The sequence below is a fragment of the Natator depressus genome, chromosome 20 (genome assembly GCF_965152275.1).
Source record: "Natator depressus isolate rNatDep1 chromosome 20, rNatDep2.hap1, whole genome shotgun sequence".
In the NCBI taxonomy this organism is placed as follows: domain Eukaryota; kingdom Metazoa; phylum Chordata; order Testudines; family Cheloniidae; genus Natator; species Natator depressus.
In genome coordinates this window covers 22569331-22630680 of record NC_134253.1, presented here as the reverse complement: position 1 = coordinate 22630680, position 61350 = coordinate 22569331, and the positions used below count along the sequence as shown (strand labels likewise).

Here is a 61350-nt window from a genome sequence, read left to right as displayed (position 1 = left end):
TTCTTTCTCCCAAACTATATTACAAAGTTTATAGGTCTCAAATATTACCACATCCTCACCGACTCTGAGCTTTAAAGGTTCCTCTCTCTGAGAGCCCCTGGCAGGTGGCAAACACACCCACAGGGACCAGAATAGAAACCCCACCAGCTGCAGCCACCACGCTCCAGTGGAGGGGAGACCCTGGTTTGCGTAAACGCCTATTTTACAAAACAAGTGCAGCTCATTAGAAGCCAGGCCTGAAGTGGGGCATTGGGATATTCTCAGCAGGATTGCGGGGGGTAAGGGGGGATGCGAACTGGTAAAAGGCCAGTAGCCACCCCACCTTGGACTGAGAGCTCATCAGATCCCACAAGGCTGGGTCTAAAGATCTACAATTTCCCAGGAACAGGCGGGGTGCTGGGGGAGGGGGCAACACAGATGACTTAATGGGGGTGAGGTTTTGTCTAGTTAACTCAGAGACCAATGCCCAAGCATGGCACTAGAGGGCGCTGTGTGGTTTCCTCAGAAATGGGATCCGAGATGGCTGCGTTTCAATGCACGAAGAGGCATTTTTCCACAAACCGTGCCTAGAAGCCTCAACCCTGGCCCAAAACCCCATAGTGCTAGGCCCTGCATGTTATTTATTAGCTGTATTATGGTAGTGCCCAGGGCCCTGTAGTGCTAGGCACTGTACATTAGTTATTAGATTGTGACATTCCCCTGGTGTTATCGGGACTGGTGATCTGGTAGGTCACTCCAATCCTTGACTCTGGAAGCCAGCCTTACCCTGTTCTGCTGTGAGAACCCCCACTCCGGGGCTGTTCACGCACAGCCTCTGGCATGGAAGCTGCTCCCAGCTACATGAGTGAGCACTTTGGGCCAGCCGTTGCTTGGATTGTGCAACCGAATGGCACTAGCCAATATCCCCAGTCCCAGACACAACCCTAGGAACCTCCGTCTTGCAGTGTCCAATTATGCCCACTGGACGCTGCAAGCTTATATGAGTTTGTCAGTTTAACACAGAAATTGATATATACCAGGCTTGTTATCGCAAGGGGAGCCTCTGACACACTTCAAACCAAATGCACTGCTTCAGGTAGAATAAACAAACAAATTTATTAACTATAAAGGTAGATTTTAAGTGATTAGAAGCCAAAGCATAACAAGTCAGATTTGGTCAAATAAAATAAAAGCAAAACGCATTCTAAGCTGCTCTTAACACGTTCAGTGCCCTTACAAACTTAGATGCTTCTCACCACAGGCTGGCTGGTTGCCCTTCAGCCAGGCTCTCCCCTTTGATCAGCGCTTCAGTCGTTTGGTGTGGTATCTGTAGATGGAGGTGGAAGAGACAGAGAGAGCATGGTAAACGTCTCTCCCTTTTATCATGTTCTTTCTTCCCTCTTGGTTTTGCCTGCCCCCACTACCTCTGCCTTCAGAGTCAGGTGAGCATTACCTCATTATAGTCCCAAACTGACCAAGGGAAGGGGGGTGACTCACTCGAGAGTCCAACAGATCTTTTGTTGCTGCCTAGGACAGTGTCCTTTGTTCCTGTGAGGCTGGGCTGGGTTTGTCCCATACATGCCCTGATGAGGCGTGAACTGCCCCTCTGCTCCTGGAGAGTGTTTGCCTGGCCTTGTTTTAAGCCTTGAGGACACATTTTCAGCCTCATAACTATATACATGACATTATAACCTATAACATCACTATAACAACAATGCTCAGTGCATCATGAGCCTTCCGAAGACACCCGACATGACAAACTTTGCATTGGATACCACACAATCATTTTATAAGGATGAACATGGGGGTGCAGGCTGTTCCCCTGAGGCACAGAGCATCACATAGGTGTATTATGGTAACGCCCAGGGCCCCATGGTGGTAGGTGCTGTACGTTAGTAATTAGGGGCATTATGGCAGCACCCAGGGCCCCATGGTGCAGGGCACTGTACGTTATTTAGTACATAAGAACATAAGAATGGCCATGCTGGATCAGACTAAAGGTTCATATAGTCCAGTATCCTGTCTTCTGACAGTGGCCAATGCCAGGTGCCCCATAGGGAATGAACAGAACAGGTCATCATCAAGTGATCCATTCCCGTTGCCCATACCCAGCTTCTGGCAAATAGAAGCTAGGGACACCATCCCTGCCCATCCTGGCTATTAGCCATTGATAGACCTATCCTCCATGAATTTATCTAGTTCTTTTTTGAACCCTGTTATAGTCTTGGCCTTCACAACATCCTCTGGCAAGGAGTTCCACAGGTTGACTGTGTGTTGTGTGAAGAAATACTTCCTTTTGTTTGTTTTCAACCTGTTGCCTATTAATTTCATTTGGTGACCTTTAGTTCTCGTGTTATGAGAAGGAGTAAATAATACTTCCTTTTTTATTTTCTCCACATCAGTCATGATTTTATAGACCTCTATCATAGTCCCCCTTAGTCGTCTCTTTTCCAAGATGAAAAGGCCCAGTCTTATTAATCTCTCCTCATATGGAAGCAGTTCCATACCCCTAATCATTTTTGTAACGCTTTTCTGTACCTTTTCCAATTCCAATATATCTTTTTTGAGATGGAGCGACAACATCTGCATGCAATATTCAAGATGTGGGCGTACTATCGATTTATACAGAGGCAATATGATATTTTCTATCTTATTATTATCTATCTCTTTCTTAATGATTCCCAACATTATATTAGTTTTTGACGGCCGCTGCACATTGAGTGGATGTTTTCAGCGAACTATCCACAGTGACTCCAAGATCTCTTTCTTGAGTGGTAACAGCTAATTCAGATCCCATCATTGTACATATATAGTTGGGATTCTGTTTTCCAATGTGCATTACTTTGCATTTATCAACATTGAATTGCATCTGTCATTTTGTTACCCTGTCACCCAGTTTTGTGAGATCCCTTTGTAACTCTTCGCAGTCTGCTTTGGACTTAACTATCTTGAGTTGTTTTGTATCATCTTCAAATTTTGCCAACTCACTGTTTACCCCTTTTTCCAGATCATTTATGAATATGTTGAATAGGACTGGGCCCAATACAGACCCCTGGGAGAGACCACTATTTACCTCTCTCCATTCTGAGAACTGACTATTTATTCCTACCCTTTGCTTTATATCTTTTAACCAGTTACAGACCCATGAGAGGATCTTCCCTCTTATTCCATAACAACTTACTTTGCTTAAGAGCCTTTGCTGAGGGACCTTGTCAAGGGCTTTCTGAAAATCCAAGAACACTATATCCACTGGATCCCTCTCATGCACATGCTTGTTGACTCCCTCAAAGAATTCTAGTAGATTGGTGAGGCATGATTTCCATTTACAAAAACCATGTTGACTATTCCCCCAACAAATCGTGTTCATCTATGTGTCTACTAATTCTCTTCTTTACTATAGTTTCTATCAGTTTGCCCAGCACTGAAGTCAGGCTTACTAGCCTGTAATTACCAGGATCGCCTCTGGAGCCTTTTTTAAAAATTGGTGTCACATTAGCTACCCTTCAGTCATGTGGTATAGAAGCTGATTTAAAAGATAGGTTACATACCACAGGTATTAGTTCTGCAATTTCACATTTGAGTTCCTTCAGAACTTTTGGGTGAATACCATCTGGTCCTTGTGACTTATTACTGTTTAATTTATCAGTTTGTTCCAAAACCTCTGTGACGTTGCACCCTCTACTGCTTTATAGAAATATGCTTATGAGTGTAAATATGACATAACTGGAATATGTTTTATGCTAGATATGCCATGCAGCATATCTTTGCAAAGGTTGTGTTCTTCTGCATGTATTCTTCCTATTCATATGCATGTATCATTTTTATATCTGAAGTTATAAGTGTTGGCTCTATGCTTGTATTTAAAGTGCTTGCTGTAGAAAGCACCTAAGGCAAACTTGATCAACATAGTGTGAGGGGATTATTCAAGTAAATGAAAAGTACTTGGCAAACTATGGACCTTGATAGACACCAATCCACATCTGAGCTTTCCTAGGAACATTTCTGTAGAGAACTAAGTCATGCATGGACATGTGACTTGCCCATATGACTCCAAAACTCCGTCTTGTAGAAGGGATTCTACGGGGGGGGCGGGGGGTAAGACCAACTAGGAGAAACTATATAAAGCCTTGGGAGACCCCTCCATTTTGTCTTCAGCTGACTCAAGAGATAGCTTCTCCACCCCAAAGCATACCTAAAAGAAATTGGAACAAAGGACAGTAACCACATCTGGACCCAGACTAGAAGGAGGCTAGTCTGTAAAAGAAACGTATTCGAACATCCCTGAGGGTGAGATTTCATCTGTAATCACCTTCTTACTGTATTAGGGAGTGTTTTATTTTATTTTGCTTAGTAATTCACTTTGTTCTGTCTGTTGTTACTTGGAACCACTTAAATCCTACTTTTTGTATTTAATAAAATCACTTTTTACTTATTAATTAACCCAGAGTATGTATTAATACCTGGGGCAGGGGGGACAGCTGTGCATATCTCTCTATCAGTGTTATAGAGAGCAAACAATTTATGAGTTTACTCTGTATAAGCTTTATACAGGGTAAAACGGATTTATTTGGGGTTTGGACCCCGTTGGGAGTTTGGTATCTGAGTGCTGGAGACAGGAGCACTTCTTAAGCTGTTTTCAGTTAAGCCTGCAGCTTTTGGGGGACATGGTTCAGACCCTGGGTCTGTGTTTGCAGCAGGCTAGTGTGTCTGGCACAACCAGACCGGGCACTGAAGTGCCAAGCTGCCAGGGAAAACGGGCTTAGAGGTAGTCTTAGCACATGAGGTGGCAGTTCCCAATGGGGTTTCTGTGACCCAACCCATCACAACCTCCTCTAATGGCACCTCAGTCTGGGACAGCTCCTCAGATTTGTCACCTAAAAAGAAGGGCTTGGGTTTGGGAATCTCCCTCAAATTCTCAGCCGTGAAGACCGACACAAAGAATTCATTTAGTTTCTCCGCAATGCCCTTATCGTCCTTGAGTGCTCCTTTAGCATCTCGATCATCCAGCGGCTCCACTGGTGGTTTAGCCGGCTTCCTGCTTCTGAGGTACTTAAAAAAAAAATTGTTGTTATTTTTTGAGTCTTTGGCTAGCTGTTCTTCAAATTATTTTTTGGCCTTCCTAATTATATTTTTACATTTCACTTGCCAGAGCGAACAGAATGTTGGGAATCATTAAGAAAGGGGTAGATAATAAGACAGAAAATTTTTAGCTCTATATAAATCCATAGTACGCCCACATCTTGAATACTGCATGTAGATGTGGTCGCCCCATCTCAAAAAAGATATATTGGAATTGGAAAAGGTTCAGAAAAGGGCAATAAAAATGATTAGGGGCATGGTAGGCTGTGAGGAGAGATTAATAAGACTGGGCCTTTTCAGCTTGGAAAAGAGACAATTAATGGGGGACATGATTGAGGTCTATAAAATCATGACTGATGTGGAGAAAGTAAATAAGGAAGTGTTATTTACTCCTTCTCATAACATGAGAACTAAAGGTCACCAAATGAAATTAATAGGCAACAGGTTGAAAACAAACAAAAGGAAGTATTTCTTCACACAACACACAGTCAACTTGTGGAACTCCTTGCCAGAGGATGTTGTGAAGGCCAAGACTATAACAGGGTTCAAAAAAGAACTAGATAAATTCATGGAGGATAGGTCCATCAATGGCTATTAGCCAGGATGGTGCAGGAATGGTGTCCCTAGCCTCTGTTTGCCCGAAGCTGGGAATGAGCGACACTTGATGTTGACCTGTTCTGTTCATTCCCTCTGAGGCACCTGGCACTGGCCACTGTCAGAAAACAGGATACTGGGCTAAATGGACCTTTGGTCTGACCCAATATTGCCGTTCTTATTCTATGTACCGTTTATGCTCCTTTCTATTTTACTCAGTAGGATTTAACTTCCACTTTTTAAAGGTTGCTCTTTTGCCTCTAATTGCTTCTTTTACTTCGCTGTTCAGCCACAGTGGCTCTTTTTTGGTCCTCTTACTATGGTTTTTAATTTGGAGGTATACATGTAAGTTGAGCCTCTATCATGGCGTCTTTAAAAAGTTTCCATGCAGCTTGCAGGGATTTCACTTTTGGCACTATACCTTTTAACTTCTGTTTAACCAGCTTCCTCATTTTTGTGTAGTTCCCGTTTCTGAAATTAAATGCTACCATGGTGGGCTGCTCCGGTGTTTTCCCCACCACAGGGATGTTCAATTTTATTATATTGTGGTCAGTATTACCAGTGGTTCAGGTTTATTCACCTCTTGGACCAGATCCTCTGCTCCATCTAGAACTAAATCAAGAATTGCCTCCCCTCTTGTGCGTCCCAGGGCTAGCTGCTCCAAGAAGCAGCCATGTAAGGTGTCAAGAAACTTTGTCTCTGCACCCCGTCCTGAGGTGACATGTACCCAGCCAATCTGGGGCTAGCTGACATTTATTAGGTGTATTACGGTAGGGCCCCGTCGTGCTCGGCGCTGTGCATTGTTTATTAGGTGCACTGTGGTCGCGCTAGGCGCTGTACATACACAGACGGGGAGGGGTCCCAGCACGGGCAGCAGGCGGACACTGGCGGAGGCTGGGGAACAGGCCCCCCTTGGGCCTCACCCATCGGGAGGCCCATGTCTTACCCCAGAAGCTGTGGCAGCCAATAGAATGTTACATGCAAATTTCCCCCCAGCAGAAGGGTGGTGATTGGCTGAGGTGTCCCTGCTCCTGGCGAACGGGAACACACCCTCCGGGGGACCCACGCGCCGGAGGGAGGGGCAGGAGCAGGGGTCCCAGGGGAAAAGAGGCGGGGCGAACAGAGGGCCCGCCCCCACGACGACATCGGCCAGAAACCGGAAATCCTCCCTCCCCTATCTAGGAACTGCCCGGTGAACTCTCTGGTACTGGGGGGCGGAGCCGTCTCGTCACGTCCGGTTCCGGGTGGGGGGGAAGTGCTTCCGCGGCGGCGCGGCCCCGAGGTGACCGCGGCGGGCATGGGGGCGCACCTGGCTCGGCGCTACCTGGGCGGCGAGGACGTGGAGCCGGACCCGCTCCGCATGCCGAGCTTCGACCCGGGGCTGGGCTTCGCGGAGCGCAAGGAGCGGGGTGAGCCCGGGGCACGGCGGCCCGGCCCCGCCCCTTCGCCACTGGCCCCGCCTTCCCGGGGGGGGCTCAGACCCCCCACCCCCTCAAGCTCAGAGGCCCGGGGGGCGGGGGCCGGGGTGAGCCCCGGGGGGAGGGGCCGGGGTGAGCCAGGCGGGCTGGGAGGTTCAGGGACCGAGGGCGGAGCCCCCTGATTCGAGCTGGGAGTAGCCCGTGGGGGTCCCGCCTGCACCGGCCCGGAGCATGGGGAGCAGGAGAAGGGAGCCGATGTCGCCAATGTAGGGCCCTAATGTGTGGGGGCGGGAGCCTCCCGCAGGGCTCTGTCCTTGCTGCGGGGGAGGCTGGTGCCATTGAGCCTGTAGGGTCAGCGGATCCCCCTTCACCCCTTGTTCTGGGTGAGTGTTTGACAGCTGCCTTGCCCCACCCCAGAGGTGGCCGCGTTTCAACACTGGAGGAGCGTCTGAACTGCCTGTTACAAGGGTCAATCAGCGCTCTGCGTTGAAAGGACCGGTGTAAACCCAAGATCTTTACAGAGGGCAGCCGAACCCCGTCCTGTGTGTCGAGGCATCGATCCTGAGACAAGTATAAATAATAATCCGTGTAATTGAAATGGAGAGAGAGAGAGAGAGCTTGGAGCCAAAGACTCCTGACTTGTATCCCTAGCTCTCCCTCTGTGAGCCTGGACAAGTTGCTTCCTCTCCCCGTGCCTCAGTTTCCCCATGGGGCTTCATCAGAAGGGCTCATGTATAGGGCATTCAGAGTCCCACTCTGTGCCCGATCCACGTAGGAGGCAGCTGTTACGGGCCCCACTGTGGAGCCTGGCTTTTTGCCCAGGAGGTGGGGGGACGCTGGTGTTTTTAGCTCTGGAGGTCGCAGGTTCAGTTCCCACGTCCTGCTCCCAGCCTCACCTCTGCCCCTCCTCTCTGTCCCCCGCAGTGATGGTAGCGACGCAGCAGCAGATGAATGACGCTCAGCTGCCCCTGGATCAGCGCGACTACTGCGCCCACTACCTCATCAAGCTGATGAAGTGCAAGCGCGATAACTTCCCCAACTTCCTGGCCTGCCAGCACGAGCGGCACGACTGGGACTACTGCGAGCACCTTGAGTACGAGGCCACCTGTGCCGGGGAGCTCCTGGCACCATCCACAGGCTACTCCGATCCCAGGGCCACAGAGCTGGGGGTGGCAGCCCTAGGGGTAGAGAGAGGCAGCATGGCCTAGTGGAGAGAGCACAAAGGAGACCAGGGTTCCATTCCCAGCTCTGCCACTGACGTCCTGGGTGACCTGGGGCAAACTGGCCTCCTTTGCATGGTATTTTGAGATCTACTGATGAAAGGTGCTGCCAGAGCTAGGTGTGATTGGCACCTGCCCTTCCCACATAGGGTATTAAGCCTAAGAATGTGCTGATGGTCCCCAGTAACCAGCTACGGCAGGGGTTTAGCACAGAAATAAACTGTCCCCTCCCTCCCTCTTTGCAGAAGCCATCTCAGAATGCAGCATTCTGGGCCATTGCTGATTCCCTGGGCCCCACTGATATGGCTAACCCTGCAGGATGGTGATGAAACACATGTGTAGGGCCCTTCCCACAGAGGGTCAAGCCCTGGGCCAGGGCTGAGTAGACCCCAGGGAGTGAAGGGAGGGGTACTACATGGAACGTGGTTATGTGGTTGGCCTGGCTGTGTCACCGTGGGGATTGTGGGTTGGAGGAGGGATCTGGAGGTGGAAGATTTGGGGCAGAGGATTGTGGGGGGTGGAGGGGCCAGAGATCACAGGATTGGTTTAAAGCAGCGAACCTAATTTCAGGGAGCCCCCCCCAGCAAGTGGGACAAACAGCTCTGAGATCTGCCTGTACCTAATGCAGAGTGTGCCAGCCTACCCCTGCAGTGTGGGGTGCAGCATGCCGGGGCAGGGGCTTGCTTCTAATGGAGATGCAGGTGGACCCCCCCCCGACTAGTGTCTCCTCTCCCCCCAGCTACGTGATGCGTATGAAGGAATTTGAGCGGGAGCGGCGCTTGCTGGTGAGGAAGAAGAGGCTGGAGCAGGAGGGGGCTGGAGCATAGCAAAGCCCCGTGTCCCCATCCACGTGAGAGGCTGGAGGAATCCTCTACTTGTGTCATATGTAAGGGAATAAATAATGGCTTGTCTGCATCTGGATCTGGAGTGGTGACTGGAGTGGGGTGAGCAGGGCAGGGCATGAGCGCATATCACACTGAGGCTGTAATGCCCCATCACTGCAGGTGCTGGTAGGGATGGGGAAGCCAGGTCCAAACCTGAAGACGCTCTGAAGCTGGTCCAGGAGAGATTACCTCAGTCACCCTGAAGTTATGGGGAGCAGAGAGCGGTGGCATTTCCTAGTGGTTAGAGTGGGAGGAGCCAGGACTCCTGGGCTACGTTCCCATTAAGCTGCGTGGCCACGCAGCTGCCTGTTAAACCCTGTGCAGAGGCTCAGGGCTGTGGTGGGGAGAGGTGCTCGTCCACGCCGGCCCCAGCACAGCCCTGCCTGGGGCGAGGCGCCCCTCCCCGCTGGCTCCAGCAGACCTGCCCTGGACTTGCCGTGGCCGAGGCGCCCCTCGCTTGGCCCAGCCCAGCCCTGCCACGAGCTGCTGCAGCAAGAGAGGGCTGAGGGGAGTCCTCTCTCCTCACCGTAGCCTGGGGGCAGCCTGCACCCCGAAGCCCTCACCCCCGCAACCCTCTGCCCCAGCCCTGAGCCCCCTCCCACACTCCAAAGTGCTTGGCCCCACCCCCACATTAATTTTATGTGCACCAATATGAAGGTGATAGTCACATGTCACCTCCATATTGGTGCACATAACAAAATTCATTCTGCACATGGACATAAAAAATTAGAGGGAACACTGCTCCTGGGTTCTGTTCCTGCTCTGGGAGGGGGACAGGGTCTAGTGACTAGAGCCAGGAGTCCCTGGGCTACCCCCTCTCCCCTCAGTGAGGGGGTGATGCTCTGCTCCCTCCCAGGGTTGGAGTGCGTGTGGTTGCGACACGTGTAAAGCACCCTCTGGCTGCCTCAGCACTGATGAGCTCTGCTGGGCTCAGACGCACTCGTGCTCTTTGCTGTGAGTTCCAGCTCCCACAGGCACTTGGCTCAGTTCCTGCCCTGGCAGCCAGTGCTGGGAATCTACCCGCAGCCTGGAGCCTGCTCAGACTCGCTCCCTGCTCTCCATGCAGGGAACCTTTGGACTGAGGCCATGTCTACACTGCATGCACTGCCATGGCACAGCTCCCGTAGTGTCGACATGCACTAAAGCCAAGGAAGGGTTTTATGGCACCCATCTCGCTAAGTGACAGTCACGCTAGCTGTGTCCACAGCGGGGGTTAGGTTGGCACAGCTCTGACACAGGGGGGTGGATTTGTCACACCCCAAGCCCAGCTTCCCTTGCCCCTCGAGGGCATATGGGGGCAGCATGCTGTCAGCTGCTCTGGAGAGCCTAGGGTGTGCTGCACCTGCCCAGGGGACTATTTTCTTGCTTCCCTGCCCCTGCCATGGCCTTGGAGAAATGTCTGCCAGCAGCAGAGGGCAGAGCTAGGCTTGCTTCAGCCCAAGTGCCTAGTCTCTGCTGCTGCTGTTGTGTGCAAAGAAGCCAGAGCTGCCCCTCCCCAGCTGTGCTGCATGGCTGGGTGCAGGGGGAAGGGAGGCATGGGTGGCACCAGCCATGGCTGCACCTGGCCCTTAAGTAGGGCACAGTGCCTGCTGTTCAGTGGCAGGGGGAGTGGCCATGCAAAGAGCACCCCACACATGCCTAGAGCCCAGCTGATCCCCTCTGTAGAGGTGGGGGGAAGCACTGAGACGTGGCTGGGCAGAGGCTGGCTTGGTTTATTGCTGTGTCTTGGACAGGGAGAACCATCCTGGACACACGCTTTGGGAGAGGCTCGCTGCAGCTCCTGTGCTAGGGCAGGGCCATTTTCAGTCCTACTTGCGTAGTGGTTGCTGGGGGGGGGGGCGGCTAGCTGGAGCTAAGACACTAGTTCAGCTGTCCAAATCAGAGCCACGATGGGACAAAACAGCGGCCCAAGGAAGCGAGCCTGGCTCACAGCAAGGAATCCTGGGCACAGGGGCCATGATGCATTCATGCTGCAATGGAAGGTGTAGTGGCACCCAGGGAGGCCCCTGTCCTAGGTGCAGTCCCCCTGGGAGACTCAGAGCTCCAGGTGTAGCCATTCAGAGAGGAAGAGCCTGGCCCCTGGCCAGTCTCTGCCCTCCCTGACCCCTTGCCCCATTGGTTTCTCTCCTGGGGACCCCAGAGCCTTCCCCAGGACTCCTCTCAGTGATGGGTTACTTAGCCCAGCCCTCCCCCCAGGGGCCTGTGCCTTGTCCAACATGCACCAAGCCCCCAGGGTAGGGAAAGACCAGCTCTTTAGGGCTACCCCTCACTCCCCAGCAATCACACAAAGTAAGAGCAAAGGAGACAGAAGCTGCCAAGGAGCCAGTGCAGGAGGGAGCTGAAGGGCCTCACCCCACGTCTTTATTAGAATAGCCTGCTCTAGCCCCTGCCATCCCGGCAGAGCCAGGCCTGAGCTACAGCCTGGGACTACGGGCCAGGGCGGCCGCTCAGCAGCACGGGGAAGGATGGAACAGAAGAGTGGTACAAAAGAAAACACTTTACTGTGCTTACAATTAACGGTGCTGGCTTGAGTCAAGCAGCTGCCATCTGAGCTCCCCCACACAGCCCTGCTACTGTGCCTCAATCCTGCCCCTGCTGCCCTGCCAGTGCCCCTCAATCTTGACCTGCTGCCCCTTGCTTTCCCTACACAATAGTGCTGTTACCCTTCCCTTTTCTCTTGTCACCCCACTCCTGGCTCAGTTCTGCCCCACACCACCCCCACCTACCAACCTGCCTTAGTCCTGACTCCTGCTTGTCCCAGCATGAGACCCTGGAGCACCATTCTAAACAGACTGATCTGTAAACTCGCTGCCCAGGGGGCCTGCTCCAGGCCTGATGCCCTTAACACCTGGGCCAGCAGAGCACAGGGGAAAGGCAGCCTGGGGCTGGGGGACTGACCAGACCCTGCCAGCCTCAGCTACCATCCTGCCCTCTTTCCATCAGCCTGGGGTGCAGGGTAGAAGCCAGAGCCCAGCTGTGTCTTGCAGCAGCCCCCTGGCAGCTTTCGAAGGAGAGGAGTGCTGAACAGGGCCCATGCCTCAGCCCAGCACTCGCCCCCGAGGCCCTGCCATGGAGATGTGACCCAGGAAAGGAGTGGTCTTCCTGCTCAGGAGCCTGAAATGAGGCACCTATGATCCTGAGCTGATACCTGGAGAAGGGGCCTGGTCTCCAGTGGGGCTGAGCACCTGCCACTCCCACCAGCTCCACTGGGGGCACAAGCGCTCAGCTCCTCTGGGATCAGGCTGCATTGGCAGGTGCCTAGGGCCAGGGTTAGATGCCTGAGGTTAGGCCAGAGTCCTTCCTCCAGGCCACAGCTCTGAGTGGTTGCATCCAGCCAGAGGCAGCTGCAGCTTCTCCCTGGGTTAGTTTCCAGTTAGGCAGGGCTGTAGATCTGGGCTCTCTGGGCCCCAGACGCTGGGTGCATGGTGCAGTTGGAGGAGAGCATGGGAACTGGCTCTGAGCAGGGCTTGGATGTTGGCTTCCCTGGGGGAGTGGGGCCAGCCCCCACGGGAGCACAGGGGCAGCTGCAGAAACCCCAGCAGCGAGGAGGGTGAGAGTTTGCACAGCTTCCCCCGAGCCCTGTGGCAGCTGGCCAGATGAGGGGTGCAGAGACCCCCGTGGGGAGTGGGCTCCTCCCTGGACTGCACCAATACACAAAGCCCCAGCAGCCCCTGGCAGCTCAGAGCAGGAAGGGGACGATAGGCGAGCGCAGGGGTGGGTAGTCCCGGAACTCCTTCAGGTAGCTGCGGTGCTTCCCCTTCGCCCAAATGGTCATTTGGATGAAGCCGACCAGAGAGAACAGGGCCACTGTGAGCAGAGAGGAAAGTGGTGAGGAATCGGGGGGGGCACTCCCTTGGCCCCCCCAGCATCACCCCCACCCTACAGTCCTGAGGGGACCCTACTCCAGGGGTTGGGTAGGTAAACAGGACCTTGCGGGTCAGCTCTCCCCTTGCCAGGGGGGTTGGCACAACTGCGTGCCCTGCTCCTGTCGGCCACCGCCACCTCCCTGTGCTGTGCGGGCACCGAGGAGTCACAGCACCTCTCACATTGCAGCAGGGGCTGGCAGGACCCAGGTACACAGTCATGGTGCCCTGGGCCCAGCTGAGTCAGCCTGGAGGCGGCAGCAACACTGACTCAGGTTCAATGGGAAGGGTCAGGTTGGAAAAACGACTAGACCCACTTGGGCTTGGCTCTGGTTCGGCTCGGATGTAAAATGAGAGCTGCCCCCTTGGGCCAGCCCCTACCACTGGCTCCCCTCCTCCTCCCACCAAAGGGACTAAAAACCAGATGTTGACAAGATGTGGTGCCTGCATTTCCCCAAGGCAGCAGCAGGGGGCTCCCGCCTGATGGGCTGGAGGCCCCTGGGCAGTGCCACTCCTGAGAAAAGGCAGCCAGCAGATGCCAGGAAAAGCAGCTCACAGCAGGGCAAATCATCCAAGAGCCTCAGCTGCAGGGCAGCTCATGCTGCAGTCTTTGCTTCGCCTACTCCCTGCAGATCGGGGCAGGTCCCTCAGTGCTGGGCACCAGGACGAGCCTCGAGCGCAGGAAGCCTAGGGAGGTGGGCTATGAACCCAGCTCATCCTACCAGCCAGAAACTGGGCTGACACCCAACAAACTCCTTGAGTGTGGTCAAGTAGACAGGGCTGGGAATCAGGATTCCTGGATTCTATTCCCCGTCTACAACGACTCCTCAGGCAGGTCCCTTGGCCTGCCTTTGTCTCGGTTTCCCCCTGCGAGAGGGAGATGATCTCTGTGACATGCTGGGAGCCCTACTGCTGGCCATGTAGGGGCTTATTGTTCCCACAGAACAAGTATGGGTGGCCCTGGCAGCAAGAAGGCAAGACCCGCCTGGCCTGTGCCCCTGGACGTTGTGGTGGCCTGTGCCCCTGGACGTTGTGGGGAGACAATGTGGCATCCCCAGGCCCTGGCGCCTTCCCCCACACTGCGCTCACCTGGGAGACACTGGGTCATGATGGCGAAGCCGATCCAGGAGCCCACCTGGAAGAGAAGCAGCTGCAGTTAGTGCTGGGGAAGCCAGGGGCTGGGCAGAAGCCTCCCCCCACATGGCCACAGGGGAGGCCAGGCCCCGGCAAGTGGCGCTCACTCACAGAAAGGGGGCACTCAGTCAAGTTCACTGAGCCATTTGCAGCCAACTGACCAGCCCACATCAGGACTCTTAACGTACCTGACCCTGGGGTGGGGGGGGTGGAATACAATATGAGCTGCGCAATACAAACCCTGGTACACGGGGAAGCGGCCTGGTGATGCTGCCCACTAAGACTCCCTGCACTCGCCTCTACGCGAAATGCCCCTGCCAGGCCCCAGCTCTGACACCTTCATGGGCAGGGAGAATGACCGTGGGAAGATGGACTGGCCTCTGGGTGGGGGCACATCCTGGGCTCCAGCAGGGCACCTCACAGCCTGCTGCCTTGGCCAAGCAGGACTTCACCAGCTAGGCATGCACTTAATGCTGGCAATCCCATCCCAGTGCCCACCTGCTGCCCCTGCCCTGGGCTTCTCCCCCCATCTCTGCCAGTGCCCCTCAAGCCCAACCCAGTCCCCTGCTATCCCAGCTAACGCAGGGCTGTTGTGAGCAGAAGCTGCAGACCCTGTGACACAGAGCAATGCCCCCAGCCACCACGCATTATTAACCCATAGTGCCCCAAGCCGCATGCCCAGAGCATAGGTGGCAGTGGGAGGCAGGGACTCCAGCCCAGCCAGTGAAGTGCTCCCTCCAAATGGGCACAGGCTCAGCACGCCTGCATCAACTGCATTCTCTGTGCGGAGTCTGCTGCGCCTTCCTTTACATGGACTCAAATGGCAGCAGCAATCTCAGACCCTCCTGGGGAGGGGTTGTCCAGCGCTGGGGGTGTGTGTGCCCCCCTGGAGGGGTGACTTAATGCCCAGGGGCTGGAAGGAAAGTGGAGTCAAAGGGGCCAGTTCCCAGGGGGAAATCCTTCGCCCACCCTGTGCCCCCTATGGGGAGGGAGAGGCTAGGGCAGGAATAAGGGTGCTGGGGATGATGGGACTGGCAGGGGGAATTTCACCCCCTCACCTACACCAGGGATCAGGAGAGGGCAGGGCACTCCCCAAGCTGAGATCAGGGCAGCAGGGGGACCTGGTCTCCCCAGCAATGGGGAGTCCCCAGCCCTGGCAGCAGTTGAGTTGGAGGATGGGGTGGCTGGGCACATGCAAGGCGACTGCCAGCCTGGGCAGGGAAAGGTCCCTTCCTGGCAGGTGAGTGGCACTCCAGCAAAAGGACGAGCTCTCAGGAAGCAGAGCCATGCAGGGTGGCGCCTGGAGAACTGACTCATGCCCAACTTTAGGAGTCATGACAGTCAAATTCAGCCCCCCCGAACCCAGCTCTGCCAGGACCTGGGAGCCTAGAGTTGGCTGGAGGTACAGCCCCTGAACACCCAAACCCCTTGTGAGCGTCACCAACACTGCCAAGTTGGAGCTGGCTTCAGGACCGAGGCTTTGCTGGTGGTGTCAGGCTGGGCATTTGCGGCCATTTTGCCTCATCAGCTCCAGGAGCTATGCAGGGCTGGGCCAGGCAGAGCACAGGTGCATGCTAATGGCTGCTGTTGATTTAATAGGAGCGCTGTCCTGCAGGCAGTGGAGTGGGGAGTTCAGCAGGGGGTGCTCTGCTCTCTCAGTCAGGCTGACTCCAGTACAGCACAAGGGGGCGCTGTCCTGCAGGGAGCAGAGTCGGGAGCTCAGCCAGGGGGCATTCTCCCTTCTCAGTCAGGGCTGACCCCGGTGTGGCACTGGGGAGGCTGTCTGACAGGGAGTGGGGTGTGAAGTTGAGTAGGAGGCGCTCTCCCTTCTCAGTCAGGGCTGACCCCAATGTCCTAGTGTAGCACTAGGGGTGCTGTGTCGAGTGAAAGCGAGGTCCCAGCTATTGCTGATCACTGGCACTTTTCCCAGAAGCAGGGCTGTTAACTCCCGGTTACCCGGCCAAATTCAAGTCCTACCACCTTCTGAATTCCCCCTGCAGTTTCAGTTAGACAAGGGCATTTTCCCTAATGGGCTCAGCTGTGTGGCTGTTAAGCCACTGCTGAGTTCCACCCCAGAGACGGTTGCATTTCTGGGGTGAACAGTGACAAGCTCGTTATTAATTAACAGCAAGCAGGAGGCAGGTAGAAGGTCACTTTCTAGCCACCTGTCTCAGGGAAGCAGCTGCAGCTCATGGAGATGCTTCCAATGAGACCAGAAACAAGATCTGTGGGTCGGAGGGGGCAAGTGCCAGGCAGCCCTCGGCTCAGGGAGCCCGCCAGTTCGCTGCAGGCAGGGGGACTGGGGGGGAGGGGGGATACTCACCTCATAGGTATAATTAGGACATGATACTAGCAGGAAGAGCCACGTGAAGGGATTCTTAGTGGGGTATGGGATCTTCCTGGTCTTGGAGCCTGGGAGGGAGAGAAGCAGAAATCCAGCATGGATTTATTTCACATGAACAGTGACACCCCCCCCCGGCCCCACCTCCCAGGGAGCGGAATCAGCTTTCTGGGGGAACACGCAGGCACTGGGAAGACAGCCCTGTCAGACCGTTCTCCAGGGAGATGCTGCTGCAGGACCTCGGGGTCGGGTGTCAGATCTCCAGTCACACACAGGCCAGTGCTTCCTGCAGCCCACTGGAGCCCGAGGCAATGGCATGTTCCCCCATCCCCGCTCTGCTGCACTGGGCACCATCGGGGTGTATCTGACACATGGGGCTGATGGGGCAGTAAAGAGGCAGTGTGCCAGGCTGGCCAGGACTCATTCAGAGAGTTCCCCCACCCCCTCCCCGGCTGCTGGGACTACACAGATCTGGGACAGCCACATCCCGGTCAGGGTGCCACGTCCTGCCCAGAGGGGCTGAGGCCTCCACGGTGCTTGTGCCTGGAGACCGAGGATCTGCCAGCCAGGCTGTTCAGACACTGCTATGAACCAGTCACTGGAGCCACCAGCGTCCAGATGGAGGTGTCCGCACTGGGAGGGCAGGTGTCCTCCGCAACCTGGGAAAGCCGTGGGGGTTTAGAGAGAAACTTGTCTATCGCTGCCTGTCTCTGTCTCTGAGGATGTTTATAGGGGGGCCTGAGGAAGACAGGGGGTTTTCCTCCTGTGTTTCTTACATTAAACGTTCACCAAGACCCCGGGGAGCTGGGAGGACAGAGAGCAAGGACAAGAACCCTCTGTGAACGGGAGCCAGGGGCATGGGGGGGATGGATTTTCACTCAGACTACGCCCTGGACCCAGAGTGCGCTCCCAATCCCCACACCTCAGCCAGGGATACAAGCAGGCCCCACCCCCACCCTCAGGCTGCCCTCGGACTGACCATCCTTGCCCCGTCACCCCTGAGCGACTGAGGCCCTGGGAGGGCCAGCGGAGCCCCACCCCCACTCACCCGCCGGCCGCAGGTTCCGCAGAGCAATGTGAATGGAGAAGTTCCCCAGCTGGCAGAACTGGGGGGGAAGCAGAGGAGCGATCAGTGCCCTGGGTCCCAGCAACCTCCTTTCCTCTCCCTGGCCTGGGGGTTCAACCCCCCTTGCAGTGGCGGCATCCCCCATCAGCTCAGAGGGGCATGGGCCTGGAAGGGCATTGGCCTGGCAGCATTCTCGCAGTGGCAGCACAGAGCTGTGCCACCCACCACCCATCCTCCTGGCACCCTCATCCCTCCCTCTCCCCAGCCCCACACTCTGGCACCCTCATTCCCCCCCATACCTTTGCACACCCTGGGAGTACCCCCCTTGGTACTCCTGCCCAAGCCCAGCTGAGCAGCCTCCTTCCCTGCTTCCCTCCCCGCCACGGCCGGCAGCTCTTACCAGGAATATAATGAGCGCCAGCTTCACCTGCTCGTCTCCGTAGGCTGTGGGGGAGGGGAAGGGCACAGGTCAGCCTGGCACGGGGCGGGGGGGGGGAGGCACTCACATCACGGGGCGCCAGGGGTGAGTTTACAGGGTCAGAGCCTGGCGTCTGTGTAGGCAACGTGCTAGCACACGGTCAGCAGCGGGAGCACATAGCCCTACTGCAATAATGGCTTGGAAAGAAACAAAAATTCATAGCAAGGGTGGATCTGTTAAGTGCCCATGAAAGATACCAGATTAACACCCCTAGGCCCGGTGCACATCCAGAGCCGGGCAGCACGGTGACCTTCCCTGTTCACCCCTCCTCTCTAAGGGTGAGGGCAGTGCAGTCCCAGGGGGCCCTCTTCTTCCAGGGTCAGAGCCAGCTAGAGTAATGGACCTGAGCGAGCAAAGGGGGGTGAAGTCGCTGGGCAGGGGTTATGGTACAAGACGCCGGGGGGGGGGGGGGGGGAAGAGAAGGGAAACAGCTGGACCGCACACTCATCAGTGCATGGAGATGAAGAGAAGGAATCGAGGTCACGGGCTGCTGCAGCAGTGAAGGAAGGTTCAATGGAACGTGACATGCAAAGCAGGAGAGTTTGGGCTTGTTCATGTGGGTTTTTAACCCTTTACGATGCAGGAAGGGACAAAAGGCCTTTAAACAAACAAAACACTGGCTGCTGGTTGTTTTTTACACTAGCAAATCAGGTCTGATTGCCGGGGGGGCTCTGGGGACAGCTGGGGAGCTAGGCAGTTTACGACTAGAGATGCCAAGGAAACGAGACTGAGAGGGAAGCAATTTTTCACCCATTTGTTTAAAATGGACATCGGATTTCAGGGCCAGGAGGAACTGTTCTGCCCATTCAGACTGACCCCTGTCTAACCCAGGCCAGAGACCCTCCCCCCTGCACCAACACCTGGTCCAGAATTTGTGGCCGAGCTAAAGTGGAGCTTTGAGAAACTCATCCAAGATTTGAAGTCTCCACGTTCCACTGAGCGAGCGTTCCAAGGGATAGTTACCCTCCTTGTTAAATGTTTGCACCCTATTTCCAGGCTGAGTTCAGCTACCAGCCATTTATCCTGGCTTGGGCTGTGTTTGCTGTAACGCACAACTATTTAATTAGCACATTTGGGAGAAAACCCCTGTGTTAGCAATGCAGGTCCCTCCAATCAGGGCTGACAGTGCTCCCAACCCACACCTCCAAGTCACCACTAAGTCCTGCAGAGACACAAGCCAGACTAGCCTGAAGCCTGGACTTGCCCAATGTCTCTAAGACCTTGGCTACGCTAAGAAGCTGTGCTAGGGACAGGTCTGCCGGCACAGTGCTGCTAACACAACTATCTCTGCAGCATGTGGTCACACTCAGCTGCTTGTGCGAGCGCCTTGTGACCACACGGTTGTATCAGCAATAGCATGGTGCACGGTGGGTAGGATCCCAGTGTTTTCACGTGCCACGCAGACACACTGCCTTGTGGGAAACAGTGCTGTGCGGCAGCCGCTGTGCATTGTGGGATACCCGCACACCTCTCATGGAATTGGGGGGGCTGAAGCAAGGCAGCGGAAAAGGAAGGACAGCCCTTGACACGATCGGTCTGTGAGAGAGAAGGGCTGGAATCGCATAGCACCCTCTAGGGCACAGAGAGAGGCAAGGCAGCGACGAGGGGTCACTTACTTGGCGGGGTGTACAGCGGGTGGTTGATGTAATACGCCATCCAGGCCGCAAAGCCCCAGTAGTAGGTGCAGTTCTAGAGACAAATCAGGAAATGCTCTTTTAATACAGGCTCCACTAACGAGACGAGTCAAAGGGATCCCCCAGGCAACTGCTGCCCTAGCCCCCTGGCTGGCAGGCCCTGCACATCCCTCACTTTACTTCCCCTGCCCCGCCCCTCCACCCCGCTCACCTTGAAGATGTTACGCAAGGGCATCGTCCCGTGGGAGAACCGATGGACAAAGAGGGTCTCCAGCAGGCGCTTGATGTAGTGGAATGAGTGGCAGATGCAGGCCAGGCTGGAAGGGAGGCACAAGGGTGCTAGTGGGTACCAGTGCCACTGGGATACGGGCTGGGGGTACGTTCCCCCCTATGGAATTGTTCTGAGCTGGTAAGTCCCCTGCGTCCCACCAGAGAGCACCTGCCAGATCCCCTGAAGGCTCCTCCCCAGCACGACTGGACAGGGGCCGTGCTGGAGCCTAAAGCAGACCACCCTTGATGAGCCACAAGGAGATGCTCTGGGGGTCCTAAACTGTTCCCTCCTGCCAGGAATCAACTGAGTTTCCAGTGCAACAGCTCAGAGCACTTGCCAGTCCCTAGTCCCCCTCCAAGGCCTGTCCATGTGCTGAATATCCAGTGGCTGCAATGACAGCCAGATCCCAGACTGCCTGAAGAGGCTGGCAGGGAATCTGACGGGCACTGCATCCCTGTAGGGGTGAGATTTTCTCTCCCCACTCATCCCACTCTGGAGAGGAGGCCAATCCAGGGGCTGCAGGCCTGGCCTGGGAGGAACGGCCCCTCCAGGAGTGGGATGCACGTCCCATCTGTTTGTTTTCCTAGGACTCAGGTTTTCTACAGGGTCTCTGCCCCCAACAGCTCAGGAGAAGGCCCAGATCCCAGGGCACAGCTCCAGCACAGGCTAAGCAGACGCAGCGACGGGCTCCCGGCCAGTACTCACTGCACGACCGAGTGCTTGCTGGAGGTGAAGTCATACTTGGGGCCATAGATGAAGGGCACTCGGAAGTAGAAGAGCAGGTAGATAAGCAGGGACCCAGCATACTCGGTGAGAAAGACCTGAAAGGCAGAGTGTGCTGTGAGCACAGGGGGGTGTCTATGGGCAGCGGGGCTCTCTCAGGCAGACCTGTGTCACTGCTCACCGTCACCCAGCTGATCTGTGCACCCAGGTCCCGGAAGTACAGTGTGGCTGTGGTGCCCACCGGCAGGTTCTGTAGCACGTCCTCATCCTTCAGGGACTTCCCCTCTGGAAGGAGAGCGGAGACTCAGAGAGGACAATGGGCGGAGGGGGTCCAACCGGGACGCCGATGCAATATGTTAACCCTGGCATCGGTTCCATGGCAATGTGCCCGAGTGATCCCAGCCCCCTGAAACACGGCCCTGCTCTCCTGTTTGCTGTAGCACAGCGACACCCCCATGAAAAGCCATTTGGAGAATGGACCAAAGCCCCTGCTGCAGGGCAGAGCACTCTGATCCTGGAGGTTCGCGCTCCCCTGCATACAAGCTGGGAAGCCCACGGGGCCCTTCCCCAGAAGTCTGGGTCTTCCTAGAGCCCTAGTCCTTTGGTGGTCGATCAGATCTCTCACCCTTTGGAACAGCGTCAGCACCTGCCCCACAGACCCCTGTGGCTCGTGTTCCCCTCAGGCCCTTTTCCCCACCCATGGGGCGCACGATGAGCAGCAGCAGCAGAGAGGTGTGCCTGGGAACAGACGCGGCGAGAGCTGTCAGAACCCACATGGCGCTCTAACTTACTGGGGTCAAGGCGGAGGGACTGTCGGGCTGGGTACCACTGGGGATCTGCGGAGAGAAAAGCAGAGACAATGGCATCACCCCTGTGGCTCCAAATCCCTGACTCTGCCAACTGATCGGCACCAAACCACGCTGCTGTTATGGAGATAAGTCTACCCACGCAGAGACTCACGAGGCTGAGCTGGGCCTTCAGGCACCTTGCTAAGGGCAGAAGGCGACAGGCTGGCTCCTGCCTTGGTGGCTCCCGCTGTTGATGGGTCGCCAAGCCCATTGCCCAAGCACTGAAATGCCAGGGTGATGCCCCCCCAGCCAGTACAAGGCCCAGGCGCCTGCTATGCCCCATTTTGAGGACTTCTGTGGGACACATGCATTGCCTACACTTTGTGCTGGCCCGCTGCACAGGAGGAATTTCACTCAGCGATCTCAGGGCCTAGACGCTGTGGTGACGGGCGCACTACGAACACCGCAAGCTGCAGAGGTTTCTCACCACCCACTCAGAAGCTGGTCAAAGTCTGCCATCATAAACTGGCTGTTGGCGGAAAATTGGATTTTTGACTGAACAAAATTTTTCAGAAGTGGCGGCTTCCCGTGGGAAACTGTTTTTTCTTACGCTCCCCCTTACCACTCCGAATACTCGATACCTTCCTGAGCTCGTGGGCATACAGCACAGCCTGTTCCACCGCCACACAGGCCAGGCCTGGGCCCAACGGGATGACACTAGACAGCACCAGCTAGGAGCGAGGTCAGGAGAGCCACAAGGTCTGTCCGTGCTCAGCTGCCTCAAGAAAGGGTCCCCTCCGTACGCCCATTGCACAGGCAGCTCAGGTGCAAAGGCCCAATGTTGCAGGGCACTCAGCGCTCGGTGGGGACAGTCCCACGGGGGCAGTGAGCGGGGGGGAGTCTGATGAAGTGGGGGTGCAGGGCCGACACAAGCGAGCTCACTCCATACGTACAGGACTTGGTGAAGAGGTTCTTGATCTCGGCGATCGTGGCATTGGGCTCCACCTGCAGAGAAGCAGACAGAAGTGACCACAGACCTAGGGGCACAGAGTGAGGGTCTGATCCGCTGCCACGGACATCAGCAGGAGCTTGGCTACAGACTTCCCAGCCCCCATAACCTTACACCCGGGGTCTGGGAAGAGACTCAGTGAACTCTGCCAAGGTTCTGCTCGACCCTCAGGGCTCTGATCAAAGAGACAGCGCAGCACTGGGGTCCCTGTGTTTGCCTCTGGAGCTTGCCAATACAACGGGCTGTTTCATAGTTTTCTCTCTTTGCTGCCAGTGCCACAAATGCCCAGCAAGCTTCGAAGGTCGAGCCAGGCTCTCCATGGGCCTCGCGCTGCCCCAGGAATAGAGATTCCGCGGTCGGAATGCGGTTCACAGTTTGGACCATGGTGCACAAGCCGGAAGGAGCTTGACCTGGCCGCCAGACCAAAGCAACCAATAAAACCTTAGAGGGATTCCAGTGGCGGCAGCCAGGCAAACTGCTCCCCAGGGAGGGGGCTGGGAGGTGCCCTGATGCTTTGGGCTTCTGTAAATAGAAAACAGATACACAAGCTCTCCTCCAGCTGCAGCGTGGTACAGGCAGCACGAGCTAGTGAACAGGGTAGGAACACAGGCCACCTGGGTTCTACTCCCAGCTCTACTACTGACGTGCCATGTGACCTTGGGCAGTCACTTACCCTCTCTGTGCTCGTTTCCTCCTCACCCAACCTATCTTGTTTACTTAGACTGGAAGCTCTTAGAGGGAGAGAGAATCCCTGCCCCAGTGTTTGTGCAGCATGCAGCACAATGGGGCCCTGATCTCAGCTGGGGCCCTGATCTCAGCTGGGGTCTGTTGTAATAACTGGGCCTACAAGTGTACCCTAACTGGGAGCTCCTCTCTAAAAGGCAGCGTAAGTTCATAAGATGTCACAATAACCTATAACAATGTATGCTGATGGGAAAAGGTGCAGAAGAGAGACACACTGAGTTATCCAAACAAAAAGGCCTCTCGAGGTAATGCAAGGACCGTTAAGATCATGCCTGGGAAACACAAAAAGAGGGGGACCAGAATTCAGTGAACGAACCAAGTCTAACCGGTGGACAAAATAACGAGGGGCTGGGCTATTCCACCCACCATTTCCCTTGGGGTCCTCAAAAAAAGATTTTGGGGAGAAAAAATTGGCTATTGAGTGAGCTGCCACCTGCACCATTTCCCAGGACTCTGAACCTTACTAGACCACGCCAGAGAGAAGGAGCCAGATGACATCGCCAACTCCACCAGCTCTGGCTGAATCCCAAATACCACTTGGGATGTGACCCTTTGTCCCCCCTCCCCACCTTATTTCTTCTCTTTCCTCTCTCACTTCTTTTGCCTTCTATCTAATAAGAGTCTGGCTTAGCTGGCCACAACTGCTTATTTTGCAACACAACTATGAGTCTGTGACCAGAGAGAGGCAACTAAACACAATGCCCATCACCCATAACTGCCCAATGCTGGTACAAGTTTGCCAGGTCTTAGAGTGGCTAATCAGACCATCTGCTGGGCCCGTGTTTCTCCAGCAGTGACACAGCAAGTGAGAGCCAACCCCAGAGACCGAAGCTGCATGTGCTATCTTTGCTGTTCTTTTCTCTCCCCTTTTGTGTGTTTGTCTTGTTTTGGTGTCAAGGAAATGAGATCAGGCTTTACCAACAGCTCCAGCTCATTCTTAACTCACTTCTTCTCTTTTCCCCCCAAAGGGCAGTTATCACCATTTTGATACCATCTAGTCTGACAAGAGGGTTTTTCCTTCTAAAAACTCTATCCCACTAAAGGGGAAGGGAACAAGGGACGCTGTTGAAATGAAAGCCTAGCTTACTACTTTACATTTTAAATGCTTTAACTGTTTTTCCCTCTTTTCTCTAGCTTTAATACCACGTTAAAAGGATTGTTAATGGCATGTTTGCCATGGTACTATGCAGGCTGAAGTCTCTGCCAAACCCCATCCCTTGTTTAACATTGTTTAATGCTGGACAATGACAGATCATGTCAACACCTTTGACTCTTTGGGCCCCTTTATTCCATCTAAATTAATACAGCAGGCCTCTCGCTGCTACTGTAACACATCTAATAGCAGTCAGCACCAACTCACAGGGCTCAGGAAGGAACCTCTTTCAAGGGCAAGTAATTCCACTGGGGTGTTTTCTGCTCCATTCTCTGAAGCAGCTGAGATACTGGACTAACTGGGCCATTGCTCTGATAGTCCTTGTACAAAGGTCGAAGCACAGCTGCTGTCAGGGTTTGCAAGACGCCGAGTTAAGAAAATGGTTTCAAAGGGAAGGGTTGTTCTCCCACGCTAGCTCTGGGCCTGATCCTGGCAGGCATGGAGTCCACGCCCCGCTCCCCGATGGGTCTGATGCGAGGCTGTGCTGAGTATTACTGTGTACACAGCATGTCAGCAGCTGGGTGAAGCTGGTCACAGATCAGCACTCTGCTGCTCCTCGCGCTGGTTCCTCCCGTTTCTCTCACTGAGAGTGACAGCTTTCACACACAGCTCCTGGGAACCTTCTGTTCCCCTAGAACCCCTCCCACCTTCAGTCCCAGTGTCCTCCCTGGGCGGATCCCAAAATGCGGACTGTGCCTGGCTAAAGGGTGTTCTGTGAATCACCGCAGGACCAGACACTTACATTTAAGGAGGTTGTGGCCACTGCAAACCCAGCTAATCCAATCAGGTGCTGGTGTAGGGTGTCTACAACAGCTGACAGCCACTCCCACAGTGGGGAGACCAGGCTCCCGCCTGAGAAAGCTCTCCAGCCAGCCAGCGTAAGTCAAAGGAACCCAAACAAACAGAAGCTGCTCAGAGCAGAACTGGACTTGTGCATTTCGTTGTGGGGCCAGGAGGAGTCTTTCTGGCCCTCCTCGCAGGACTGTGTGTTGCGAGTACTCCAGAACGTGGGCCAGGGGTTTACATCCTGCGACAATGGCGAGAGCCCAGCCTGGCTGAAAGTTTAATGTGGGATTAGACTCAGCCGGGCTAATGAAATTTACAAATCAGCAAAGTGACTAAGCGTCAGAGATCCTCCTCATATGGACGAGGCCGCTTAGCACGTCTGCAGCGCACCCCGTCTGCAACCAGGGATTAGTCAATCCTCCTCGCAGCACCCTTGGGAGTTGGGCAGGGCAGTGCCAGGAGCCACTGTTCATAGAGTGGGATGGCAGCAGTGCCCTGTCCTTTGTACCTAGGCCACACGGCGTCCCTGAGATTGTCTTCTGTGTATCCAGACAAAGGGTGCACACAACAATCAGGACAAGTAAAATAAAGCCACATTCAGTGCAAGGCAGAATGTGTTGTGGGAGCTCATGGGTTCCTTAATGCCTTTTCAATCACCTGGCACAGTGCAAAAAAAAAAAAAAGAAAAAAGTAAATGGGGCACTGGCTAGGGGACCGAGCCTATCTCCATACCAATCCTGGGCAGAGTGCTCTGCTATAAGGCTATCCCCTGCCCTAGTTCTGTGGGCAGGACCACCACTGAGGTCAGTAGGAGATTGACACCCACAGCTGAAGGGCCTGAAAGGGCAGTTCTGCTTTGAAAAGGGACTCTGTAAGATGGCCCCATGCAGCCACACAGCCACCATCTCTCAGCGACTCCAGGTCCAACAGGCTCACGACACAAGATGGCTTTAGACCCCGCCTCCTGGGATCAGAGAATCAAGCTGGTTCTTTCCCTCTCATGCATCACTAGTATTCATTACGACTGCCCTCAGCAACACCCATGCCAACGCATTAGCAGTTTGTCCAGGCGTGAATGATTGGAACAGTTCTGGTGATGATGCACAAGGCACAGACTTTGGCTGCCTTTCCCGCAGCTGTGTTGACTCTTCAGGGGTAAGAGGAGCAAGAAGCAGCCAGAAGTTATTTTTGGCAGGAACTCTGACTCTGTCCGATACACACACACAGGGAACAGAGCTGTGCAGTACAGAAAGGCCATTTTTACAGCCAATTTTCAGAGCAGAGCCTCCCTTTTAAATCACGCTAAGATTTACTCCTCAGTTCCTTTGAGGGCAAGGTTAGCTAGTGATTAGAGAGCAGTAGACTGGGAGGGCGTCAGGACTCTTGGGTTCTTTCTCTAGCTCTACCACTGATTCATTGTGCCACCTCCTCTGTGTGCCTTGGTTCTTCCACAGTAACATGGAGATCAGCTCCTCGCAGGAGGGGGCTGATAATTATTGCTGGCAGGGACCTGCTTGGAGTTCTCTCTCTGGAGGTGGCTGATGGCTTCACTGGTCTGCTGCCTCCACAGCATCAGGATGTTCCTTCTGAATCACGATTGCTACTTCACAATGCCCTGTGGAAAGTCCAGGGCGGGCTGGAGAAAGTTTCAGATGCCGTCCTCCCCCATCTCAGTTTCCAGTGCCAGGCTGCTTCAAGTCTGTGCTGCTCACAGAGATGCTGGGAACCACGAGGTTCCTTTGCAAAAGATGGCAAGACACCCCCGCAAACTGTACAGCCAGGGTCACACCCAGGGCACCCTCATGCCAAGTGAAAACAGTAATACAGGGGAGACCCCCACCTTCCCCAGCAGCCTGACAGTTCGGAAGGTGGCAGTATCTGACGGGTTAAAGGGAAAGCACGAGGGTTGTGCCCTTTTTCGCTTCTCTAGGAGGGACAGAAATGCTCTGAAATGGAGATGTTTTATTGGTTCGTCTTAAATAAATTTTCTGCCCTTTTTAAAAAAAATTAAATATGAGGTGAGGCAAGTCTGCTTTTGCGGCAGGTCCCAGCTAGCTGACCAGCAAGCGGCGTGAGACAGAACAAGAACCCACAGCTGGAAACTGTAGCCAGACAAACTCACAGTAGAAAGGAGGCACCATTTTACTTTAAACACTGGGGGGGGGCATTGGAACAAACTCCCAAGGGGAGTGGTGGATGGTCCATCTCTTGATGGCTTCGGATCAGAACTGAAGGCCTTTCTGAAAGATGCTTTAGTCAAATACAAATTGATTGAGCTCAATATGAAGAGAAGTGGACGACATGCCCTGGCCTGCGTTATACAAGGGGTCAGACTAAATAATCTAATATTCTAATATCAATTAATCTTAAAAAACAGGGCTGCTGAATCTTTGAGGAAGAGATTTTTTTTCTCCCAGATGACTGTTGAAGAGGTATCCACAAAACCAAAGAGTTTTAAATAGTCTAGGATTTAATTCCCCTCTCCGTTAAGCAGATTTCACTTCCTTGGCACTTGGGTTGTCACAATGCCCACAGACCCCCCCGTAAGCCAGAGTCACCCAGGGTGGATGAGATCTGAATATTTAACCTATAATTCAACTGAATAGAGACACCCTTTCATTAAAAGCAGCAGAGAAAAGGGGCCCTGCCCATTTCCTTTGCAGGGCGCCTTTTAAGACTGCACTTTAGAGGACCCACAAAAAGCCACATTTGGGATCCCAATCACTGTGCCTCTGCAAGGTATGGTGGCCTGAATGGTACAGGAGATCATGGACTTTTGATCCCTGCTGCATTGCCACATATGTAGGCATGACAGAACGAGGTCTGAAACTCAGCGCTTCCTGGCTTTGGTGGGTGACCTGCAAAGGGAGCAGTGAAGTCCCAGGGGCCACCCGCCCAGCCCAGAGCTCAGTAGAGGGAAGAGATTCAGGCCTTACTGCTGATGCCCCTGGTAGCCTCTTGGGCACAAAGCACACAAAGAAGTTCTGATCACTCCCATTGCAGGATTATTTTAATCACATCTCTATATTTCGTTTTCCCATTTCCTCCTTGCCAGTCTGAATGGATTTACAACTCACACCGGGTTTATTCAGAGAGGGGCATCAGACCCGCTCAGACACAAAGTTAAACCACCAACGCCAGTTTGCCCACAGGATTGGGCCTGGAGAGAGTTGGCCTGGGGGCCCTATGGTGCCTTGTGCACAGTTGCTGACCTCAGTACTGCTGCACTTCAAAGCCTGCTGAGTTTATGGGGAATCTTTCCTGACATCAGGAGAGGCAGTGCTGTCTACTGGATAGAGCACTAGACTGGGGCTCATCTGTGCATTCTACTCCTGATTCTGACACTGGCCTGCTGAATGACCTTGGGTGGGTCACTTCCCTGCTCTGTGCCTCAGTTTCCCCATGTGTAAAATGGGGGTGATGCTCCTGACCTTCCTTTGTAAAGCGCTTGGAGATCTACGGATGAAAACTGCTAGATAAGAGCAAGGGGTTGTTATAACGCTCACTCCCCCATAGACACTTCACAGCAAATTGCTTTGGCAGGACAATGCTCGAGCTCATGAACTAATCTCTCCTTTGCTTGAGCACAGGAGATGCTGCAAAGCATGAGGGGAAGCTCGCTTCAAAGCAGCAACGCTAACGGAGTCACAGGCTCGTGGTGCTGGCGGTGTCTGGTGATCCCCAGATGGCAGCCAGCAACCGGGAGACACCCCATCAAGGTGACAGATTCAGTCAGCACGGGCAGCAGCGTGGCTCTGGTTCTGACCAAAGCCCTTCCCTCCCCGAGGCAAGAGAAAACCTGTCTCCCAGCAGTGGCTGTCAGTGCGACCGTGCAGGTGTCACAGGGGCAGCCCCTAGGGAACTCCAAACCTTCGCTGATGCTCTGGCAGTCAGTCAATTCAGCTAGGATTTGGGGGCATGGACAAGGCTGCTCCCTGCTTTGGGATTCAGCTTGGTAAGGGCAAGCACAAGTGATTGATGGGTGCCGGCAGAGAAGTGGGGCTTGAAATGGGAAGCAGCTAGGTGGGTGGCAGAAACAGAGAAGATCTGCAGTGGCAGGACAGAAAGATTGGTCTCCAGAGGGAAAAGGAACAGCTCAGAACAGGTTGCGGAGGGGGAAACAGAAGTGGGTCTCATAGGATCTGGGAGAGCTGGTCTCTGATGCTGGGCAGCTGGCACCAACTACTATGAAGGACACACAGGAACCGCAGTAAGGTTTGGGCAGCTCTGGCATGTTTAGTTAAACACTACAGCCTCTCTGCATCTGGTGATGGGGCAGAAGAGGTATTTACACCTCGGCTGCTGCAGATCGTCTGGGTGTCCACAGGCTGGGAAGGGAACAGTAGCACAAGTGCAGTGGACGCAACCTTTGGGCCTCCTTCCTAGGGATGCTGAGTGAGGTGGCAGTTCTCAGGTAGAGGAGTTTCTCACGGACCGAGCCCCCTGTACTGACCACAAAGCCAGTCACCTCTTTCCGGTAGCTGGGCTGGAGAGGAGACTCCACGCGCCTGGCAGGTGGCCCTGGCAGGTGGCCCAACAAAAGGCCACAGGATCAGAGATTCATTCGTAGTGTCAAGATCAGAAGGTACCATTAGAGCCTCTCATCGGACCTGCCTATCACAGGCCACAGAACGGCAGTCAGTCACCCTGCACTGAGCCCAGTAACTTGTCTGGCTAAAGCATCATCCAAAAGGCAGCCTGTCTCAAAGGCACCAAGAGACAGAGAATCCACCCCTTCCCTGGGAGACTGGTCCCGTGGCTAACCCGTTAAACACGTGTGCCTGTCATCATTACTGCTGTCCATGCTGCACCAGCATCCAGGGGCTACAATCAGGAGCAAGGCCCCCATTGTGCTAGGTGCTGTACAAACCAAAAAGGAAGGCACTTCCTGGCTCCGAGGAACTGGTCTCCACTTTTGCACAGACCAGGTACTTTATGAAGGCGAGTGAGTAGTATTATCCGCATTTTATGGGGGGATACTGAGGCACACAGTGGGGAAGGGACTAGCCCCAAATCACACAGCAAGTCTTCGGCAGAGCTGGGGTTAGAACCCCAGTCTCCCTCCCAGGTTCTAGCCATCAGATCCCGCTGGCTCCCCATCTCATTTGATAAAGTGGTTACAGGACAACACATTGCAGGTGGAATCAGCACAAACGGCCAGACTGCACGAGGCTAGGCTACATTCTCTGTAGCCACTGTAACTCCACCAAGCACCTCAGACTGTAGGCACTTGTTAAACTACAGAAACCGAGAGTTTGTGGGGGTTTTCTTAGAAAGAAAACAAAGAACACACACTGCCAGCTCAGTGCAAATTAACCCACATTTGTGTAAACAGGTCAGGCCTGAAATGCATGCAAAGTCAGGCAGGCCAGGAGTGTATTTACTCTTCTTCAGAATGAAAATTCAGCCCCAGATGTGGCCAAGGTGCCAGAGCCACATGGCTGGGGCTCCCTCCATCTGAGCCTGCACCCGGTGGGAGTATTTTGTTAAGGCTGACAAAAGATGCTGGATTTACAGCCCTGAAGGCCTGTGTGTACTCGCAGTCTGGGCAGCACGCACAGTGGCGCTTGTTCCTACGCCAACATCCCCTACCCCTCTCTGCTGAGGCTGCCAGTGAGGGCCACTCCCACTGGCAGCTCTCTGGGATGCGGGTGCCTGTCTGCTAGGCACTGGGCCCAGACTCTGCAAACTCAACCAAGGTGCGTAACGACTGCCAGCCTGCAAAAGGCTCAAACCGGCTGTGTCCCTCACAGTCAGAGTCCTGAGTCCTCCACTCCCACACAGCAACCGCCGTTTGAAAGGCTGTCCCTACCCGTGCTCGCTCACTCTGAACACACCGAAAACCCCAGGCCCCGCTCAGCAAGGCAGTGGGGCTCCCAGCCCTGAACAGAGGCAGCACGCACCTCTCAAGGCACGTAAGGGGATAAAGACAAGGGCCTTGGTGCACCAAAGGCTTTTCCTTCTGCTGGGACGAGGTGGTCAAGCCCCGCTGCTCAGAAGCCCAAGGCTGAGACCTGGCTGCACAGTGTCACGCTCTGGCACCCATCGCTCATGACCACATGCCTTGGGGCTGTAGCTGGGAGGCAGAGGAGGGTCCCTGAACCTGGGAGCTTCAGGATGGCTTTAAGGGAGGGGAGAGCATGCTTCACTCTGGAAGGGACAATCCCACCCGCACTGAGAAATGACTCAGGGTCCGGGAGGCATCTTTACAATAACCACAGCAGCCACCCCCCTCCCAGCCCCCAGGGCACAGGCCTACCTTATCCAGGAAGCACAGCTTGTCCCTGGTCTTGGCATCCAGGATCTCCACCTCAAAGAAAAGAACAGCCTTTTTAGATTTCTTGGCCTTGGGGTGACGCTTGAGCCCGACGCCGTTCAGACCCATCAGGAGGGGCTGGCCCCCCTCCAGGGGCACCACGTTCGGGTCCATGCCTCTCCACAACTTTTCCAAGCAAACCCCAGGGAGCGAGTGGAGCCAGGGACTCAACCCTGCAGCTTTGCCCTGGCTGTCCCAGTCAGTGGATTCCTGAGGGAGCTGCTTCTCCAAGGCTCAGTGAGATCTCCCCTTGCTCTGGGAGGATTCCAGGGGCCAGCCCATGAACGGGACCCAGCCCGGAGACCAGAGATCTGTTCTGCAGGCTGATTCGGAGGCGTAACCTGATAGCACAGGGAGGTGAATCACTACCGTATCCAGCTAAATATAAAACAGAGCCTAGCTTCTCACAAGCAAGCAGCTTCTACCAGGGGCTTTTTAAAGGCACTGCCAACACCCCAAAGGATGAACACCACCCAGCATTCGCCTGGATTTGTTAGTCACTTTCAGACTTTGCAGTTATTAAATGGGCCACTGCAGGCTACAACATACCCAGCCTGGTGAAAGCGTCTCTGTCCTGAAGTACCCACAAGCACCCAGGAGCCGATCAGGTGCTAATCTCACATCAGCAAGAGTTTGCATTCCTGGGAGATCTATTTGTCAGTATTCTAGCAATACATAGAGGGCCCAATCAGAAAGGAAGATCTATTGTGCTAAGTGCTATACAGATATGAACTAAAACAGTCATCTCCCCTATGGTGCTCGGTAATGGTTTTGTTTGTATCAACCCATTAGACAGATGGATTTCCCTGTGCTACTTAAAAGAATAGCATGCATAATTCATCTGTGGAACTCTCTGCTGCAGGATATAATTGAGACAAAGGGGCCAGCAGGTTTAAAATACAGGGCTAGGCATTTATAAGAGTTGCCTCTGAAATTGCAGTGGCTAGGCTAAAACCTCCCGCTTGAAGGCAAAAGCTGCTCATTGCATTCACAGACATCTCCATCCCCGTCACCAGGAAATGGCATTACAGTAGGTATAGTATAGACACATTATGCCTTCTGAAGCAGCTAGCACTGACCAACTTCAGAGACGTGACCCAAGACTAGATGGACTCCAGGTCTGTTCCAGTCCAGCAATTCCTGAATTCCAAGGTGCACACATGACAAGCTTGGCCCTGGATTTGGAAAGATCTTCTGCTGGAAGGACCATTGGCTCATTCTTCTCACTGCATTTTAAATGCAGTATATTTTTTCACTTTAACTGCATTCTCCCGATTTCCCTATTCTCTCCCCACCTGTTCTTAATGCACCCCCCCCCCCTTCAACAAATCAGACCATTGGAAGCTTTGTACTGACAGATTAGAGCCTCAACTCCACCAGGGAAATATTACAGCAATGCCACTGTTGCAGAGATGGGCTCCCACTGGCATTTCATCACTAGGCATCTTAGATCTCCTCTGAGGAGGGTTAGAAGAGATTATGCTTATCGCACCCAAACCAGCTGACAAACCATCTCCACTAGGGCTCTGGTGCTGCTAACACAGGTGATGCTGACCCTTGGCTTAAGCAGAAAGGCATTTTCCTAAAGCTAAGCCTGGTTAGGGATTTTTCCCCAAAAGAAGAAGTATTTGTTTCTTACTCTTAAGAGTGCGGGATATGACATTGTGCATCAATTAGCCAGTCTGAGGCTTGCCTGCTAGGAGCATGGATGTCTACAATATTGCAACACACAGTGTGTGAGCAATAGAACAGGGACTGCACTGCGGAGAGCAAAAACTAAATGCCATTACCATATGAAACATGTCCCACTCTCTCCCCAGGCAATTAGGCAAACTTCTGAGAACTAGCTAAAAGTTAGAACTGGCTTGCACAGAAGAGTGAGAAGTCTGTGGGCAGTTTACACTTGAATTAACACTGCATTTTTAAAAGGAGCTGCAGAAGGCCTGGTTTTGAGTTCAGAGCACGCAGCATGGAAACTTGGGTCCAGGATGGGATGGACCTTTTAGACCTTGAGTGATGTGCAGCCGTTAAGTTTCAATCATTCTGTTGGAGTAGCTGGAAACTTGCAGTCATAGGCACCGACTCAGTGGGTGCTCCAGGGCTGGAGCACCCACGGTGAAAAATTAGTGGGTGCTCTGCACCCACCGGCAGCCAAGCTCCCCTCCCTCCTCACCTCACCTCCGCCTCCTCCCCTGAGCGCGCCGCATCCCCGCTTCTCCGCCTACCTCCCAGTGCTTGCCGCCGCAAAACAGCTTTTTCGCAGCATAACAAGCTCCGGGAGGGAGGGGGGAGGCGCGGGAACGCAGCTCACTCAGGGGAGGAGGTGAGAAAGAGGCGGGGCCGGGGTGGGGATTTGGGGAAGGGGCAGAGACTTTGGGGAAGGTGTTGGAATGGGTGTGGAGCAGGGGCGGAGTCGGGGCGGGGCCCAGACGTAGAGGGGAGTCGAGCACCCACCAGCACCAGCAAAAGTCGTCACCTATGTGTGCAGATCATCTCTCAGGGACTTAAGGAGGTGGCAGTGATCTCAAATGTTGAGAAGACACAGCACTAGTTATGTATTTTAAATAATGAAGATATAGCTCTTCCTCTCCCCCCTTGGAGACCCTGAAACCAACCTGGGGATCACGAAATTACAACACAGTGAAGTTTTCAGAGGTGCAGCCAATAGAAGCTGCAGGGGCTCATGCTCTGTGAAAAGAAGTCTGACCCTCGGTACTATGGCATATTCCTACCCACAACAAACTCAGTGCACATGGTGGAAAGAGATGAATAGGGGAAACCTAAGCCGGTCTCCTTGGAACACAGCAAGGGGTTATTACAGGAGCTTCTACCTTTGGTAGCTGCAGGAAGGATTCCCAACAGCCTTGAACCAAAAAAGGCATCATCAGCTGTGAGTGCAGGAGGAAACCCAGAGCAGAGGTCAAGTTATTGATTCTCCCATGGATGAAGTCAGCCATCTAGGACTAGCCTCAGGAGATCTGGGTTCTACTCCTTGCTCTGTCACCAACCTGCTCCGTAACCATTGGGCAGTCGCTTCCAATCTCTGTGCCTCTGTTTTCCATCCCTCTGTCTGCCTGGTCTATAGATTATCTGGGAAGAGGAGGTGTCTTATTATGGGCAGGTCTACACTTAAAGCGCTGCACCAGTGCAGCTGAGCCACTGTAGCGCTTCAGCGGAGATGCCACCATGCCACTGAGAGAGCTTCTCCTGTCATAGTTAATCGAGCTCCATGAGAAGCAGTAGCTAGGTCAACGGGAGAAGCCCTCCTATTAACATGGCTTAGGTCGGTATAACTACATTGCTCAGGGGTGTGGATTTTTGAGTGACATAGTTATTCTGATGTAAGGTCATAGTGTAGACCTAGCCTCAGTGTCTGTACATGGTTTAGCACAATGGGGCCCTGATCTCAGCTGGAGCCTCTAGGTGTTACTATAAACACAAATAAGAATAAGCCAATTTACTGGCTGTAAAGGTTTTAGGGCCTGATTTGCAGTCGTTCTGAATCTGCCTCAGCTCCCACTGACTTCAGCCAGACTTGCAGGTGCTCAGCGCCTCAGAAAAAAAAAAACAGGCCTTAAATGCCCAGGCAAAGATTACAGAATAAAAAAAAACTAGCAGTTTCTCTCCTCCTGCTGCTTCTACTCATTGCCATTCTGAACCATTAATTATTATTAAACAGTTCAAAATTCACAGCCACGGGGGCGTTCAGTTAGCCCTCTCCCAGCTGTCGGGGAGTTCTGGGTATCTGCAGAATTCAGAGGGCAGAGAGTGCCATTTCCTGCTGCACTCCCCAGGGACACTTGGGATTATTTTCACTTTGCATTGAAGCGGTGGAGAAGGTGACAAATTCCTGAGCTTGTGGATTCTTGAAAACTGCCCCTAGACAAGCTGGGAGAGAAAGGGTCAGGGACTGTGTCAGAGGCACCCAGAGGCTCCCCAACATGTGAACAACTCATTGTCTCCAAGATAACACACACAAGTCTGTGCTTCAGGGGACCCTGATGCATGGACTGGAAAGGCTTTAAATTCAAGGGGAACACTACCAAAAAATCAGATCAAAACGGCACAGAGATGCACGTGAGCGAATGTGTTTGTCTGTAACTCACCCTTTCCTTCCCTTTCCCCCCCCAGCACTCACCCTCAGAGCCCCCTTCCTAGCCACATCCACAAACAGAAGGGGAGAAAGCCTCTCTCCTTCCTGATGGGTCTCCATGAAACCATCGCTCTGTAAGGATGCGGCCCATGGCTGCTTGCAGGGGGCAGGGACAGCGTGTTCTGCACTCTCAGCAGATGGGAAGGACTGAGTCCAAGCAGGTGTATTAATAGAAGCTGTGCTCTAGAGGATAGGGCAGTTTATCATATGCCTCTAAACCCTGGAAACAACAAGAATCTCATGCAGGGGTAGCAGCAGGACAGATACTGCTGAGCCAGTCAACATCTGAAAATACAAACAGCCGACTCTGGACATGAGGGACAGACTGGGGGACTTAGTACACCAGAAGGGGGTCGGGCAAAGCCACAGATCAAGAGAGCTTGGATCAGCAAGTGGTTGGAATCAGAGAACTCGATCTCAAGCCACCATGACCCTGCAGGCCGCCTATGGGATCCCCATGGGAAAGAAGAGGCTCTCCACTGTAGACGGAGCTGGAGACAGAAAGCATGCTCATTTCAAGAGCAAAGCGGAGGGACAGTGGAGCAGCCCACTGGTCACAGAAAGGTAAGGGACATCCCTGCTAAACAACTCCCTGCTACAGAAAAAAAGCTGCTAACTGTAACACAGTCAGGCTGGGCTCCGCTGCACAGACTGGGCTCACCAATCTGGGTACTGAGAAAGTTTACCCTGAGTCTGGACTAACTGCCTGAGGTTCCTTGCAAGAACCTCGAAACAGGTCTAACCTGTTCCCAACAGAAGCAACAGCATGTGGTAGACAGCCACAGGCATATGTGCAGGGTACATATCCCTGGCAATGAGATGGGCTAAACAGCGATTCTCAAATTTTTTTACTAGTGACCCCTTTCACATAGCAAGGCTCTGAGTGCGAATCCCCCATCAATTAAAAATGCCTTTTTATATATTTAACACCATTATAAATGCTGGAGGCAAAGCAGGGTTTGGGGTGGAGGCGGACAGCTCTTGACCCTCTGTGTAAGAACCTTCCGACCCCCCGAGGGATCCCGACCCCCAGTTTGAGAACTCCTGAGCTAAAAGGTTGCGAGCAGGATCAATTGGGCACATGTAGTTATTTCTCCTCTTGCACAACTTCTCCTTAGAGATTCCCAGTCACAGAGCTCGCTTGGAGCGAATTAGAAAGCAGCATGCACCATCTGAAATCAAGCCATCTGCTTTGGCCTCTTAACACCAGAGAGTAATTATGAACAAGTAATTAACTTGCCAATAATCAGACACATCGTGAGCCCAGGGCCTAAAACTCTGCTTGCTGTAATTATTTAAGAGACCATAGGCGGGGGTAGGGTGAAAGTGTTCTGTTGTGAATGGCACATGCTATTACTGTACAGATGGACTGTGGTTTTCCAGCAATGGCTGACACTATGACTCAGACTCCAAAGTCCAGGCTGGTGACTAGGAAGGACAAACAGGTGTCTGGGGAGGAGCCAGCTGCCCCACAAGTGAAGACAGGAATTTTCACCTAGGCAGCACTTTTCATCTGAGAATCTCAAAGGTGGGTCAGTATCATTATCCTCATTTCACAGAGGGGGAAACTGAGGCACAAAATGATATACCCGAGGTTTCACAATCCGTCAGGGCGGGGCCACAAACAGAACCCAGATCTGCCAACTTCCACCCCCGGCTCTAACCACTGGAAACACTGCTGCTCCCCAGGATGGAGACAGCAAAACTGGCACATGCTTTAGAAGGGAGCGTCTGGTATGTGGGCTTCTGAGAGAGATTGGCTGCTGGGCCCACCCAGCATGCTCAGTATGTTGAATACTAATCCTCCCAGGACCCAGAGAAGGAGGTTCTTAGGGAAGGACAGAATCCAGGGATGGTTGGGGAGAGGCCATTCTCACGGACACTGGTTGCAGGGGGATCTTAGGCTCGGCACACAGTGTCTGGAACAGTGCGTGCTGTGGGGCAGAGAGCCAAAGCCCCCAGGAAGCTGTGGGCTGCCTCACCCATGTTTATTAGGGGAAGAGCTGGCCAGAAGTGGAGGGCATAGCATGTGGTAAAGCGTCAAGCAGCTGCGGCTCAGTGCATGCTGGGAGCAGAACCTAGAATCCATGTGTAGTCTCAGAACCAGATGCAGAGCTCAGCATGCTCTTGTCTGTGCTTAATGGTCAGCGACACCAATTCCTGAACTGGGGCTATTCCCCAGAGTGGAGACGAGGCCCAGGAGACAGCCGGGATGGGGATGGAGTTCTATTTCCCCATTTACCAGGCTCTCTTCTAGTTAACACTGAATGAGGAGATGAGCTTATCATATTCCTGTAAGAAGCACGAGCCATCTCTGGGATATGGACTGGATCTCATGGTCAGTGCATGTGGGGGCTTTAATATAGGGACAGTCTCATCCGCACAGGGGAATTTCTCCTAAAGGAGCAGCATTCCCTTTGTGGGGCACCAACGGCTGGACAGTGAAGGAACTCTTCTGCTGGAGGATTGCAACGTCAGCAGCTAGTGGCTGTCAGTGCACGGCACAGCTACCATAGGGCAGGAGATTCTTCCACCTGAAACACAGCTTCACCCTAGCCCCCTTTAGCACTCCATGTCCCCTTAGGCTAGGGAGTGTGTTGCGCACTCAGTGCTCCTGCATGGGGCTGTCTGGCCATCAGGAAGCTGCATCTCTAAAAGCCTCATTTACCCTGATCTGTTAGAGCAGAGGGTCCCAGAGGCAGTTCCACTGAACTGGCGACCGAAAATGGAAGGGGCCCCACCCATGGGAAACCCAGCACTGGGTTAGGCCTGCTTTGGCAGAGCACCTGTAGAGCTGCTGTTTCTAGGACATCCTTGACAGGTACCAGAAAGGACGTTCTAATGAGGAGAGACAGACACAGACAGCCACTGTTGCTTTAGTGCTGTGACAATGACCACTCAGAAGACGCCTCACTAGCTGTAGCAGCGAGCAGACCTTAGCATCAAGAACCAACCAGAGAAGCTATGACCAATCTGTAAAGTGCTTGGTTCAGAAGACACTTCTTGGTAAATTAAGTGGTGGCCAGATCCCCTCTGGAGCTTCCTAGAGGAGTCTCCAGCTCTCCCCATCTTGGAAGCACCATCACTCATGACACCCCTCCTGGCAGCAAGAGGGGCTGGTCAAGGCGCCCCTCCAGAAGCAGTCACAGTCCTTGAGTTGTTCAGAGGCCAGTACCCTAAAAAGGATTTACACCACAGTCAGCCTTCTCTAGGTTCCTGGATATCAGTGGAGTCATGCAATGCTCAATTCCCTAGCCTCTAATGCCAAAGCCTCCCTTGCACAGATCCTTCCACGATTCAATTCATTTTACCACCGGTTGCACCTGTCCCGTAAGAATCTGGTTTTAAGAGGCTACAAAGACCACACACCAAACGGAAGAGCAGAGACAGGGAGAACTCTGAAGGCTGAATGTGGGGGTGCAAACCCAAATATCTTCCCCCACTAGCAGGGACCCCAGAAAGATCAGATCAAATGAGGGGAGAGAACAAAAGTTGTAGAAGACAGTGAATCCTGTACATTACAGCAAAGGAGGATAGAAAAGTGGGGACTGGGGGGGTACACGGCTTCTTTAAAAGGAAAAAATTGGGGTGATAAATTAACAATAGAAGTTTGGGTCTAATCTACCAGCTTTTCCTGGAAGACCCAATGGATAGAGAACTTGTAAGAGGACTACATCACAAGCACCAAGGACGTGAAACCTGAGCACTGAGAAGTGATTTGCATTCAGACCACTGAAAATTTTGGTTTTGCACAACAGCGATTTAACATGAAAGCCTAACAAACAGTGGGAAGGAACGTTCTTTGGTAACTGTTTGGCACCTTCATCCAAAACCCCAACCTGTTCTATTAAGGGCTGAGAAAGCTCCCAGGTTAGCTCTCTGGTCCTCCATGAGGACTGTAGCATAAGACAGGATGAGAAGGCTAGATAGTCATGATATTTTTAGAGGAGGGGGTGAACTAAGTGGGGAAAAATAACTTTTAGATGAACTTTCAAAGAAGCAAACAAAGGCATGAGCCCAACTCCTTCCCAATCATCCCCACATGCAGATCACTGTTAAGCTACTCATCAGAAGAACAGTGCCAGGCTGGCAGGTGAAAGTAGCAGAGCTGTTTATAAGAAAGATCCTACAACATGGCCTTGTTAGTACAGGCCTGATGCCAGCAAACAGTGGGCTCTGCAGCCTTCAAAGCACCAAAGGAAGGGCCACTAGACTTCAGCCCTTTCCTCCTAGCCTTTGCTAATGCCAATGGGACGCGCATTGCAAAATCCACAAGCTCCAAAGGGCATGGAGCAGAAAGCAGGGAAGAGACACACACCAAAAATCCTTGTCTGGGAGAGCCAGTCACAGCCCACAAGGCAGAGAGCTGCTGCAGCAGGGGCCCCTCCCTCTGTACAGGGTGAACTCAGAGACTGGAGACCTCTTCTGGGGCAGACTCCACTCCTTCCCCCCTTCAAGGGTAACCACATTCCAGTGCTGTATGTGGGAACTTTATCCCTTAACTCCTGCTAATTGGGAACATAAACAGCCTCAGTCTGTGCCTGGCCATCAGACGCTCATGGAACTTCTCAACCAAGGCAGACATAGCCCCGTAATCTGCTCCACCTTGTTAGGTGTAACGTGCAGCACAGTTCTGCATTCCATTCACTCAGGGCCCACGATAGCATGTTTCACTCTGACTCAAGTTTGCTTCTCCTCCCTCAGTGCTCAGCCCACATGTGGAAAGCAATGACCACGCTATGATCGCCGTTACATCATGGCAAATCCACTGGAGCCAGTAGAATTACACTAGATTTACACCCGTATAAGTGACAGCAGAATCTGGCCCACGTTTCACACACGCAGCCTGTACAAACTTGGTACTTGGAATCGGATCAAGGGGTCAGACTTACAGCACGATGGAGGTGTTTGGGCACTTGCAGTGATCTATATCTTGGCAGGTGGATGGCACTTGTCCCAGACATATATTGGCAGTGAGAGTTATTTTCCCATCCCCTGTGGGTGCGTTTGAAATAGCAACAGGGTAGAAGGAGCAAGAGCTATAGACATCCACGTTAGTTCTGAAAAATTGTCCATTAGAACAGGAGAAAATAAAGATATTTTTAGAGGGCAAAAGCATCATAGAGCAGTAGAATCATCAGCCGGTGGAGTGAGGAAGGTGTGTGAGAAAAGACCCGATACAGAAAAGGCTTGTGCTGGAATTATCTTTATAAAAGAAGATACAAGAACAGCCCTGCTGGGTCAGGCCAATGCTGCATCTAGCCCAGTGTCCTGTCTTCTGATGGTCAGACAGATAGATGCCTGGGGCACATGGAAGGGATGAGCTTGGGACTAAAGTACAGGAGTGGGGGGATCAAGACTGCTGGGTTCTACTCCCAGCTTTGACATCGATCAAGTCCTTTCCCCTCTCCGCGCCTCAACTTCTCCCTCATAAAATGGAGGTGGTGATACTGACCTAGCTCAAAGGGTTGAAGTTTAATTAATTAATGGTCGCAAAGAGCTTTGAAAGCATTATTGCAGGGCCAGATTTTCAAGAACTCTTACTGTGACACTACGCCCCCATATTCTTCATAGAGATATTGTTATGATAGGATTATGGCATAACTAAGATGTGTTCTATGCAAGATGGACCACGTGAGAGATCATTGGAAAGATTATGATTTACTGAATATGATTATCCTATCCTGTTGGGAAGGGCCATTCATGCAGGTTGTAAGGAGAGTGGTCACTTTGGATAGGCTATTACCAGCAGGAGAGTGAGTTTGTGTGTGTGGTTTTTGGAGGGGGGTGAGGGGGTGAGAGAACTTGGATTTCTGCAGGAAATGGCCCACCTTGATTATCATACACATTGTGAAGAGAGTGGTCACTTTGGATGGGCTATTACCAGCAAGAGAGTGAGTTTGTCTGTGGGGGGGCGGAGGGTGAGAAAACCTGGATTTGTGCTGGAAAATGGCCCAACTTGATGATCACTTTAGATAAGCTATTACCAGCAGGAGAGTGGGGTGGGAGGAGGTATTGTTTCATGGTGTCTGTGTATATAATGTCTTCTGCAATTTCCACAGTATGCATCCGATGAAGTGAGTTGTATCTCACGAAAGCTCATGCTCAAATAAATTGGTTAGTCTCTAAGGTGCCACAAGTACTCCTTTTCTTTTTGCGAATACAGACTAACACGGCTGTTACTCTGAAACCTTCCCTTTACAGACGACTTCCCTTCACAAAAGCTGTGTTGACTCTTCCCCCAACAAATCGTGTTCATCTATGCGTCTGATAATTCTGTTGTTTACTATAGTTTCAGCCAATTAGCCAGGGACTGAAGTTAGGTTTACCGGCCTGTAATTATCAGGATCACCTTTTGAGCCCCTCTTAAAAATCAGCCTTACATTAGCTACCTTCCAGTCATTTGGTACAGAGGCATGTTTCAGTGATAGGTTACATACTACAGTTAATAGTTCGCAATTCTGTATTTGAGTTCCTTCAGAACTCTTGGGTGAATACCATCAGGTCCTGGTAACTTTTATTACTATTTATCAATTTGTTCTAAAACCTCTGCTATTGACTCACCAGTGTGGGGACAGCACTTCAGATTTGTTGCCCAAAAAGGAGAGCTCTGATGAGGAGATCTCCCCTACATTCTCTGTAGTGAAGACCGATGCAAAGAATTCATTCAGCTTCACTGCAATGACCTTGTATTCCCTGAACGCTGCTTTAAAACCTTGGTCATCTAGTGGCCCCACTGCCTTTTTGGCAGGCTTCTGTTTCTTAAAAAAAATCTTACTGTCAGTTTTTGCATCTTTAGCAAGTTGCTTCTCAAATTATTTCTTCCCGTCTTATTATACTTTTACACATACCTTGCTGGAGTTTGTGCTCCTTCCTATTATCCTCACCAGGATCTGCGTTCCAAGTTTTAAAAGGTGTCTTTTTGGGTATGTCTACACTGCAGTTAGACACCCACAGCTGGCCCATGCCAGCTGACTCGGGCTCATGGAGCTGTTTGTGGTGTAGACTTTCAGGCTCAAGCTGCCCAGACCTCTGGGACTCTCCCACTTTGCAGGGGCCTAGAACTGAAGCTCCAGCCAGAGCCTGAACATCTACTCTGCAATTAAACAGCCCCTTAGCCCAAACCCCGTGAGCCTGAGTCAGTTGGCATGAACCAGCCGGGGGGGGTTTAATTGCAGTTAGACATACCCATAGCCTCTAACAGCCTTCAGTATTCTGCTGTTTAGCCATGATGGCATTTTTTTGGTCCTCTTAAGTCTTTTGCGATTTGGGGTATACAGTTAGTCTGAGCCTCTATTATGGTGTTTTTAAGTAGTCTCATACCGCTTGCAGGCATTTAACCCTTGTGGCAGCTCCTTTTAATTTCTAAGAAGTGTCCTCATTTTTGTGTAGTTCCCCTTTTTAAAGTTAAACATTACTGTAGTGGGATTTTTTGGTATTATCCCCCCTACAAGGATGGGATAGTGACTTTATGGTCACTATTACCAAGCAGTTCAGATATAGTTACCTCTTGGACCAGATCCTGTGATCCACTTAAGACTAAATCAAGAATTACCTCTCCCCTTGTGGGTTCCCAGGACCAGCTGCTCCAGGAAGCAGTCATTTATGCTGTCTAGAAATGTTATCTCTGTATCAGACTTTAAGGGGACATTTACCCAGTCAATATGAGGCTAGTTGAAGTCACCCATTATTACTGCACTTTCTGCTTTTGTAGCCTTTCAAACCTCCCTGAGCATTTCACAATCATTGTCACTCAGTCTCCTCCTTAAGACCAGACTCCTTTCCTCTGAAGTCCTGTCCTGTACGGTCTTGAGTTCTTATTTTTTAAAGCCAGATTCGCCTCTCATTTACACCCTGCAAAATCTGGAGCAACTCCATCATCTCCAGCAGTTACCCCAGATTAAGAAAGCAGGGCTTTAAACTAGGTTCACCGGGGGCAGGAGACCAAAGCCCTGAGTTAAGTGGGGAAGTGGGATACCAGGAGGAAGCACGAGCAGGAGTGCATGAGAGGGGAGGGCTCCTGCCTCATACTGAGAAAGAGGGGCGATCAACGGGTTATATACAGATGCACGAAGCCTGGGAAACAAGCAGGGAGAACTGGAAGTCCTGGCCAAGTCAAGGAATTATGATGTGATTGGAATAACAGAGACTTGGTGGGATAACTCACATGATCTCTGTGGAGATAGAGGTGGTTAGGGACTATTTAGAAAAGCTGGACGTGCACAAGTCCAATGGGCCGGACGAGTTGCATCCGAGAGTGCTGAAGGAATTGGCGGCTGTGACTGCAGAGCCCTTGGCCATTATCTTTGAAAACTCGTGGCGAACGGGGGAAGTCCCGGATGACTGGAAAAAGGCTAATGTAGTGCCAATCTTTAAAAAAGGGAAGGAGGATCCTGGGAACTACAGGCCAGTCAGCCTCACCTCAGTCCCTGGAAAAATCATGGAGCAGGTCCTCAAAGAATCAATCCTGAAGCACTTACATGAGAGGAAAGTGATCAGGAACAGTCAGCATGGATTCACCAAGGGAAGGTCATGCCTGACTAATCTAATCGCCTTTTATGATGAGATTACTGGTTCTGTGGATGAAGGGAAAGCAGTGGATGTATTGTTTCTTGACTTTAGCAAAGCTTTTGACACGGTCTCCCACAGTATTCTTGTCAGCAAGTTAAGGAAGTATGGGCTGGATGAATGGACTATAAGGTGGGTAGAAAGCTGGCTAGATTGTCGGGCTCAACGGGTAGTGATCAATGGCTCCATGTCTAGTTGGCAGCCGGTGTCAAGTGGAGTGCCCCAGGGGTCGGTCCTGGGGCCGGTTTTGTTCAATATCTTCATAAATGATCTGGAGGATGGTGTGGATTGCACTCTCAGCAAATTTGCGGATGATACTAAACTGGGAGGAGTGGTAGATACGTTGGAGGGGAGGGATAGGATACAGAAGGACCTAGACAAATTGGAGGATTGGGCCAAAAGAAATCTGATGAGGTTCAATAAGGATAAGTGCAGGGTCCTGCACTTAGGATGGAAGAATCCAATGCACCGCTACAGACTAGGGACCGAATGGCTAGGCAGCAGTTCTGCGGAAAAGGACCTAGGGGTGACAGTGGACGAGAAGCTGGATATGAGTCAGCAGTGTGCCCTTGTTGCCAAGAAGGCCAATGGCATTTTGGGATGTATAAGTAGGGGCATTGCCAGCAGATCGAGGGACGTGATCGTTCCCCTCTATTCGACACTGGTGAGGCCTCATCTGGAGTACTGTGTCCAGTTTTGGGCCCCACACTACAAGGAGGATGTGGATAAATTGGAGAGAGTCCAGCGAAGGGCAACAAAAATGATTAGGGGTCTAGAGCACATGACTTATGAGGAGAGGCTGAGGGAGCCGGGATTGTTTAGTCTGCAGAAGAGAAGAATGAGGGGGGATTTGATAGCTGCTTTCAACTACCTGAAAGGGGGTTCCAAAGAGGATGGCTCTAGACTGTTCTCAATGGTAGCAGATGACAGAACGAGGAGTAATGGTCTCAAGTTGCAATGGGGGAGGTTTAGATTGGATATTAGGAAAAACTTTTTCACTAAGAGGGTGGTGAAACACTGGAATGCGTTACCTAGGGAGGTGGTAGAATCTCCTTCCTTAGAGGTTTTTAAGGTCAGGCTTGACAAAGCCCTGGCTGGGATGATTTAACTGGGAATTGGCCCTGCTTCGAGCAGGGGGTTGGACTAGATGACCTTCTGGGGTCCCTTCCAACCCTGATATTCTATGATTCTATGATTGGAGTACTGTCATGGATGGATATAAGCTGTTCAGGAAGGACAGGCAGGGCAGAAAATGTGGGGGAGTTGCACTATATGTAAGAGAGCAGTATGACTGCTCAGAGCTCAAGTATGAAACTGCAGAAAAACCTGAGAGTCTCTGGATTAAGTTTAGGAGTGTGAGCAACAAGGGTGATGTCGTGGGGGGAGTCTGCTATCGGCCACCGGACCAGGGGGATGAGGTGGACAAGGCTTTCTGCCAGCAACTCGCAGAAGTTACTAGATCACAGGCCCTGGTTCTCATGGGAGACTTCAATCACCTTAATAACTGCTGGGAGAGCAATACAGTGGTGCACAGACAATCCAGGAAGTTTTTGGAAAATGTAGGGGACAATTTCCTGGTGCAAGTGCTGGAGGAACCAGCTAGGGGCAGAGCTCTTCTTGACCGGCTGCTCACAAACCGGGAAGAATTAGTAGGGGAAGCAAAAGTGGATGGGAACCTGGGAGGCAGTCACCACGAGATGGTCGAGTTCAGGATCCTGACACTAGAAAGAAAGGAAAGCAGCAGAATACGGACCCTGGACTTCAGAAAAGCAGACTGACTCCCTCAGGGAACTGATGGGCAAGATCCCCTGGGAGAATAACATGAGGGGGAAAGGAGTCCAGGAGAGCTGGCTGTATTTTAAAGAATCCTTATTGAGGTTACAAGGACAAACCATCCCAACGTGTAGAAAGAATAGTAAATACGGCAGGCGACCAGCTTGGCTTAACAGTGAAATCCTTTCTGATCTTAAACACAAAAAAGAAGCTTACAAGAAGTGGAAGATTGGACAAATGACCGGGGAAGAGTAAAAAAATATTGCTCGGGCACGCAGGAGTGAAATCAGGAAGGCCAAATCACACCTGGAGTTGCAGCTAGCAAGAGATGTTAAGAGTAACAAGAAGGGTTTCTTCAGGTATGTTAGCAACAAGAAAAAAGTCAAGGAAAGTGTGGGCCCCTTACTGAATGAGGGAAGGAACCTAGTGACAGAGGAAGTGGAAAAAGCTAATGTTCTCAATGCTTTTTTTGCCTCTGTCTTCACGAAAAAGGTCAGCTCCCAGACTACTGCACTGGGCAGCACAGCAGGGGGAGAAAAGAAGTGGTTCGGGACTATTTAGAAAAGCTGGACGTGCACAAGTACATGGAGCCGGATGCGTTGCATCCGAGAGTGCTAAAGGAGTTGGCAGATGTGATTGCAGAGCCATTGGCCATTATCTTTGAAAACTCATGGCGATCGGGGGAAGTCCCGGACGACTGGAAAAAGGCTAATGTAGTGCCCATCTTTAAAAAAGGGAAGGAGGAGGATCCTGGGAACTACAGGCCAGTCAGCCTCACCTCAGTCCCTGGAAAAATCATGGAGCAGGTCCTCAAGGAATCAATTCTGAAGCACTTAGAGGAGAGGAAAGTGATCAGGAACAGTCAGCATGGATTCACCAAGGGCAAGTCATGCCTGACTAATCTAATTGCCTTCTATGACGAGATAACTGGTTCTGTGGATGAAGGGAAAGCAGTGGATGTGTTGTTCCTTGACTTTAGCAAAGCTTTTGACACAGTCTCCCACAGTATTCTTGCCAGCAAGTTAAAGACGTATGGGCTGGATGAATGGACTATAAGGTGGATAGAAGAAAGCTGACTAGATTGTCGGGCTCAACGGGTAGTGATCAATGGCTCCATGTCTAGTTAGCAGCCGGTATCAAGTGGAGTGCCCCAAAGGTCGGTCCTGGGGCCAGTTTTGTTCAATATCTTCATAAATGATCTGGAGGATGGTGTGGATTGCACCCTCAGCAAGTTTGCAGATGACACTAAACTGGGAGGAGAGGTAGATATGCTAGAGGGTAGGGACAGGTTACAGAGGGACCTAGACAAATTGGAGGACTGGACCAAAAGAAATCTGATGAGGTTCAACAAGGACAAGTGCAGAGTCCTGCACTTAGGACGGAAGAATCCAATGCACCGCTACAGACTAGGGACCGAATGGCTAGGCTGCAGTTCTGCAGAAAAGGACCTAGGGGTTACAGTGGACGAGAAGCTGGATATGAGTCAACAGTGTGCCCTTGTTGCCAAGAAGGCCAATGGCATTTTGGGATGTATAAGTAGGGGCATTGCCAGCAGATCGAGGGACGTGATCGTTCCCCTCTATTCGACACCAGTGCAGCCTCATCTGGAGTACTGTGTCCAGTTTTGGGCCCCACATTACAAGAAGGATGTGCAAAAATTGGAAAGAGTCCTGCGAAGGGCAACAAAAATGATTAGGGGACAGGAACACATGACTTATGAGGAGAGGCTGAGGGAACTGGGGATGTTTAGTCTTCAGAAGAGAAGAATGAGGGGGGATTTGATAGCTGCTTTCAACTACCTGAAAGCGGGTTCCAAAGAGGATGGCTCTAGACTGTTCTCAGTGGTAGCAGATGACAGAACAAGGAGTAATGGTCTCAAGTTGCAGTGGAGGAGGTTTAGGTTGGATATTAGGAAAAACTTTTTCACTAGGAGCGTGGTGAAACACTGGAATGCGTTACCTAGGGAGGTGGTGGAATCTCCTTCCTTAGAAGTTTTTAAGGTCAGGCTTGACAAAGCCCTGGCTGGGATGATTTAATTGGGGATCAGTCCTGCTTTGAGCAGGGGTTTGGACTAGATGACCTCCTGAGGTCCATTCCAACCCTGATATTCTATGATTCTATGAATTTGGCCCTCAGATTTGCAATGCATCTTTGTAGCTGCACAAAACATCATGTGCAAAGTTTACAGGACCACAGGCCAGAGTTCAGCACCCAATGTGCTCCCAGCCCCATGTGCTGAGTGCTTTTGAAAACCAGGCCCCTTATTTTGGTGCCTGAATTGAAGCTTGGCTTTTTTTAAAAAAAATATATCTGGCTCCAAATAAATCATTAATCCAACCCCGTAAATTGTCCTGCGGTTATTGCAACTGACAGCAGAGCTTGATTTTGCATGAAGTGAAGTGGCAGTGGCATCTCTTTTATACTGTGCTGTATGATGTTTATTTCATAGCCGTGCTGGCTCTCCAGTTATAGCAAGCAACAGGTGTTTCTCTTGGCAGAGCTTGGGAGCTTCGCTTGGGAGCATGACTCTGCAGAGGGCAGCAATAATGGAAACCCCGGCACAAGCCTTAGCCAGAGACAATTTCCAGCAAGAGGGTCTTTCTGAGCAATCACATAACTGATTGTGGAAAGAGTCCTGAAATCCATAGTAAACAGGGGGTGGGGAGACATCTATGGTACTTATCTGGCCCTGTTACCATGGTACCCAAGGATCTCACAATCTTCAATTTATTTATCCTCACAGTCCCCCTGTGAGGCAGGGCAGTGCCATTATCCGTATTATACAGATGGGGAACTCAGACACAGAGAGACTAAGTGACTTGTCCAAGGTCATGCAGAAAGTCAGCTGCAGAGCAGGGAAATGAAACGGGGTCTCCAAAGTTCTTGGCTAGCACCTGGACCACCGATGCTCAAGATTATTTCAGTGGGCACCATGACAGGGCAAGACAAAAGGGTGCCTGCCTCACCAACTGGACTCTGCTGACACAAGAGGACTGGCTCAAGGACACTTGCAGAAGTGGGGGGTCTCATGTGGGCGAGAGCAGCAGGTTAACATATAACAGGCTTTTGGGGAGGATGCATTCCTGATATGCACGTGAGCTCAGCCAGTCAGTTGTCAATTTCACCAGCCAGCAGCTCCTTCAGGGGGTATGAAAACCAGAACAAGACAGAGCCAGCAGAGATGGGCCCTAGAATAGGAGGCAGGCCTGGTGTCTGGGGCGACACTGTGCTCAGAGGCTTTGTAAGATGTCAGAATCCAGGTGTGACTGTATTTTGGTATTAGGCAGCTGTGTCCACTCCCCAGCTTCAACCGCATCCTGCTTTCTATGGAGCTGCTGATCCCAAGCGGTGCAGATAGCCAAAAGCACGATTAAGTCGCAACATTAAAAAAAAAAAAAAAAAAAAAAAAAAAAACCACAACAACAACCAGGCCCGTCTCTACAGTTTATATAAATGCTTATCAAGCTGGGCTCCTGTTTCAGGAGGGCTTTGACTGCTAAATACCATGCTAAGCCAGGGCAGGATAGGACCTAACTGAAAATAGAATAAATCAAAAAACATCTGTTTGGCATCAAAGAGCCAACAGCACCCTCTTGCGTACACATGAATGACCTAGTGCTAAAGAGACTCCAACACCCTCATCTGGATCTGAGGAGTAATTACACACTAACCTTCCCACCACATCACTGGAGTAGTAGCACCGCTAGAGGCAAGGCAGAGATCTGTACGACAGCACCAGGCAAGAATAAGACCCCCACTGTGGTAGGCACTCTACAGCAGGGGTCTCAAACTCAATTTACCTTAGGGCGAGTGCCAGTCCTCAAATCCTCTCAGCGGGCCAATATCATCACTGAAGGTGGTGTTCAGAAAAGAAAACGTTTATATTGTATTTTTTATTTCAAATTTCTTAGAAATAATAAAACTGTCATACAACTTTATACAATTCTTCACCTGCCATGGCTGACTGCCCGGCAACTAGTGATGGTATCCCTGTCCCTCTCCGCTAGCCAATGGGAGCTGTGCACGGGCCACAGTGGGGGGGTTCTCAGGCTGCAACTGGCCTGTGGGCCGGGACTTTGAGACCCCTGCTCTACAGACACAAGCGAGAGACAACCCCTGGCCTGGAGTACTTAGGAAACAGCCATTGACACAAGGCCCAACATTTTAAATATGATAACAAGGTTTTATATATACACATGGAAACATTTTCTTTTAAAGTGCAAACAACTGTTTTAAGAATGCGCGTCACCAGTGGTGTTTGCAACCCAGCCATGGCTACTAGCCACCTGAAGGTGAAAAGGACTGTATGAACAGCACAAACTGATTTAAATCACTTTTGTTGTCTGAGCAGCAAGAAATGCAGAGGAAACAGAATAGTGACAAGTGCAGTTTAATAAACTGTTCCAGGGGAAGTAATAACAAGGAAAAGACCTTTCTGTTTATAGCACCTATTTTAAAAAAAAAAAAACACAATGGAGAGAGTGGCCCTTTGATTTGCCCAATTCAAGACCTCTCTGCTAGGAACAAGCACCTGAAGTTTACCAAACCCCTGCTGGCAGGTTTATTCACAATGCACCCTCCTCCTCTGCCGGCAGTATGAGTGTCTGCAAGTATCAGGGGGTTGCCGTGTTAGTCTGTATCCACAAAAACAACAAGGAGTCTGGTGGCACCTTAAAGACGAACAGATTTATTTGCTCAAATAAATCTGAAAGACTAACAGATTTATTTGAGCAAATAAATCTGTTCGTCTTTAAGGTGCCACCAGACCCCTTGTTGTTAGTGTCTGCAAGAGGATCAGAGATGAAGCATGGACAGGAGCAGAGCACTGAGGGCAACCACAGAAAGGGAGGTCACTTGATCTTTATTTGCTGTGAGGCAATAGAATTAAAGAACAGCATCAGCTGAAGAGATGTAAGCCAGACCAAATAAACGTGTTTGGCTGTGGGCACCATGCCCACCTGCTCCATCAGATCGATATCCACCCATGAACAGGGCACTGATATTTACAAGCACCCTGCTCCTTGTAGATTTCCAAGAAGCACATGGGGATCACAAATCAACCCAGAACCCTGCGTTTGCCAAGGTGGGATCCCATCCATTGTGCATCGCTCCTCTCCCTGAGGAGCTGATCAATATTTTGGATACAGGAGGAATGGGGAATTTAAGAGTTAGTTTTTAGAGCAAGAGTTTTGGACAATCCCACCCCAAAAACTCCAACCAAATTCTATTAATACTTGGCACTTAGAGGGGCTTTACATCTTGGGATCGCAGCACACTTTACAAAGGTCAGTACTGTTACCCCCATTTAACAGATGGGTAAATGGAGGCAAGGAGACAGTGAAATGACTGGCACATAAGGTGTCAGTGGCAAAGCCAGTCTCCTAACTCCCAGTCTGGTGTCTGATCTCAAATTCCATACTGGTCTGCAGAGTTTCTGACTGGCTACGCTAACAATAGGACAGAGATGTTGGTTGAAGTTTCTGGGAGACGTAATACCAGTTGTGAGTTTGTCCTGAAAGGTCTCATCACTCTACTGCATTCCTAGGGCCACTTACCACATTAGTTCTAGCCTCATCAATGGCTCTCCATGAGCAGTGGCATTGCACTGGCTTTTGAAGTTGCATCCCAGTGCAACCCACAAGCAGGTTAATCCTTCAGCAGCATTAGCAGGAGCTGCCAGATGCAGAGCAGCTAGGGGAGAGGCTTCAAAGAAGCACTTCCATCAAGAAATCCCAGAACTATTATGTTCCAGCCACAGAAAAGATTAAAATTGACTCCTCCAGAGCATTCTTCAAGGTGACCAGAGAAGAGAGGGGAAATGTGTGTTCCCTTTGTTTCTCTGGGATGTAGACACTGAAGGGGGCTGTGTCAGGTTTTAATATTACAAGTTAGGTCATGTCGAACCATCCCGATGAGTCGAAAGAATAGTAAATATGGCAGGCGACCAGCTTGGCTTAATGGTGAAATCCTAGCAGATCTTAAACATCTTAAAAAAGAAGCTCACAAGAAGTGGAAGGTTGGACATATGACCAGGGAAGAGTATAAAAATATTGCTCGGGCATGTAGGAATGAAATCAGGAGGGCCAAATCGCACCTGGAGCTGCAGCTAGCAAGAGATGTCAAGAGTAACAAGAAGGGTTTCTTCAGGTATGTTGGCAACAAGAAGAAAGCCAAGGAAAGTGTGGGCCCCTTACTGAATGAGGGAGGCAACCTAGTGACAGAGGATGTGGAAAAAGCTAATGTGCTCAATGCTTTTTTTGCCTCTGTCTTCACTAACAAGGACAGCTCCCAGACTGCTGCGCTGGGCACCGCAACATGGGGAGTAGATGGCCAGCCCTCTGTGGAGAAAGAGGTGGTTAGGGACTATTTAGAAAAGCTGGACGTGCACACGTCCATGGGGCCGGACGAGTTGCATCCGAGAGTGCTAAAGGAATTGGCGGATGTGATTGCAGAGCCATTGGCCATTATCTTTGAAAACTCGTGGCGAACGGGGGAAGTCCCAGATGACTGGAAAAAGGCTAATGTAGTGCCAATCTTTAAAAAAGGGAAGGAGGAGGATCCTGGGAACTACAGGCCAGTCAGCCTCACCTCAGTCCCTGGAAAAATCATGGAGCAGGTCCTCAAGGAATCAATCCTGAAGCACTTACACGAGAGGAAAGTGATCAGGAACAGTCAGCATGGATTCACCAAGGGAAGGTCATGCCTGACTAATCTAATCGCCTTCTATGATGAGATTACTGATTCTGTGGATGAAGGGAAAGCAGTGGATGTATTGTTTCTTGACTTTAGCAAAGCTTTTGACACGGTCTCCCACAGTATTCTTGTCAGCAAGTTAAAGACGTATGGGCTGGATGAATGTACTATAAGGTGGGTAGAAAGTTGGCTAGATTGTCGGGCTCAACGGGTAGTGATCAATGGCTCCATGTCTAGTTGGCAGCCGGTGTCAAGTGGAGTGCCCCAGGGGTCAGTCCTGGGGCCAGTTTTGTTCAATATCTTCATAAATGATCTGGAGGATGGTGTGGATTGCACTCTCAGCAAATTTGTGGATGATACTAAAGTGGGAGGAGTGGTAGATACGTTGGAGGGCAGAGATAGGATACAGAGGGACCTAGACAAATTGGAGGATTGGGCCAAAAGAAACCTGATGAGGTTCAATAAAGATAAGTGCAGGGTCCTGCACTTAGGACGGAAGAACCCAATGCACAGCTACAGACTAGGGACCGAATGGCTAGGCAGCAGTTCTGCGGAAAAGGACCTAGGGGTTACAGTGGACGAGAAGCTGGATATGAGTCAACAGTGTGCCCTTGTTGCCAAGAAGGCCAATGGCATTTTGGGATGTATAAGTAGGGGCATTGCCAGCAGATCGAGGGACGTGATCGTTCCCCTCTATTCGACACCGGTGCAGCCTCATCTGGAGTACTGTGTCCAGTTTTGGGCCCCAAACTACAAGAAGGATGTGGATAAATTGGAGAGAGTCCAGCGAAGGGCAACAAAAATGATTAGGGGTCTGGAACACATGACTTATGAGGAGAGGCTGAGGGAACTGGGATTGTTTAGTCTGCAGAAGAGAAGAATGAGGGGGGATTTGATAGCTGCTTTCAACTACCTGAGAGGTGGTTCCAAAGAGAATGGTTCTAGACTATTCTCAGTGGTAGAAGAGGACAGGACAAGGAGTAATGGTCTCAAGTTGCAGTGGGGGAGGTTTAGGTTGGATATTAGGGAAAACTTTTTCACTAGGAGGGTGGTGAAACACTGGAATGCGTTACCTAGGGAGGTGGTGGAATCTCCTTCCTTAGAAGTTTTTAAGGTCAGGCTTGACAAAGCCCTGGCTGGGATGATTTAATTGGGGATTGGTCCTGCTTTGAGCAGGGGGTTGGACTAGATGACCTCCTGAGGTCCCTTCCAACCCTGATATTCTATGATTCTATGTCTACTAAGAAGTGGGGAACTGGGCAGATGAGGACACCACACATACCAAAAAAGAGAATCCCAACTGACTAATAGGGGCAGTGATTTTTATTCTGCCTGTTGGTCTCTTAACACCCTCACACAGCAGCAAAAAGGAGAATAGAGTCAATGTTTGAAAGACCCTTTGCTTCTTTTATTTGGAGTAGAGTTAGACACCCAATTCCACAATTAATAATTTGGCATCTTAAACAGTTTTTCTTTCTTTAAAAGATTTTTAAAACCCTTGCTGTACCCTGAACGTTGCCTTAGGGGAGGAGTTGTTCGAGGAATGCAAAGGCTAAGGGGCCATCAGTTGTTTGTTAAAGTGACACTGTTTGACAGGGCTTTAATTCCCAGGCTGCTCAGCAAAGAAACTCCTTGCAGGAAGCTCCAAGATTCCCAGTACCCAGGCACTGGACCTTGGCATGCTGGGGAGTTTAAACTTAGCTATCTAACTGATGACTCCAAAGACCGTGGAGGTCAGTGTCTGTTATCACAGCTCATCAGATGTATATATGTTATATACTGGATATGCTGTCCTCCTGGAAGTGTACTGTCCCACCTAATTTTTGGTCCTCTATAATGCATTGCTACATTCAGGCCTAGTAACAAGTGCTTTATGTTGTTTGCAAGCCGAGATCCACAGACCATCAGCTTTCAAATGAGATTTGATACAACACTTCTTTCCGCCTCTAGCTGGTCATGAGGCATTAACCTTGGAAGTCACATCATTCTGATTACCCCCTCTTGCTCCTCCCCCCCACTACTTGACTCCCATACGCTTTGACAGCCTTACCACAACAGCCATTACTTTACACTGTGTCAAAGAGGTGAAGCCAGCAGTACATTAGTATGCAGAAGTGGGAGATAATGCATTGATTGTTAGCTCCAGACGACTGGAAATATTAGCTGGTAAAGTCACACAGGCAGCTTCACCTCTATAATTCCTTGGAGGTAGATCCAGCTGTGCCGTGGGTCTGATGTGCCCAACTGACAGCCTCCCTGTCCTGAAGAACTTGTTTTCTAAAGGCACAAGAAGATAAAACACAGACCAGGCAGAGTTTCATAGTTTCAGGCCAGAAGGGATCACTAGATCATCCAGTCTGACCTGGAGAGCACAGGCTATTCCATTTCACTCAGATACCGCAATACTGAGCCCAATGATTTGAATTAGACCAAAGCACTTCAGTCCTCAGGAGACCAAGAGAGACCAAAGTGCCTGTGATGGCAGCAAACTGATTAGGTGAGATAGGCCCAGCTGACCCTAGCAGACGATCCAGCTTGAAGAGGAGTCTCCCATCAAAAGGCTCACAAGGGGGCTACAGAGCCAACTAAAGCTCAAGTGTGCATGCATAACAACCCTCCCAAGGCTCAATGGGCCATCTCCCCTCCTGCGGGCCTAACAAGCAACCCCACACACCCAGTTCTCACCCCCTCCCTGTGGTTCACAGCAGCAACAAGACGCTACTGGTACAAGAAACAGGACATTAAGCGGAGATGCACTAGTTTTTACGCACGCACGCACACACACACGACCAAGGTGGGAAGTCTCCCCATCATGAGTGCCTTTGAGTGGGAAAACCTCATTTCCATTTACAAGACTTCCTAACAATTAGGTTACATTTTGAGCTCTCTTGGCACGAAAAAGGGCTAGAGACATTTTAAGAAAATGAAAAGCTTAAGTGTTCTCCAGCAAGCACTGAATGATCTGGACCAAGGCTGGCAAACAGCAATCTACTGAAAGCTGCACACTCAAGAGTAAGAGCTTACTAATCCCCTGAAAGTAGATTTTAAATCAACTCATTTGATTTGGTCACTAGGTCTCACTGAAGGGAGTCCAGCAAGCCAAATTGTGTCTCTTCTGCTTTTTGCTAGAAAGTGGTGCAAAAACATTAAGACTTCTTGAACTCTGAAATGGAAACACCATCCAATTCACTGCCAGTCTGGTAGAAAAGTTATACTTAACGTCACATTGACCTCATACAGTAAGTTACTTGGTAGATATTAATGGCAAGGCCAAAAATGCAAAGTCAGCTGCAACTTTAATTATGGAGCAATTACCATGCCTCTGTCATATTGCTCCACCCTTAGCAATAACAGGAGAGAGAGAGAGAGAACACTTATTGCAAAATCTAAGCTAGCCTGGGGGATCCCTTTATGCCATTTATACACAGGCAGCATGAGATGTGCCAAAGTGTCACCCTGAAGAAGGAAGCAAGATTCAATATATTTCAAGAGTCTCATCAGTAACCAGCGATACAGATTGTTTTACTGACTACCCAGTACAAGTCCTCACAAATGGACCATTATGGAAGCTCTTCTCCCTCTCCACACATCCCCTCTGCTCAAAGCAACCACAAAACATTATTTCTATTATGGCAGAACCTCACAGCCTTAGTCCTCCCAGACCAGGACCCAATTGTACTAGGTGCTGCACAAACACAGAACTAAAAGATCCAAAGAGCTCACAATAACCCTGCAAGTTCCACATTCTCAGGGAAGCTCAAAGTTTGCATCTCTTACAAAAAAGTTAGTTTGAGCTAGTGTTTCAGAGGTTTCATTACCTAACTGGCTTCTGTGGGTTTCCCTGATCCTCCCAGCACAGCCATGTGCTCAGTAAGAACAAGAGTAAAGGAACCTTGAGGTTTTTAAATACAAAATTGTTAATGAAGCACGTTTAGTGCTACTGTAAATGTGCCCTGAACAGGAGTGGCAGTGCAAGCTTCCCTCTCCTGGAAATATCCTCAGCCTTTATTTGAGATGAGAAGGGAAGTCAGTTTTCTGCAGCTGATTTGAATTATTTTGGGGACTTTCTCTAGCCTGTGTTCTACAGGAAAGCAGACTAGATGATCACAGTGGCCCCTTCAGACCTTGGAATCTGTGAATCATTGCTGTCTGTTGAGGCTGTCAGCTAAGGCACCAGTTAGTATCCCTATGGGGGTCAGTGACATGGATGCTTGACTCATGGGAACTGGACTGTAACCCAAGAAATTGTTTCACACACAGGTCACTAAAAGCCAATAAGACAGTAAATAAGATTTTTTTCACTCACTACCAACCAGGGCTGAATTTAAACCAGCCACCTAGGAGCACAAGACTCCATATTCCATTATCACTCCCCTACTGAATGTTCTGCTCGCGGTAACGTGCAGGTGGGAGAGTCGCTTACTCCTACTGACAGGGAAAACAAGACTCACTAGTCTAGAACAGTGACAAGCATCTTCAGGGCTGCAGAGCAATGAGGAGCTCCCGTGGTATCTTTAGAGGCCCTGGTCCGATTAGTCAGATCACACGCCACACCCAATCCAAGCAGCCTTTCCAAGATTTCTCCCAACTCCTCCGTGGTGGGAGTAAAATCAGGGCTTAGAAACTAGAGGCTGACACTGTAAATACATGAGATACAGCGACAGAGAGGGTGCCTCAGGCGATTTCTCCCTTGGTGTGGAATCCTTCCGTTGGAAGACTATGTGCCAAAGGTCCCTGCACGTCCCCCTTCCATGTTTGCTGGGCTCCGTGGTGCCCACTAACATAGGTTGGGAGCCACATAAAAAGGTGTTTAGTGGCAATCCCACTGAGACAATCTACAGTCCGAGGACACAAGCCAGTATTCCTGAACTAGTTCCTTGGGGTGGGCAGAATGTGATGCACAGGTACCTGTTTTCTGAACTGCAAATACAGCTGTCTTTTGGGGGAGTCCTCCTTGCCAGGGAAATCCCAGAACCCCAGGCTTTGGGGAACAAATGGTTCTTCCCTTTTCTATGCTCAGGGAGGTGATCCAAAGGGCACAGAGCTATGATAAGGCAGTAAGACAAGCAAAGAAAGAACTGTCCACACTGGTGCAGACCTTTGTCCCCTCTAGCAGCCCAGACTGCTAGGAGCAGCACAAATCCTACACCTCTTTATGTAGCTTTTAATTTTCACCATGTGGTTGTCATCTCACCCCTAGGTGCACCTACAGCTTTCAACTACCTGTATCCTTATTAGTACAGCTGCCAGGGATCATTAAAAGCCATAAAAGGTTCAGCTGCCATTTTCAATAGAGGTAAATAGATGGTGTTAAGACCACAGCTGACATGAGCTGACCTGCATGAGGTAACCAGCTCTGCCCTTGTCAGCGAATCAGGAAGAGCATGTCCACGCACACACATCTGTCCTTGAGGGTGGGAAGAGTCAGGAGTACAATGTTCAGTTTGCAGGATAGTCTGTCGCACTCCAGATTCTCCTCCCAGATCAAAAGAGCACATGTAGGAGTTATTAAATCTTCCCCTACTTCATGCCCTGCATTCAACATTCTGGTTGGACAGTTTGCCAAGTGAAGCACTTGACAAACTACTGAATTTGCTGAGAGAGCTGTACTTACAGCCAATATTAATAGCCCTGCATATCTGGGTATATATCTGTTTACAAGACAGGTGCAAGGATTGCTGTGACCTCCTCTCCCCATAGCTGTCCAAGCTGATTTCAGCAGCCTCTCTTTACAGGCTCAAGTAGTTTTCTAGGTTGGTGGGTAGTCTACACTCTCACTCCAAAAACGTCACTCTGAAAGCAGAGGACTTCAGAACTTTCAAACAATTAAGGAAAGAATAAAAATCATTTTACATTCATATAAGCAGCTTTTATTCGGAAGGAAGACGCCCCAAAGCACTTATACTATATTCATCCAGAACCACTGAAATGCAACCACTTCTGGCTGTGGGAGGGGAAATTTTTGATCAAAGCCAATGGGCCATGCCCACCTTTTATGAAGACTGCCATAGGATATTTGGCATTCATGCTTATTACAGTAAAAGTCTGTTCACATTTCACCAGAAATAACCCCATGAGCAGAAATCTCCTTCTAGAGACCACAGCCGTGCTTGGACTTGAAATCATTACACAAACCCACTCCTCCTCCTTTCTATTTGAAGGGGGCGGAGCGGAGGTAGGGCACAGGGTTGATACACTGGATGGTTCAAGGGAACATAAGCAGGAATCCAGCCCAACAGAGATGGTGAGTTACCATCTGACGTGTCCACAAGACCCGAAACAGCCAGGGAGCCCAAATCCTCCTCTACACTGGCCAGGGAAGATACTGGGGGTACGCTGAGGCTGCCAGTTCTGCCCCTGCTCAGGGGACAGAGGCGCCCAGCGTTGTCAAGCCAGCACTAAATTCCGCACACGCAGAGGATGGTTCCGAGGGCGACAAGTGCCTTGTTAGTGAGTTAGCTGGCAGTGAATGAAAAGAGGCTGCTCAGGCAGCGGTGGAGCCAGCACGACCCGGTGACTCTGGGGATGCCCCTGCTGGGGGAAGGGACGTGCAGAGAGGGGCACGTCCATGCAAGCTACTGGAGCTGGCACCTGCAACAGTCAAGGGCAGGCAGGTTTGGAAAGACGGGCGCGGGAGGGGGGTATCTGCCCCTCTAGCCAGCAGCCCCCCCTTGCTTGCGATATAAATCCACCCAGCTCATGCGCACCCAGGCCCTTGTCCACCATGTGCGCACGCGTGCTCTCACCCTCCCACCCACATCATTCGCTGAGCGCATGTGCATACGCCTGCTCGTCCAGAGATAAGTTATGCGCATGCGCACTCTCACCTCTCCGTCACATTTTTCGCGCTTTACGCCTTGTTCCCCCGCCCACTCATCCCACGCGTGCGCAAGAGCGCCGTCTGGCTGGTCTTGCGCATGCGCAGTAGGCGCCCACCGCTTCTCAGGGCGGAGCCTGGGGGGCCGGTTCTCTCGCCGCCGGGCTGAGTGAGGGCCCACAGAAGGGGGCCCCTGCGTTCGAGCGTTGCGTTGCGCGGCCGCGCCCGCGCCCGCGGCCGCCGCCGCCGCCGCCTCCGCCTCCGCCTCCTCACCTCATAGTGCTTCATAGTTCCTCCCGCTCCAGCCGCTGCTGCTACCGCCGCCGCCTGGCACCCGCTCCCCTCACGTGATTCGTCCCCACTCTCACCTGGGGGGCGGGGTCCGACCAGTCAGAACAGCCAATTGTAGGAGCCAAGCCGCCGAGAGCCGGACAATCAGAGCTCGGGGGGCTCCACGTCCCGCCCCTCCGCTTGCGAGCCCGCCCCAAGCGTCCCCATGGAAACTGAAGCGCGTGACAAGGCTCCGGCCAATCGGAAGCCAGCTAGGTGGGCGGGAATGACGGAACGGCGCGCCAATCCCCTCAGAGCTTTGCCCGCCTGGAGCCAATCAAGACAGAAGGCGCGGAGGCCATAACACGGAAGGGTCCGCTACTCAGCCAGGTGGCCGCGGAATAGCCTTTGTCTCTGCCTGCCAGCGCCATGGTGCCGCTTTCCTGGTGACTGGTCCCTCTGGCCAGGGGGCCGCTGCAGCCGGTCTGAGGGGGCCGGAAAGGCCTGGGCAGGGTTTGTGGGGGATCTGGGGGGAACTGGCAGGACTGGGGGGGGGAGGGCTGGAAGGGCACAGGGGGGGTTTGTGGGGGAGGGGGCCGTGAGGGCATTGGCAGGGTTTGGGGGACATGGGGGGAACTGGCAGGACTGGTGGGGGGGGGAGGGCCGGAAGGGCACAGGAAGGGTTTGTGGGGGAGGGGGCCGTGAGGGCATTGGCAGGGTTTGGGGGGGGGGGGGGGGAACTGGCAGGAGGGAGGGCCGGAAGGGCACAGGGAGGGTTTGTGGGGGAGGGGCCTGGAAAGCATGGGAAGGGTTTGGGGAGGGAATGGCATGATTCTGGGAACCAGGACCTGGTTCCTTCCTGCTATTGTTTGAGCCAGCACTAAGTCACCTGCTGATCTGTGCTCTCGCAGGGCGTAGCCAGCTGTAGGGACACCCTGAGACTCAGCTACCCGCTGGGCACAGCGGGTGGGGAAGGTACAGAGGAAGCAGAGCCAGGCAAAGAAATCCTGGTGGATAAAAATCAATGATTTTTTTTTTTAATTGTATGTTTTTGATAAAATGCTTTTTGAGGAAAAAACTATCTAAAGATAGATACATTATAGCTCAAATATATCTCATCATGGAACAGGGATTATAAATTCTATAGTATGAGATAATATATTCATGTAATGTTTAAGAACAGTTTTGTAAATGAGTTCCAATAGTTCATGGACTAGGGACCCAATCTTATGAGGTTCCAGGGGCTTCTGTATAGATTATTCAGGTTATTCTTTCTATCTACCTAATGGGACTCAGTGCTCAGTCTAGAAGATGCCATCAGAGATGCTTAATTTTACAGTTCTCAAACTGTGGATTTGTGTCTCCAGAGATAACATGCTTGTTAACAGCAAACATGTTTTAAAATAAATAATATATAGAGGTGAGAAATAACAGACATCAGCCCTATTGTTCCTCTGCAAATTTGTGTACACAGAGTCAATCCCTTACCTCTCTCTTAAAGTGCAAAGTTTCAAAAAGTTCAATGAATAAAAGATTGTTGGGGTCGGAATAGATCTGGCCAAGGAGAAGTCTGGAGATAAATGCAAGGGAGGGGCA

General features: G+C 51.5%; 2 protein-coding genes across 3 annotated transcripts; one reads left to right on the top strand and one right to left on the bottom strand.

The window, feature by feature from the left end:
* The first annotated feature begins 6881 nt into the window (after positions 1-6881).
* NDUFB7 (NADH:ubiquinone oxidoreductase subunit B7) lies at positions 6882-9205 on the top strand. The gene is made up of 3 exons (XM_074934752.1): positions 6882-7061; positions 7995-8163; positions 9030-9205. The coding sequence occupies exons 1-3, from the start codon at positions 6950-6952 to the stop codon at positions 9115-9117; spliced, it is 369 nt and encodes a 122-aa protein (XP_074790853.1). The 5' UTR covers positions 6882-6949; the 3' UTR covers positions 9118-9205.
* Positions 9206-11925: 2720 nt separating this feature from the next.
* On the bottom strand, positions 11926-59848 carry TECR (trans-2,3-enoyl-CoA reductase). 2 transcript variants are annotated; one of them, XM_074934751.1, is made up of 13 exons: positions 59758-59848; positions 31424-31474; positions 22426-22477; positions 21476-21520; positions 20866-20969; positions 20667-20782; positions 19902-20007; positions 19673-19745; positions 17979-18022; positions 17561-17618; positions 16495-16583; positions 14127-14172; positions 11926-12981 (listed from the first exon to the last, which is right to left on the bottom strand). In XM_074934751.1, exons 1-13 carry the CDS (start codon positions 59770-59772, stop codon positions 12854-12856), a joined length of 927 nt encoding a protein of 308 aa, XP_074790852.1. In that variant the 5' UTR covers positions 59773-59848; the 3' UTR covers positions 11926-12853. The 2 variants fall into 2 exon arrangements, with proteins under 2 accessions (XP_074790852.1, XP_074790851.1); XM_074934750.1 differs by lacking the exon at positions 59758-59848 and having other exon boundaries at positions 31424-31609.
* Positions 59849-61350: the final 1502 nt, after the last annotated feature.

Coding starts and splice junctions, on each gene's coding strand:
- TECR (XM_074934750.1), bottom strand. CDS start 31,594: ATGGACCCGAACGTGGTGCCCCTGGAGGGGGGCCAGCCCCTCCTGATG. Junction 18,023..19,672: donor CCCGCTGTACACCCCGCCAA/GTAAGTGACCCC, acceptor CCTCCCCCACAG/CCTACGGAGACGAGCAGGTG. Junction 12,982..14,126: donor CATGACCCAGTGTCTCCCAG/GTGAGCGCAGTG, acceptor CTCTGCTCACAG/TGGCCCTGTTCTCTCTGGTC.
- NDUFB7 (XM_074934752.1), top strand. CDS start 6,950: ATGGGGGCGCACCTGGCTCGGCGCTACCTGGGCGGCGAGGACGTGGAG. Junction 7,062..7,994: donor CGCGGAGCGCAAGGAGCGGG/GTGAGCCCGGGG, acceptor TGTCCCCCGCAG/TGATGGTAGCGACGCAGCAG. Junction 8,164..9,029: donor GACTACTGCGAGCACCTTGA/GTACGAGGCCAC, acceptor CTCTCCCCCCAG/CTACGTGATGCGTATGAAGG.